The following is a 72,089-nucleotide window of genomic DNA, read 5'->3' as shown; positions in this document are numbered from 1 at the left end:
TTGTTTTACACAACGTTCACCCTAAATGTGGACTTCTTCCAAAGCCCCGCGGGGAAAAAAATAAATTGGAGACAATTATTTTAATAAATTTAATCTATAGAAGTTTCTTTTTTAATCAAGGAATACTTCTGCGCTTGTTTCCATATCAGAGTTTCTGAGAAAAATCATATCACCTCAGGCAGAAGTATTCCTTGATTAACAAGAAACTTCTATAAATGTATTAATTCCTGCGCAATAAAACATTAATACATATATATACAGGATGTCCACTAATAAAACCAAAAATTATAAATAACCTCAAATCCTTTAGTTTTTCAATTTCAAATTTCTATGGAACATTCCTCGTGCAAGGGGACATTTTTAGTGTAAATTTTAATGACCGTGGACCCTGTCTTCAAGGTCATTCAAAAACTATCTCTAGAACCGTTGGGTTTACGGATTTGGTTTCAATTAGAAAGTTGTTGATCGCCATATTATTAGTTAAAATAACTTGGATTTGACAAAATTTTATCAATCAGAAGCCGATAAATTGAAGGTTAATGAATGGAACCTGATTTCTGTTAGATTGGTTGTCATGACAACAAGTTTTAGAATAATTGAACTCCGTCCTTAAACGAGCTCAAGCATGTATCGTAGCCCACGGTGGAATAATTGAAACTTTGTAAACTATTCAGTATTTATTTGATTTAGTCACATTAAAACTACTCAAATTATTTTAATATCAAACATTGAATTCAATAACCTTCAATTTATCAGCTCCTGATTGGTCAAATCCAAGTTATTTGAATTAATGATATGGCGAGCAACAACTTTCTAATTGAGAACCGTTGGGTTTACGGATTTGGTTCCGAGTTATATTTTGAATGACCTTGAAGACATGATTCAAGGTCATTCAATTTTACATTAGTAAATGTTCCATTAAATTTTTAATTTTTCAAAAAACATATGTTTTTCGGTTATGTATAATTTTAGTATGGCATCTGCTAGTTTCATTCTGCTTGTTTGTATTTGTATTGTTTTATCCGCTAAACATTTTATCTATAATCTATTATATTTAGAACGTATTTAGGCCACTGAGCACGTTTAAGTACTACTTCCAACTCGCTAACATGATCTAATATCTAAACACCTCCCCCCCCAAACGGAAACCCTACATTTTCCAAATTCGATAATGGAATCTTATATCGGTTTTGAAAACTTTTTTTTCTTTTATTCATCTAGAAAACATTAGAAAACAAGAAATAAATTATTTAACTCTTAGTTTTGTTACTGCTTCAATCTGAATTGTGATATTTGAGTCTTAACTTTTATAAACGGATCCGACTCGTTAGGACTCCGTTACCCAAGACGTACTTGATGATATTAACCCAGGGGGCAATAAAATAGATTACCCCGGTTATTAAAGGGATCGGTGATATATCTAAAAGAAAATAAATACTTCTAGAGAAATAGAAATAATTCAGATACAAAATGAAACGAAACCGGTAAATACTAGATCAAAAAAATCTTATTAAAATCCCTCAAATAAAACAAGATTAAAAAAATTAACTAATATACAGTTGAAATAATAATAACTAACAAAATTTCAAAACTAAACAAATTTTAATTAATTTTTTACGAGACAATTACACATATTTCCTAATAATATTTGAAAAATTAGACCATTGGATAATTTTGCAATTAAATTAATGTTAATAATTTAATTCAAAAGTATAATTCAACCCATTATCTCAAATAACCTAAATAGTGAGACTTTTAAAGAATTTGATTTTGAATAGTAAAATTGTTTAAGTCCATGGTAATTTTGAAAATTAAAAACTTTTAAGGAAGAGACTCATGGATGAAGTATCTAAGGTGATTTTTATTTAAAATATTTAAATATTTAAATATTTATTTTATCGCTTAAAGGGGAACGGTCAAGCTTTAACCAGTTAGATAGCCCTATAGCCCATTAAAAACTAAAAATTACGGCGAAAACCGCATCAAAAAAATATTGAATGGATAATTTTTAATCAAATAAAGAAATTTCGGGAAATCGAAAAGCGCGCGTCCGCCGCGACACCTGCCGAGAAGTTGGTGAGACAGAAAAACAACGTAAAAGCGTGCGCTGCTGAAAACGCAAAAAAATATGTTTTGTACGCGCGGCGCGTTCCAGTTATAAGAGACCTAAGCCTAAATTGCGCGATTTCAAAAGTTAGGATAGTTCGCAAATCGCTCATACGGGGTTAGTGGCGCTGGCGGCAGCCCCTAACATGGCGGCGAAAATTCAAACCCAAACACCTGGCGTTATTTTTCGTTTCAACTTTTTGGGCCAAAAGCTATTTTTTCAAGACAAAAAAAAGGTACGTGTTAGTATATTGAACGTCTTGTTAATCTTTTGATTCGGAAATAAGGCCATATTTGGAAAAGCTTGGATGGTCCCCTTTAAAAAGGTTTTGGGACTCATCAGAAACGCAACAAACCAAAATTTGTGTTATAGACAGACAGCGTAAGCCTTTTCATTAGCCCCAATTAAAAATTCGTTCGGGAGCATAGGGTGAAAATGAAATAAAAAGAAAACGCGAGAAATCCGGGAAGAAAGTGGTGCCTGAAAAAAAAATCGTACTTTGGGAGACAGAGAGAGAATTCGCGTTATTAATGACTGGCTTCGAAATTGGGCACGATTTGTTTTCGGCTCCGCGCCCCGGAAGCAAATATATATCAGGAGCAAAAAAAAAGGCCCAGGGTAGAGAGTGAGAAGACGCGTAGTTTGCCCTTGCAAATCTTAACGCTAAGTTTCTTTCAAATCATACAAGGAGGCATTTTCATTTTAAATTTGTTCCGCGCAGCTACCGAAAGGTGGCTCTCCTCCGTACGCCACCCTCCGTATTTCTCTATAAGAGATTGTCCCTTTTGGCGAGGAGCACCCGGGTTTACCAAATGGTTTTTGCATCCAAATTTTACAGGAAACTAGACGAGACGAAATTTGTATTTGGAGAAAGAAACGAACTTGGGAAGGGGAGGTTAGGAAAAAATTGGTTTACGAAGATCGTTTGTTACGAGTCCCCGGCCAAAAACACGGGGACTTTCGCAGTGAGCTGTAGCCAGGGAAAGGGCTAAAAAATAAAATATATAACACGCCTATAAGAGTGCCAACGTTGGCGAGACGAAAGGCGAATACCCGGAGTGCAAAGCAATCGCGGAAATTGGCGCTTAAATAAATAAAGCCGTAGTAGCTTTAAGAAGGGGTTGGGACGCATTGTAGCGGCCAATTATTCAAATGGATCGACTGAGCTTTTTTGCCATCTTCGTAAATGCCACACTAAATTAATAATAATAATCAGCTAAGCTCGTACCCAAGGTCCAAGGAACCACACTCGCGTAAGTCAACTAGTGACTCGTGAGGTCAATTACCGGTGGCCGGGCTAAATAGTTGATTTTATAAAATAAAAAGTGGTCTTGCCCAACTCGTTAAAATGTTGCTCTTATCAGCATTATGACTACAGGCTATAAAGGACCTTTTATAAAATTAGTTGACGTAAAATCCTACGGCACCGTCAACAACGGGTTAAATGTATCCCGTCAATAATGTGAACCAGATCGTGTCATTTTTAAATTGGATGTCCGAGGCCTGATAATTCGTGGCCTCGGTAGTCCAATGGTAGTGGCTTTGGGACGGTAACCCGTAGGTCGTAGGTTCGATTCATGCCCGAGGTGATATGAGTTTTCTCAGTCACTCTGGTATGGAACAATACGCAGAGGTACTCCTTGTTTTAAATGAAACTTCTAATTTTATTAGTATATTCTTCGCACGAGCGATTTCCACGCGCGCTAAAAAAAACCTATATTCCACGTGCTTGTTGACTTATGAAAGTAAGAGAATGTGATGACGTAAGAGCAACATTTAAACAAGAAGGCCACGTTACTTTATTAAAAGATCTATTGCTTAGGAGGGTGGTGGCCCCTAGGAGCAACAAACACAACGAGAACGCAGCCAGTGGCGTAGACAAGGGGAGGGTTTCCGTGTTCAAACCTGCCCCCCCCCTCCTTCGTTGTAGCTTTGGCTGTACTAAAATTTAACTGCCTTCCCGACCACTCTTAGGTATTTTATATAGTTTGAACCCCTCCCTTGAAGGATTTCTGGCTACGCCACTGAACGCAGCTAGCCTTTAAACACGCTAACGCAGAGGTGTGTACAAATTTCATTGGACGAGCCTTTACACTGAGCGTTTTACGGAAAGGGGGAAGACAATTCCCGAATTTTACCCTTCCGACGGCAGCAGGCGCTAAAGCGTCTAACCAATGAAAACTGTACACAAGAAAATGCACGACTTTTTACTGGTTGCGTTCTCTTTGTGTGGGGGGCTGTGTTTGTTTCTCCTAGGTGGCACATAATGTTTTACGTTTATATTGCTATACCCCCGAAATTTTTGGTAGTACGTTCCAATTTTTTTATTCTTTTACTTTTTTTTTCAATAGAACACCCCCCCCCCCCCCCCGAACCAAAATTCTGGCTACGCCACTGGTCAGAGGAGTTGATAATAAAAAGACATAAGTAATTTTCACGTGACTCCCGGGGCGAAAAAAATCTATTCACGGTTAACAATGGAAATATTAATAATCGGGACTAGTACGGGATTGGTTCATTTTAAAAATCTCGAAGACTCTTGCGCCATCTACCCACGTTTTTTCGAAACGTACGATAACAAAAAGTGCACTGCGGGGATTCGGGATGATATACAATAAGAAATTATATTGTCATGGAGAGATTCAACTGACGTATTTCTATTAACAATGGAGAGACCCCATTAGTAACGATTACAATAAACCCGGTGGGGGCGGAATTATTGCGTCAAATGGGATATTTCGAAGGATAATAGGGAAGAAAACTTACGTTAAGGAAAATCTATCATTAGATTATCATAACGTTGTTAAAAAATGAGTTTTATTTTAATAATACGCCTGCCAATCAAAATAGTTCAATGGAGCGATTGTAACCAGTCTAAAAAGGTTTCGAAAAATTTCCAAATCATAAACGATTGTATATTATTTTTTTTACCTCGATCATACGCATGATCAAATAATATTGGAACTAAATTTATTTGGCAAAGAAAACCTCGAACCAAGAAGGGATTTATTTATATTTAGGGAGAATGAACAAACATTAAGCGCATTGTGAAACCAAAAACAAATCATAAAAGACGTAAAACATGGTTTAAAAGTCAAAATAAAATGAACAAAAATAAATATAAAAATTAAAAATAAATTTATAATGTGAATTTTAAACGTTTTTTACGTCTCATTATTAATTTGGTCTTAATATAAATAATACATTAAACATTATTGATTTTACCAAATACCTTCAGTAACTCAATTAGTAAGAGCTTTTTATAGCCCAATAAAATGTTATTACTATATCAACGCGTGTCTGTCTGTTTGAAAAAGAATGATACTATCCAAATTTGAATGAAAACTTTTATTTGTGTAATTATCACGATTTTGGTTATTATTTTCTTTATTCAGAGATTAAAAAAGGTGGGCCAATTAAGTCCGCTCGCTCGTCCAACGATTAATCAAGTGTGATATATATGTCAAGACATCTCCAACGAGAGCATACATGGGGATACGGACGGGACACCCGTGGCGGAAGTATGACAACCAGAGCCGTATCTAGCCCAAATGGCACCCCCAGAACCTTAGGAAGAATTTTCTTACGAAAAACTAAAAATCAAAGAAAAATATTTACCTAAAAATAATATTAATTTTTACAAATATCTTATTTAAATTGAAAATCTTCGATTTTGCACCCCTAAAATTTTGGCACCCTGGGCCACTGCCCCGCTAGCCCTACCTAAGGGACGGCTCTGATGACAACAACCCTTTGCGGGATTGGTAATCGTCCTCACAGAGCACGCCACATTATCTGCCTCCCACCAGCCATGGTTTTTAGCCAGGGCCGTCTTAAGGCATGGGCTAAGTGGGCTACAGCCCAGGGCCACCAGCCAGTTTTGGGGCCCCGGAAAGGCCAGTGATACAGCCTCTACTCTAGGGATACGGTTTTAGTTTGTTAAATATTATTTATGCTCATTTAATATTATGTATCCGTTAGTTACGTCTAAAGTAATTTGACTCATCGCCACATCGCGTATCATGCGGTACCAACAATTTCTAAAACCTAACAGCGAGTCACTGTCAGTAAAAATCTTATTTTCAGTAGGCCTATGTTATACTTTTGAAATAAAAAGTTTTGGTTTGATTATTGTGTAGTTGAATTTAGACAACGGACATACAAAGGCTGACCGTTGGGGATCGCAAAGGTCTTAAGAAATAATTTAGCCCAGGGCCCCAAAAGGTCTTAAGATGAGCCTGTTTTTAGCCATTTCATTCCTTTATCCTGGTACGATTCCATCCCACAGAAGTACCGTAAACCAGTCCAGCATCTCACTGCCGTCACACGCTAGTAAAAAAAACTATCCCACGATACCCACGGATAAATAAATACATTCTTTATTAAACCACCCTTTACGCCAAACAAAAGGGTAGATTGCTAAAATCAGGTTGAGAAACGGGACTGCTGGAGGGGTGCCTGTTGTAAGGGGCGTTTTTTGACACCTATCTTATATAATTCGGCGTATAAACGCGGCTGACTGGAGTGCGCGGGGATAGAGCGGGATAGAGCGATGAAAAAAAGGCATTTCCCTTAATGAGAAGGCCCGGGGGAGGGGGGCAGTTTGAGGCGAGAGAAGGGAGGAGGCCGCGTGCCCCTAACGGTTTTTTAATGATTTTCTGATGAGCGGTTTTTGGTTCATCGCTTACTATGGTAAAGTCGCGGGATCACCTTAGCCGTCGAATCGACGCCCAACTCCTCAGCGTAAACTTTACTAATCGACCGCCTTTGCCCGGAAGTGTTAAGTGAGCCGAAAAGGTATTAGGAATACCTGTTAGCGACAATTTAACCTGACGTCTTTCCCGCGGCAAAAAAGCCCACCCTTAATTACTGCGAGAAGCGTTGGCTATTTAAACTGACGCGGAGCTATTAAGAGCGTTTTTACCCCTTCAAATGGCTCTTCCCTAATGAGCGATATCGACGAACCCCCCCCCTGCCCCTCCGCGTCTGGAAATAAGAGAGAAAAAGTTTCGAAGCTGGCATCTTAAAAGAGCGTTATTTATTTTACAGCACCTTCGCACTTTTACCCCCCCCCCCGGGGGGGAAACTTTTAATTTCGGGGTCGCACGCCCGCATTTCGATTTTAGATCCCCCCCCCCCCCCTCATTACTCTCCAAAACATTCGAAAGCCATTACCGGAGAATCTATTTGTGTTCATTAAACTTTCTCTTCTCGGCACCCAAAAAAGCGACGGTCAGCGTTCCGAGGCTAAATTAGCGGCTGCAAATGTGTCGATTCGACTAATAGTTTTGCTTTTTTTCTTCCTCTTTAAACGTAGAATATATCAACTCATTTCCCCCCGGCGCGACACGCAAAACTTATACAGACTAACGACGGACGCCAATAATGACTTGACTAAAAACCGAAAAAGAAACTAGTGGAAAACTCGATAAACTGACTACGCTATTTCAAATGAAAGATATCGACAACGTACTTAGGTTGCTAAGAGCGTACGAGTCTAGGTTTCGAGCCGGCTAATATGATCTACTATCTAAGCTCCTCCCCCAAAACGGAAACCCTCAATTTTCATGTTTCTGCTGCGTCACGGGTGACGTATCGATGACGTTTTACTACGAAATGTCCTGGACATAAGAGTAAATTTGACGAGGCACTCTGTTTTTAAGCATAAACTGAGCTACTATGTTTTTTTGTGACTAATGAGCTACATAAAAACCAGTTCACCAAGAGTAACTTATGTTATGGCGCCATCTAGTATTAGTCGTAAGCACTTTTTTCTTTTTATCTTTCGAGAAAATAATTGTAGGAGCTTTTGGTAAAGAATGTGTTGGATTTAACTGATTCAATTAATCATGTCAATAGAATAATAATAATAATAATAATCAGCTAGGCTAATACCCAAGGCACCACCCAAGGCCTAAGTCATCAAGCGACTTTTGAAGCCTTTAATTCAGGTGGCCAGGTTACAATGCGTAGGAGGGTGGTGGAAAGCCCTTAATGCCACGCGAACCAACAGCTTCCTACTCTAACTATTACCTTTAACCTCAACAAGTTTTTATGGAAGGGAAACCGAAGAGCTCGGGGGAAAACCCATTAAACCAGTGAGGAGAGAACTTGAAAACTCAACGCGGAAGGAGTTGTTCCGAGTTTTCACCCAGTGCCAAAAGTTGGGATGAAATCCGGATCCTCTGGCTGCGAGGCGGAAGTGCTAATTACTCCGCCACCCCACCCCACCCCAGCCCACCCCAGCTCACCCCACCCTCAGTTAGCGTTATTGTTCCAAATCTGAATTTAGATTAATAGTCAACTGGTTTACTAGTACGTTCTCAGTAACCTAAGCACGTTCTTGACCATATACATTTACGGCTTATAATTATGGATAAAAGCCATCTAAAGAAAGCGTTTCTTCCCGTTGCGTTTCGTGGTTTGTTTACTATACTACGTTTTTGTACTATGATTAGTTTCTTCGTTACTTTCCTCGTTTTCATTATACGAAATTGGAAGTGAGAAATATGCATTATAATTATTTTTCTCATTTTGATAAATTTTTGAAAAGTGTAGGGAAAAATGTATAATAATTCTTGAACCGAAGCTTTCCACTCTCAAAAATTATATTTAATCTAGCACGACATTTTGCCATTTGAAGTTGACATTGACAGTGTTTTGGTACGAAATCTTTAGGTACAAGGTTGAATGTTCCATGGACATCTGTATATAGCGAGGCGACGACAAGGTGATTTTTTTAAGTGACCGCCATTATGAAAACCCAGTAGATGGCGTTCACTGGAGTGAAATTACGCGAAAATGTCGCTTTTAACAGGTACATAGCGTGGCTAATAATGGTAAAATGAACAACAGTTTTTAATATGATAGTTAAACTATAAATGATTTAATTTAATTAGAGTTTATGAACTTTAATTAAGTGGCTATTTTAGGGTTTATTTCACTTTGTTCTTAAATTATTTCTTGATTTCGTGAAATATTTTTCACAATTTACATGTTTTAATTTAAAAATCCTATTGACAAGCAAGAAGTACATTTACATTTTGTCAAACATAAACGATAGTTTTTCTTGTTGAAAGTGTTTCAATTTTAAATAAGTTTTGGCTGATATTTAAAAAAAAGTTTATTACGGGTGATTTATCGGTTATCATTACCTGACACTTTCATATGGTAATTGTCGAAACACACTATCAATGGGGTCAAACTTACATTACTTATGATCCTATAAATATTAATACTATCGCTTCCAAAAAGGGTATTTGATAAATTCGATTTTGCAAAGACAAGTGCGCAAAAATGTTTAACAAACGCTAGATTCGAGGGTAAAAAATAATATTTCAGATTAAATAGAATATAATCAAATAATCGTAACAAGAAAAAGGAGTTAACATTGGTTCGTACTTAAATTATAAGTACGAAGAGGTTCGAAGCTTAAAATATACGTTATTGTTTTCAAACGTCAACTCTTATATCAACAACAATATAGATTTATATTTTGTAGAAAGCTTTCTGATTTTATCTCCAGAGATGCTGCATGGTCCAAATGTATGCGCGCACTCTCAGGGGGGGGGGAGATAAGGGGGGAAGGAATAAAGGGTGCGAGGCGCCGGGGGGGGGGGGGGGGGCACCAGAGGGGGGAGAAGAAGGTAACACGATTTTCGTTTCAGTTTCCGATAAAAGCTTTCAATAATAGTACAAGACGTAAGAAATTGAATTCTTGCGTTAGTGGCGACCCCTACACTCACAGACAAGAAGCTTTTCCCCATTTCTTTCATAGCCGTCCAAAAAAGAGATGGCTTGCGTTTTTAAGTTATATATATATTTTTCAATATTCGCTTTCCTGCCATTTACCATTCAAAAGGTCCTCTACAGCGTTTCCATTATTACACTACCGCTGCAATACATTACCTTCAAAATGGCAATGTGACTATTTGGTCTAAAACACAATCTTTTGACGGTTGTCTCGAAAAATGATCAAATTTGGAAAATTAAATTCCAGAAATGTATCTTTCAGGGTGTAAGAATCACGTGTTAAAAATGTATCATAAGTAACATAATATCCAAGAGTATCCACTATCTTTTTGAAGCTAATTTTCTTACCGAACCTTTTTTTGGACAATGACACCTATGAGAAGCAACCACATCCGCCTCACACAAGGAGAACGCAGCTAACCTTTAAAGTTGTGTACAGCTTTCATTGGACGATCCTTTACGCTGAACGTTTTACGGAAAGGGGGGAGACAATTTCTGAATTTTCCCCTTCTGACGGCAGCAGGCACTAAAGCGTCTAACCCATACATCGCCGACTCCGGCCTCCGGTTTCCAGTCTCGGGCCTCCGATGTCGGAGACCTGTGATTTCTATGGAGACTGGAGGCCTCTAATCGGGTTGGTGGCTGGAGACATGGAGACCGGAGGCCTCTAGTCGCGATGGAGACTGGAGACCAGGAGACTGGAGGCCCAGAGACTGGAGACCAAAAGTGTTGCCGACCTATGGTCTAGCCAATGAAAACAGTACGCAAGAAAATGCACGACTTTTGACGGGTTGCGTTCTCCTTGTGCGGCGTGCTGTGTTTGTCGCTGCTAGCTGACACTTTCGACTTGGACCCGCAACCGAGCTGTGTAATATATTTTCGCTTTGGGGCATATTTTGACACTAGGGGGCTCAGGCATTCACGCTTAAGCTTTAAATGTTTATAATGTACCAGCTTCGATGTTAATAAATCTATACAGTGACGTAGGCTGGAGCTAAAGTATCGAAGCTTTATCCCCCCCTTCCTCGCATCGCTACTGCCATCTTCAGGAAACCTTAAGTGACACTAAAATGGCGCCATTGTATTAGAAGTGGAGGAAATTGAAATATCTTACACTATCAATAACTAGAGCTCGGGGTTTGCATAAGAAATTTCCCTTTTATTTGTTTTATATCCATAAACGATAATTATCCGAAAAAAACTTATTTTTTGAATATTAAATCGTTTTATAACCGCGAATAATATCCATGGATAAATAAATAGTTAACGGAAATTTTTATGATTAATCGAAATTTTGGGGTTAATTTATCTGTTCCCCCGAGCTCTATCAATAACGAAAACTTCTGCTCTTTCTAGGGAATTTCGTTCTAGAAAAATAAACCTTTAATTTAATTTAATTTAACAAAGAACGTTACTACTATTATTATTATTATTTAAACCTAATTATTTTAATTATTTAACTATAAAATAGACAGGTTAAGCCAGTCATGGAAAAGGTGTAGGAGGAACTTGTAGTTGAATCTAAATTTCTACAGAATAAAGCTAAGTCTACACTCAGCTTGCTTAACTCGGTTTAAACCAAGAACTTGAAGGATTGAGCGAAATTCCTTCAGAGAAAGTATAGTACAGGAAGATAAACTTTACCTCACAACAGGTGTTCAAACCATATCAACGTTCCAAGCTCTCGCTTTTAAGCAATAAACGTTGGTTAATACTATTACGTCAAAACAATATCGGTTTTGTAGAACAGATTTAGATCCACACACGCCAGTCAGTGTTTTCCGCTTAAAGCCACTAAAATTTCCTAGATAATTTTGGATATTACCCAAAAGTAAATTAATATACAATTAGAGAGGTGAAATCGGTGCTAGAAAACTCGCTGAGAGACGCGAAATTAAAACAGTCTGCGCTAAATAAATCTACTTCTGCACTCTTACAGTCATGTAACTTTGTAAGGCAGGAAACAATAATTGTCTTATTGGAATCTTTTTAATTTTAAAATTTATTCTTTAAATATCGTTATATAAAAATTAACGAAAATAAGAGGTTCAATAAAATCATCAACGGTGTCTTGCCCTCTTTTGTAACCATGCTGCCAGAACTTTGAAGAGAAAAATGTTTTATTGAAGCGACTATTACAAAGTCATCTATAAAAAATAAGAAATTTTATACTTACAAAATGAATCAATTATATCATCTTGACGAGATTAAATGGCAAAATTAATTAATTAATTCATTAGTCATTTTTCCAATGTTCAAATTTGAGACTATCCCAAGAGCAGCCTAAACAAACAGCTCAAAAAATGTACCTACACGTATTAAATTATTCAAAAATAGGCATTTAGTGTAGGGCAAATAGATTAAAGACGGTAGTTTCTTTTCGACTGTCCTCGGACTAAAAGTGTACTCTATTTGCTCTAAGACGTTTTATTCGCCTGTTCCAGGGGTGAAATTTATTCTGACCCGTTAAACAATTCAATTGTTTTCTTTCTACTAACTATTGCCACGAAAGGAGCAAAAAGTGTCCCAATTACTTCGAAATTCTACCAATAGATTACGGTGTAGTGTAGTGTGATTGATTTAGTGTAAAACTGGAAAGATAATAAGTTGGAAAAGTGTAAAATGAGGTGTCGCATATTCGCATTTTGGTTTACGGGATTTTGGATTTTTAACCAAACCCGGGATTATCTTCGAAGGATTTTCCGTATCAAGTCTACTGGAAAGAAATCCTTGGATTTTGAATTTGTGGATTTGTACCCCAAAATTTCCATTGGATTCCCCAAATACTCCAATAGATTACGGTTTAGTGTAGTAGTGTAAAACTAGGAAGTAAATAAAAGACTAAAAAGTGTAATATTTTCTTCTTGTTGTAAGCGAATTCCCAAATACTCCAATAGATTACGATGTCCCAAATACTCCAATAGATTACGGTGTCCCAAATACTCCAATAGATTACGGTGTCCCAAATACTCCAATAGATTACGGTGTCCTAAATACTCCAATAGATTACGGTGCCCCAAATACGCCGATAGATTACAGTGTCCCAAATACTCCAATAGATTACGGTGTAGTGAGTTACTATAAAACTAGGAAGTGAATAACTTGGACAAGGCTAAAAAGTGTAAACATTTCTTCTCGGTGTAAGCGAATTCCCAAATACTCCAATAGATTACGGTGTCCCAAATACTCCAATAGTTAACGGTGTTCTGTAATTACTCTAAAACTAGGAAGCGAATAACTTAGAAAAGGTTAAAAAGTGTAAACATTTCTTCTCGGTGCCAGCGAATAATTTCCTTTAGTCCATCCTTAAGAAGCTCAAGCTCGTAAGCTCATACGTGGTAGACCCCTCGTATTCCGCTTCAGAATCGTACTTGTCCGACAAACTAAAATGAAAGCGAAAGGGAGGTGGGGGATGGGATGGGCCAGGCTTGAGATGATTTATACGGGAATGACGAGGTCTCTTTGGTCCCGCGAGGAAGGCCAGGAGAAGATGAGAGCGGGGCTGGAAAAACAAAGACCAAGGCGCTCGCGGATACTATCGGCAAACGACAGAGATTTATAAGGCCCAGAGACCTTTGTCGGCCGGAGATGTAATCGAACGCTCTCTAGCCCTTCAGATTTTCACTCCCAGAATCAAAGAAATGAGTTATATTTTGTAAGCAATACAGATTCGCTTTCCTCCTATACAGCCCCGAATGGATTTTCTCTCCGTCTGGATATACATAAACAAGAAAAAAATCTACCCAACGTATTTCGAAAGGAAATAAGATTTTTAGGAAAGCAAATTTACGATTATTCCTATAGCCCAGAGATTGGGCCGAACGGGTGGGGAAAAAAGCCAATTTGAGTGGAGAGCCGATGGGAGTGGAAACCTTTATATTTTTACGCGAGCCGCTGTAGGAAGTCTAGGCGTATATCCCCAGGAAATGATTAAAAATATTGTCAAGAGTGGTGTATATCTTGGGCTTTTATGGAGGTCCAATCATTCCCGTAATTGGCTACGTCACTCTCCGAGCGAGAGCCGAGACGGGACCCACTTTTTTATCTATCTCGCCGCACCACTCACTTTAGGCCTGTCGTCCTCCGCAAAGTAAAGCCCTCTGTAAATATTGATTCTTCCGCTCTTATAGTTGGACTCTTGTTTTGTTTACAAGTCGGTTATCTCTGGAGGAAGGGTTAAGTCTGCGTTCTCATCTTGCCAAGTAAAAAACGACAGTCTAACCATTCCAGACGAACGTTACTATATTTAAACCGGAGTAAAAATAAATGCAAACGTAAAATTAAACAAGTTGGCAAGCCAAAATATACCTCTCCTCGGAAGAGTTTTTAATTTTACGTGAAGTGTAACTATATCCGTGGTTCTGTGGTAGAACGCTCACCTGTCGTTCAAGAGGGCTCGGGTTCGAATCCCGGCTGGTTAAAAAATTATACTACACCCAATGACAAAAAGAGGGCGCTTTTGGAAAAACCTTTTCCCTGATTCTAAGAAACTGCGTACGCAGTGATTACCCTTTGCCCCGAAAATGCGAACGCGTTCGCAGGCCTGACAGACAGACCCACAGACAGACAGACACGGTGGTTGTATAACCCCTCCTAGGGTACAAAGTCCCCTCGGAGAGGTAAAAAAAATGATTACATCAATGTCAGAGTTATAATCAACCTTTTTTTTATTTAAGTTGATGACAACCGGTAATTTTATTTTTTTATTTATTTAGGCCTATACACTTAATATTTTTCTGTATTAATTTTGAGTTTCACAATATTATTAAACATCGGGTTTTTTTTAGTACAACGCGAAATATTTACAAAATTTAGGCCGAAATACTCGGGCCCAAATGAAGCTAATATATTTTCCATTTTCAATATTTACATTTTTTTATTATTATAATAACCGATATAATTATTTTCGTATTATTTACAATGGTTACTATCGGTGATTTTTTTTTATATATTACACACTTTATATACACAAGTTCACAATTTCGTTCTATTACGGATTAGTTTTACCACGTAACTGACGAAAGTTTCATATTAATTGTCTCGAAACGGGACCCAGTTCGTAAATGAAATGACAGAATATGGCAACTAAAAGAACTCACGAAAACCGTTTAGCTTGAGTTTTCTTTTCCATACTGTTTACAATTTTCTTTATTAATAACCTGGAAAAATAATTAGTACAGTCATTAATATTACGTGAAACGAAATTGGAAATGAAATAAAACGCAATAAAACTCTATTAGAAAGTCCATTATATTCTGGAAAACCCGAAATACTGGTCGCTCTAATTTTCCGGTCGGAAGTCAATTTTTGCTATTAGCGTATATTTAGCGATAAAATCGCCAACAATCGCGAGCGATAAATTTAGAAGGCTTAAACTATAATTTGGCAGCAAAAATAGTTGATTGCGGCGACTTTTCCATCTCTTTAATTTCCACCCGACGAAGAGAAGGAAGTATCGACGAAGCCCCGGATAATAATGACCCCCGAACCTCCCTCCAATTAAAACTTTTAGGATCCAAAAATTAACGGTAATACGGAAAAGATTTCACCGATAACGAGTTATTCCTCGTCGCTTTTAGGGGTAGGGTCGGAGACTGCTATAACCTTTTAAACCTTTAAAGGAGGGGGGAGGTCAAAGGTCCCCCGCACGCGCTCGGAATCGGTTAGGCCGGGAACTTTGGCCCCAAAAAAGAGGGGTTGCTTTCGTGTAATGAGCGTCGAAAACTTTTAGTTATTAATGGCAAGAATTCTCCTAATAAGGCTAGTGGCGGACGGGGCGGACGGGGCCAAAACGGAAGCGGCGAATAATTAACGGGGCAAACCGTAGCGACACCTGCCGTAATTGTCGGCGTTTCCGGCGTTCCGGTTTCCGTCCTCATATTGCCCCGATCCGCTACCTCTCCCCTATAGGCCGGAGCTCACTAATAAAGTCCCACTCTTCGGTATACAACGCCTCCTGGACGCGGCCCGGGGAAGGAAGAGCCAAATGGATATCATTTCTTTTTGGCCGCGTCATTAAAAGTTGATAAAAATTCCCCCTTCCTTGGTCAAATGCTCAAGGCGATACCACCCCTCCCTTCGTTGATACTACGATGACCATTAGCTTTAATCCCGATCCCCCTAATTACCTTAATTAGGTGCCCGAAAAGTCCTTCCCAGTCGCTTATACAGCACGCGCCGTTTTCTATATCGGACATGTGTTCTATTTCCCCAGAATCGGAAGTAATTCCCTCAAACTTTGAAATTGCCATTCGTAGTCGGGATATTGTGTTAAGAATAAATATCTTTATAGCAAGTATGTATTCGGGTTATCCGAGAATGTGTAGCTGCTGTGTATGAGAAACAATGTCGAAAAACGTCACAGGGGGCGCTTCAATCACGGTGGAAGACGTCTATTTTAAGAAAACAATAAGATACCGGGTTGTTTTGATATTTTTACCCCAAAGAACATTTAACCGTTTCATTCTTAATAATATTCAGCTAGGCGAATACCCAAGGCACCAAATTAGACCCAAATCATCTAACGACTTATAATGCTTTTAAACAGGTGGCCGGGTTACAATGCGTAGGAGGGTGGTGGCAAGCCCTACACCCCTCGCGAGCCAACAGCTCCCTACACTAACTATTACCGGGGATAACGCCATTAACCAGATGTGAGAGACCTTGCAAACTCAACGCGGAAGGAGTGGTTCCGAGTAATCACCCAGTGCTACAAGCTAGGATCGAACCCGGCTCATCTTGCTGCGAGGCGAATGTGCTAACTACTCCGCCACTCCACCTAAATTAAAACTGAACACCTAAGTCTTCCCATAAACACAAGAATTTGTTACAATGAGGCGACGTATTTAGGAATCTTAGCCGAGTTTAGGGGAACATGAAGCGATGAGGGGCTCTTTATCGTATAACGCGCTAAGACGTTTCCACTGACCGATTTTCCAATAATACACGTACAGAGTGCGTCCGAAATCCGAAAGGGGTCGTTATAGCAGCGAGCGCTAACCCGAGAAGAAGCTCAAGCTAAAGACGGAGTTCGGCTTAATTAGCTTTTGCGACGCTTCGCCAATTTCTGTTCCCAACCTCGGAGGAGGAAATCCGCGAGCATCCTTCTCAAATAGAGATGCCATTTTGGAAGCGGACGATCCGGGGGTTGTTGCAGTCGAGAGAGAGAGAGAGGTTGCCAGGTCATTAGCATTTTTAAAACGAAGGTAATTATAGAGGACAAAACCAAAAATTGGAAAAGCCATAAACGAGAAACCTTCCCATCCACGTCCACCCCGTTCCTTGTCCAATTTAGTAGACGACGACAAAAATTGGAATATCGGGGACTTACTTTTAAAGCTTTTCATTGTCCATCACGACCCCTGAACGTATTCTTTAGTCCGAAAGGTAACGCGGGAACGTTTACGTTAAAGAGTATCGGGTTACGCAGGGAAGACCGACTCGGGGTACGGGGGGGATTGAAGGGGGGGAGGGAGAAAACAAAGAAAGGAGGGTGGAAAAAACAATGGCGGTGGGGAGGAGGAGGAGGAGGAGGAGGAGGAGGGACGATTAGCGTGAGAGGGTGGGAAGCGGCGTTTAAAGGCGAGTCAATAATCCGAAACAACTGGAGCGAGAGATGATGGCGAGGATGCGGAGGATGCGGAGGAGGAGAGAACGCGCGTTTAAAGCGAGTCAATGCGAGAGACTAGAGTCATTATGAATCGTCGATATTGCTAGAATACGTACTCGAACGAATATATACGTCTATAATAGAAGCTTCGAAAGTGGGGTGCTAGTGGCGGGGACAATGTTAGAGGGGAAGCAACGGTAATGAGCCAACGGGAGATATTCGAACCATTTGGCCCCGTTCTCTCTCTCTCTCTGGCAGCTAAATTCGGTTGCCTTCGTCCCCGGACGTCTGGTTCGGGACAAATAGGCTTAACTGTTTCGTATTAACGCGGTGACGAGGAGCGGGGAACGATCACCCATTCGTCGGCCAGTTAATTATTGGCGAGGCTATTACCTAAAATCGGAAAGAGGCCCCCGCTGGTTCTATCGGGCTCCCTTCGCAGCCGTCTTATCTACGACAAGCGGAATAGCGGAATACAATAACGAGTTGAAATCGAATTGCGACGCTGGCGTGGAAGGTAAGCTAGCCCTCGATCGGAGCTCCCTCTCGCGTTCGATGCCGCCGCATCCTCCCTTCGTCCCATCCTTTCATCCCGAGCTTCCCTTTCCGTCCTAATACTCGTTTAGTCACAAATACATAATAGAGAAGGCAACTAAAGCTTAATGCAATTGAATAGAGAGAGAGGGAAACACGCTATTGGGGAAGCTCTTTATCCAAATACTATTAAAGCCTCCGATTCGGTATTAATCAGAAGAGACTAAATTACAATAAGGGGGGGGGGGGCGCTGGACGCTCTACTGCGATGGAGAGGGAAAGAGAGAGATAATTTAGAAGGGGAGGCTGCGAAACTCGTCTTCGCTCCAGAAAATCCCTTATTAACTACGGTTCACCGTATGGACTAAAGGATCGAGACACTACAATAATAGGACGCCGAGAGCTTCCTTATTAATAGAATCACGCGTTATTATTATTATTATTATCATTATTATTATTTAAGAAGGGGGTTTAATTTAGAATATTTAAATGACCGAAAAATATTGATCGATTCTGACAGCTCTTCTAAAGCTTGTGTACTCCTTGACACGCTCTGTAAATTCGCAGCTCGACACCAGCTCCGTCGGCCGCTTATTTGCCGAGGTAAGGATTAACGTTACGAAATTGCGTATGACGGAAAGGCGATATTTCTCCGAAAATTCTTTAACTAGGCTCCTAATATAATTCCGTCAATTTAAGATTTGGGCTAATACGTGACGCTCATTCGTAGAAAATTTATAAAGGGAAGGGTTTCGGGTTCAAATATTTCGAGCACATGAGAATTTAATCCTAATTTGGAAATTTCTGCCGTCAATTTAATTTCGTCATTAGGGTTGTTATTATTCCGAGGAAAACGAAACTAAATTTTAAACTTAAGCGAATCTTAAATTACAAAGTCGTCAATGTTTATCGCGAATAGAAAATGATGAACAAAGGATCTCCTCTTTCGAAACTCATCATTAAAGGACGCAATAAAATATCACAATGGATTTTCGCCGCAATTTAGACAATAGAAATCTAGTACATCTCCCTTCCTCTGGGTGGCGTCTTTTACGTAAGGACTATACCTTTGAAAAGGGGGAACACCTCTTTGAGTGTGTGTGGACGGGGAAGGGCCTAAAATAGGGCGCGGTTCTTTTGTTTTCTTGACAATCGACATTTTGTTTAATCGCGGAAAGGTTCCATCGATTGACTGGGGATCAAGGATAGACTTTCCAACTATAGCGAACCGATAATCTTATTTTTAAAGGGACAGTCGGGATTTGTCGGGATAGGCGGAGTCGCTACATTTCTAAGCCTTAAAGGAGGAGAAAACAAAAAGAAAGTAGCCAAAAAAACTCACTTGCCGCACGATCTCTTTGTTTCCTGGGTTTTGAAAAACCAAAAAGCCATTTCGTTTTATTCATCTTTTTTTTTGTAGAAGTGGGGGAAAGAGGCTGGTTTGGAAACTTCGATAAATAATATATATGAAAAAATGTTCTTTATTTGTCCGCAGGGTGTCGCCACCTTCCAAGAAATCGCTCCACCCATTTGAAAAGCCACTTTCGTTCTAGTACCGCGCCAATATCGAGAGTTTTTTCTTCGGAGCTTTCCTCTTCTTTTCCGAGCATTTTATTTTATTAATGTCAAGGAGAAGAAAAGGGAACCGGAGAAGCGGTTTTCGAAAGGAAATTAGACACCCTTTCGTTTCTTCGGCCTCTCTTTCATTACTACACGACGACATCGCGGCGGTTTCTCGTGCCTTTTTTTATAAAGGAATGCTATTTAATCGTTTATCGATAGTGGCGTATCGAATCTCCCGCGAGAGTGAATCCGGATGGAGGAGCGAGAAAAGAGAAGTGACGTCGTCTTTATTAGAAATAAAAGGAGCCGCTGGGAGGGCGACGCGTCGGAAAAGGACAAACGTAAACGGTCATCGGTGGTGGCCGGAGAGGTTCAGCGCCCGTTTCTTCAGCCGCTCTCCTTTCTTCTTGGTCACTTGCCGTCACTCAGAAACGAGTCCGGGCTTCCGTAACCGCTGGACGCGTCGTCGTGGACGGGAACCGCTCCGCCGACTCCGGAGGGTCCGTGGACGCCACCGGCGATCCCCGGATGAACGGGGGTCAAGTTCTCCGTGGCCCGTTTCAATTGTTCCAGGCTGTTGACGTAGCCGTGGGGTCCCCCGCTGCCGCTGGCTGGCCCCGGCCCGTTCGCGTTTCCGTGGTAGCCGGGATGGGCCCCGGGTGGCAGGACGGACGACGAGTGGTGGTGGTGAGAGTGCGGCGTCATCGGGTGACGTCCCATCTGGGAGGCGCTGGGGCTGCGGTGTCCGCTGGGCGCGCACGCCGAAGAAGTGGCCGGACTGGACGCTGAGACCATGTTGTTGGCGCCGCTCGACGATGGCCCGTTGTTGGACCTCGAGTTGACTTGGCTGCCGCTACCGCTACAAGAATGAGACGAGTGAAAGAGCAGCCGCTCCTCGTGGTCGTACTCGCACAGAATTCGGTTGTCGAATAAGTAGAATTTATCACCCACGCAGAACCTGAGGTTGGTTATTGAACTTTCGAATCAGCTCCTGACTGAAATATCGCCTATTTAAATTTGACGTCCTTACCTGTGGTTGCACTGTTGACAGGCGAAACAGTCAAGGTGGTAGACGTTACCTCTGGCTCTCATGACCATCTCGAAGGCTGGTATCGTCTTGTTGCAGGCGGAACACAGGCCCGTCGTCCCGAACAACCTATTACCATGACGACATCAAAATTTTTAAAATAAAATTTCGACGGACTATCCTTCGTGACCATAAACGGCAAGGTGTACGTACCTGAGGTAGTCTCTTTTACAGAGGATGAGGTTGGCTTTGGTGAAGAGCGTCGATCCGACTTCGCCCAAGCGGCAGTCGCAGCAGGCGCACTTCAGGCAGTCCTCGTGCCACAGCTGGTCCAGGGCCTTCAACAAGTAGCGCTCCCGGATGGGCTTCTGACACCCGGCGCATTCCGGGCCCGGAAGCCCTCCTGGAGCTCCACCTCGAGCACCCATTGACCCGGTGGACAATTTGCTGACCGCTTCCGGGATGACGGACTGTTTGGACTCGAGCTTGATTTCCACGGGACCTGCGAGAAAATAAAAACTTTTATTTAGTTACGATATTATTATACGTATATATCGAGGTAGAAAGCTAATTCCCGGTTGGCCGATATTGCTTTTCACCGATCGACTGGCTTCGGCGAGTTAAAAAAAAATCCGGAATTGAAATTTCTTACAATCCATTATTGCTCCCACCACGCGAGTTCTACTATACTTGAAGATCTTTCGGGAGTAATATTTAACCATATGACGTCTCCGATACACGGACGGGATCCAATATTATATAGTTTCACTATAAAATAGGCAACGGTATTACGGTACGCTCGCTCCCTCTAGCGGAGGAGGGTGGTAGCGAAGCCGAACTAGAGGAGAACGTTTAATAAAACAAGAAATGGTCGAGCGTGGCACGGAGTGCGAAGTTTGCGAGTTGGCCAAGAAAGACATTCAGGGCTCCCCGTTCTTTAATAAAGCGACCCTGCTCGGCCAGTAAGTCTACAACGGCTATTACGGCAGAAGGGAGCTTCGAAATACGTGTATAAAAACCTTACATCCAGATATTATTATCGTTTCCACACCAATAGAGGTTCCAATATATAAAGTATGGTATATTGGAGGCAGATATACGCGAATATTGGACGTTTCGCAGCCGGTGTACCGCCTGGCATCGACATATTAAACCTATCAAAAGCGCTATTTATATAAAGAGGACCCATATAAATCCAAAACCTAAGAACTCTTACAACGTTAATTACAATTTTATAGGAAATCTTCCTTATTTGTCAAATTAAATTTTTACAACTTATATTTCCAGTCAGAATATAACGGTAATCTTTTAATTGAGATTTGTAAAATTAGACTTTAATTAATATTAAATAATTCACAAATTATTTGCTTAAAGGGGGTAATTTTATAAGGTGACCCTCGAGACCGAAAATAAAATGTTACAATTATGTTTTTAAACCCCACCCCTCAAGTGGATAGAATGGGCCCTGATAAAATTGAATGACATGATATAATAATCAGCTGGGCTAATACTCAAAGCACCAAGTCATCTAGCGACTTTTAGTTCCTTCAAATCAGGTGGCCGGGTTATATTACGCTGGAGTGATGCTACGCGATCCAACAGCTCCCTACACTCACTATTACCGTTAACCTCACCAAGATATAATATAAAAAGGAAACCGAAGAACTCGGGGAAAAGTGGAGAGAACTTGCAGCCCAATTTGAAGCGGCAAACAAATTTGACCAATAGGAAAATTTATTTGCAATTTACGCCGATGGTACGCGAAAATAAAACAAAATTAATCCACCAATAATTTACGATGTAAATAAGAGTAAAATGTTTAAGATAGTTATTTCATTAAAGAAATTCAAAAGTGTACAATATTATCCCGAACAATTACATAAATCGTGACTGGATAAAATTTAATATTCGCTTTTTGTACAGCGTAACTTTCCGAATATGGCCAACAGGTACGGTTTGAAATCAGGAAATATCACGTAGACGGAAAAGTCGGGATACATATGGGTGATGGTGGTGGGGCTATCAGTGAAATGAAAGTGGAGAAACCGAAATTAGATTAGCGCCACGGACGCGTTTCCTCCGATAAACAAGAAAATATTCGTCAGCAAGAATGTTTCGTGATCATCACGCCAGTCACGACCATCTCAAACGGATCCCTTCAAAGAGCCGACCAGATCGGAGCGGACGCCGCGCTTTCCAATTGCAAAGTCATCTACGGGGCTGAGGACTGGGGGGCAAGCCCATTGCGGCGACGGACAGTCGTAATAATAAAATGGTTTGCAACGGAACCACTCTTTTTTCCTATCCGCGGATATTTGTACGGTTGGAAGGAGCAAAGCGTAGAATTCCAGAGAGCGGATGGCCGAGTGGATGGAGGGAGCCATACCAGAACTAATATCGAAATCGAGGGTCGCGGGCGGAGGGTTATAGCCTAGATATATTAAAAAGTCGGCCAGCCTTCGCATCTAGCACGCGGAACTCGCGACGAGTACCGCGAGATCTTGCGGGGGAAAATCTCCGGAGGTTCCGAAGAAAAGGGGCCAATTTCGAGCCCAATGTTCCTCCTGTTCCTAGAAGAAACTACAAATAACGCTCCGTAATATATAGAAGTGATCCCTTACGCGTACCGACGCGCCACTCACCGGACACCACCACCCTAAAGCCTTCACCCTCCCGAAGAGCTTCGGAAGGAACCGCCCGGTCAACCGTCGATTCGACAATAACTCGAAATTGGAGTCTGTATATTGGATCGGGGCGGAATAAGGCGCTCCGGGATGGAAAAGGGAAGCAAAAAATACAAGAGGGGGAAGGCACGGAGAGGAGGGGGCGCGCGCGGAGTGGCTTCCGGAATAAATAAAGCTTAAATCTACACGTGACACGTGTCAATATAGAAAATTGGATTTCGAGTAAAATATTGGTCGGCGAAGAGTGTTGGTGGACGAGCGACCCCTCGCGGGAACGAGGAGAAACCATCGAGACTTGTTTTATTATAAGCTAGCCTCCCTGAAACGGCCAACGACGTAGTTAAGGCTAGCAAACGTATTATATCACGTAGCGTACGATTTATAAAAAAGCCGGAGACCCGGTGCCCATACGCGATCACCCCGACCTCTCCCCGAAAGCCGCGACAGAACTTTCACCTACCGAACGAATTTCGTTTCGCGTTTAGATTGCGTTGTCGTACGATATACGCTGTCAAGTAACGTCCCATTTATATCGTCTACATTGGTGCTTTTAAACGCGATTCACTTGATCGTATCTCCTATTTTCAGATCGACATTCTGAAATTCTAAATAATTATTTTACGGCTAATATTTTTGATTTAAACAAATTTTCCAGAGGGTAAATGACCCGGGGTAACGCGAATTAAAGGGAGTAATAAAACCTTAGAAAAGAAAACACAAATTGATGGAAGCTTGACCTTGTTCCGGGTTGTTTTTTTTTAATAATTATACCCAAAGCACCACCATAGGCCTAAGTCATCATACGACTTTTAAAGCCATTTATTCAGGTGGCCGGGTTACAATGCGTAGGAGGGTGGTGACAAACCCTTTATGCCACGCGAACCAACAGCGGAGTAGGGTAAGTAGAGTAAGGCTAGGAAGTCATTTTACTCCGATTCTGTGGTGGTGCATAGTTTGAGTCGGAGTAAAAATCCAAAATGGCTGCCTGTGGCCTTTTTAGCGGATAAATTCTGGCTAGCAGACGACAAAATCCTACACACCTCCTTTCCAGTAGGAGTAAAAAGAGTAGCCCTAACATTCCGGAACAAGCGAATAGTTTACGGGCCGGAGTAATTCTCATCCCCGGAACAGGCGAATAAAACATTTTGGGGTAAAAAGAATACACTTTTAGCCAGACAACAGGCAAAAAGAAACCTTCTACTATTCTAGAATGAAAATTTATTATTCCGTCTTTAAGGAAGTTTGAAGGGATTAAATGAACCTAATACAAGTCCGCCAAAAAAAAGACGAGAGATATAAAAAAAGAGAGATTGACCACTGTCCGATAACACCTATAAATAGCTCTTTCATTCTCTCGCGGTCTAATCCCCCAACTGCTCCAATCCAGCGCGCTTCCGAACAAGAGACAAAAGTGCCTTTTCCAGAAACGTCCTTTCGCCGCGTTCGGGGAGAATAGTCGGACTAAAGGAATGGTCAATGGAACAGGATTACACCTGTAATTTGGTCTCGCAAGCCCGGAACACGAAACGAAAAGAAATAACGAGGATAGAGCAATTTTAACGCGACAGGTGGAGACACCTGCGAAAATGACAACTTACGGGGAAGAGGAGAGACATTTTTACGATTGTACCTTCGCGACAACGTCTACAATGTATTAATAAAACCGCCTTTTTTCTCGTTCGTGTTTATCCCGTCCTTTCCAATTCGGACACTGGCACGATTTCGACAAAGAGCAGATGTTTTCAATAAGAGCATCGCGTCATTACTGGCGCGCCTGGAATGGGTGCGTCCCGAGCAACACTCTACTCTCTAAGCCTATAAGACAAAGATTTTCACATTATCAACCATTTCGCTCGAGATCCGACGGGGTCCCTAATCAAGGGATAATAAACCCCTTTAGCCTCGATGATTCATAACGGCGAGGTTCTATATTTCGAACGTCAGAAAGCCTTGACGTTCCAGTTCGAAATATCGCGGGTTTAACCTCTTTAAAACTATTGGATAAATAAGGTGGTGATAATTACTCTAAGCCGTAAACTATTTCTAAGTGGCAGCTAGGAGCAACAAACACAAAGAGAACGCAGCTAGCCTTTAAACACGCTAACGAAGGGTTGTGTACGAATTTCATTGGACGAGCGTCACGAGCCTTTACGCTGAACGTTTTACGGGGGGGGGAGACAATTTCCGAATTTTCCCTTTCCGACGGCAGCAGGCGCTAAAGCGTCTAGCCAATGAAAAACGTACACGGGTTGCGTTCTCATTGTGTGGGGTGTTGTGTTTGTTGCTCCTAGGTGGCAGCTGGGATTCGGGCTGCACCTTTAACTAATCTCCAAAAGTAAGTAGATTATTTAGATTTAATTTTAGTTACAGATCAGTCAAAATGTATCATTCTTTTTTTTAACTCTTTCTGTTACACCAACTCGAACTATTCACAAGGACAGTACTGGAGTAAAGATTTCGTCCAAAGAGTACACTAGTCACTCCACCTCAAAGTTCCAGATACTTATAATGCGCAGGTAGACGAAAAAGCAGACGATGACCTTACGTTACGTTGATCCCTGTTACCGATGACCCCATTTAAGGTTTCCCCTTTGTTGGGATAAAGTACCACCCTAATAGTTATTTTTAAATCCGATAGATGGCGGTACGATTATTGAAACTAGCTTCGGTCGTAATAAAATTGAATCTTAATTATTTTTCAAATTATATTTTTTTCCAAAATAAATTTCAACGGTAAACATTAAATTGAGGTGTGTTAATTAATATTAAATCATTAACCAATTATTTGCTTATAAGGGAGATTTGATTTAGAGCAAAGAAGATGACGTCAGAATGTCAGGGGTGCGTTTACACCTCTTGAAGGCTTTGGGCGTAATTTGATTTTACGTCCCCTCTAAAAAATGTTACAATGCTTTTTTTACAACCCACCCCTCAAGTGGGTTAAATGGGGCCCTTAAAAATTGGGGACCATGGTAAAATTATATTATAATTTTTTTAAAAGTACCTGTTTATTGTGCACCCAAAAGACTTGAAAGAATACAATTTCTCTTTTCGCTATTTTTGAACAATTTTAAAAAGGCACAATAATTTAAATTAAACACTGAAATATATGAGTTTAAAAATGGGATACATAACAAATTAAAAGCTATATAAAACCAAAATTACAAAATTGAAATTTAAAAGGAAAAGTTAAACTCTATTTTCCCGTGTTTTCATTAATCAAACCACTGGCTAGAAATTTGGGAAATAATGATATTTTGTATTGTTTGTTGCATTCTCGTGACGTTTCTACGAATTTAAGTAATCTTGATTTAATTGCAATCTTTAATTTATCTATGGCGTTATCGTAACAACCATTACTTCAAATGTGTTTCGGTCGTATATTAGTAGATGTTTCATATCTAAATCTTGGTCTTCAAAGGTAAGTATAAGTACGTCCATGTTCATATTGTTGGTTTGTTTTTAATAGTATTTGACAAAGTTCAACTTGATACTATGCCCTTCGTCTTTTAGTAGTTGCCTTAGTGGGTTAAAAACGAATTTCTTCCACTGACAAGGAGAGTACCTGAGGTGTTTATTGCAGATTTTATTCAAAGTCGGCCGTAATGTAGATCTATATGAGATATTAAATTTCCAAAAAGGAGACGTTGGACAACCAATTCGATTTTCCAGGGCAACCGAAAATGTTTTTGACCATTTAAAACAAAAATACTCCATTTAAAAAAGCATGGGATTTTCTCGGTACGAAAATATTTACGTCGTCAGTGAATGACAAAACGAAAGGACAGATTAATATGATACGAGTTCAATTTGTCTCTGAGATGGCACAGAAACGCTTCCAATGACAGATTGAAGAGATAGGAAGACAAGGGATCTCCTGGTCTTATGCCTTTGAGTATTTTGAATTTAGAAGTTATTGCGTTATTTAACTTCAGGCTTCAGCCGAAGTGTATATTGCCTTAAAAAGTTTGTTATAATCGATGCAAACCCAACATGCTCTAATATTTTATATAAATGCCTATGATTAACTCTGTCGAATGCTTTTACTTGGTCCATGGAAAATGTAGCCAGTGGGATATTGTTATATTCAAATATTGCAAAACGGCAATGTTAGAGCCGATAGTTCAAACAGGGATACTCAAAGTCTGTTCTTGATGAATAACATTGCTTATCACTTTCCGCATCCGATTGCCGAGATCGTTTTCAAATATTTCATAATCGGAATTCAACAGCGAGATTGCGCTCTAGTTTTTGAGTAGTTTTGAAATTGAAAATAAACGTCATAGAGAAGGAACTTGGGATTGATGTCAAAGATACGAGCGAGCAAAAGAGGATAAAAAGTACTTCTCCAATTACGGGCCGGAAATGTTCGTAGAATTCATTGGTCACACCATCTCGACCCGGGGACTTGTGATTCGGAAGTTTTAATTACTTCGTCAAATTATCTTTTGTTAAAGGGGAACGGTCAAGCTTCAACCAGTTAGATAGCCCTATAGCCCATTAAAAACTAAAATTGATGCCGAAAACCGCGTCAAAAAATATTGGGTGGTTAATTTTTAATAAAATAAAGAAATTTCGGGAAATCGAAAAGCGCGCGTCCGCCGCGACACCTGGTGAGAAGTCGGTGAGACAGAAAAACAACGTAAAAGCGCGCGCTGCTGAAGACGCGAAAAATTGGTTTCGCACGTGCGGCGCGTTCCAGTTATAAGAGACCTAAGCCTAAATTGCGCGATTTTAAAAGTTAGGATAGTTCGCAAATCATTCATACGGGGTTAGGGGCGCTGGCGGCAGCCCCTAAGATGGCGGCGAAAATTCAAACCCAAACACCTGGCGTTATTTTTCGTTTCAACTTTTTGGGCCAAGACAAAAAAAGGTACGTGTTAGTATATTGAACGTCTTGTTAATCTTTTGATACGGAAATAAGGCCATATTTGGAAAAGCTTGGCCGTTTCCCTTTAAGGTCGGTCAGTTTAGGTAAGATTTCGTGGAAAGTGTTATTTTAATCGAGTTGCTGGTAAGAGTTTCAGACTTCCTTTATAACCTCCGTCATATTTTGAACTTCCATACCGTCCGCTTGTAATTTTATTAATCCCCTTGAAGCTTTTCTCTCCGATGGGTATTTCGATACCAAAGAATATTCAGCCTTAGCTGTGGTAAGTGCCTTCTTGTTTTGTAGCTGGTCTAATATTTCTATTAATTGATCTTTTCCCTTTTAAGATAAGGACGTACCTACTAAAAGCTTCGCCTGGATCTGGATGATTTCGTCAGACCCTTAAACTGTGAAGTGGTAAATATAGACTTTACATAGGTCTTTTAGTATTGTTTTTCCCCCACCGGGTTAGTCATTATTGACTGTTCTTGGGTAGTATATTTAACGTTCGATCCAGAAATATGAAAATGTTTTCTTCAAATATGTTTCTTCATTAAGTGTTCCTGTGGAGTTTACTTTGAGTTCGAGGAAAATCCCCGGGTTCACGCTATTTGTCCAAGTGGTGTCGCGACCGTTTGGATATAAAATCCTGAAAACCTCTTTTAAATTATACAGGATGATTAGTTCAGTAAGCCTCTGTCCAACTAAAAATCTGGTTTCAATAGTATTATCTTGGGTTGGTTGAGTGGTTAGCACATTCGCCTCGCAGCAAGAGGGGCCGGATTCGATCCCAGCTTGTGGCACTGAGTGCCAACTTGTGTTTTCAAGGTCCCTCCCCGTTGGTTAAGGGGTTTTCCCCCGAGTTCCCCTTTTCATAAAAACTTGTAAAGGTTAGCGGTAATAGTGAGTGTAGAGAGCTATGTAGCTCGCGTGGGATGAAGGGCTTACCCCCCCCCCTCCCCAGGCTTTGTAACCCATGCAGCCACCAGTTTAAAGGCATTAAAAGTCGCTCGATGACTTGGGCCTAAAGTGGTGCCTTGAGTATTAGCCTAGCTTATTATTACATAGATCTAATTTGGGTTTAATCTCCTAGAGGTATTATTATAATAGGAGATAAGTGTGGGGTTTTATACTGGTAATATTATGTGCTTGAAACGTATCCCCTAGCAGGCTTCCGCTAATATGATTCCGAAGATTAAGGTAAATTTTGACGAGTGTTCCAAAAATATAAAGGTGGGGTGGCGGAGTGGTTAGCGCTTTCGCCTCACAGCAAGAGGAGCCGGGTTCGATCCCAACTTGTGGCACTGGGTGAAAACTCGGAACTACTCCTTCCGCGTTGAGTTTGCAAGGGGTTTTTACCCGAGTTCTTCGGTTTCCCCTTCCCATAAAAACTTGTCGAGGTTTACGGTAATAGTGAGTGTAGGGAGCTGTTGGCTCACGTGGCATGAAGGGCTTGCCACCACCCTCCTACGCATTGCAACTCGGCCACCTGTTTAAAGGCATTGTAAGTCGCATGATGACTTAGGCCTTGGGTGGTGCCTTGGGTATTAGCCTAGCTGATTATTATTATTATAATTTATAAAAGCACAATCTTGAATATCTACAGAAACGGTATCGAATAATTCAATCATCGGTTAGTGGGATATATATTTTGTAGATATCGATATGAGTTTCGAGTCTTTGAAAACCATTTTCGTACTCTATTAGAGTGGTGACTTTAAAATAAATGTCGTTATTTAAATAGTAGAAAGCTTTAAAACACGTAGAGATGATTAGAGATAGCACTACAATGAATTATAAATGTGTTGGGAACGTTCTTTATAAGTGGTGTTTTATTTTAGGAAGGTTTCTTGCTAGAAACAAAAGGTGGAATTTTTGTCCTTCGTGAGATTTATCTCTTTGATCATTTCGAAAGGCGAATTTAGGACTCTCGTGTTGTGTGATGCAAGTACGACAAACACAAATTTTCGTTTACTTTAGGCTTGTTTATTTGGTTTCCGTAGGTTTTTAGGTAATCTTTCCAGTCGCTGCTTTAACGTTTTTAACCGTATGATCTTCTATTGGTATACATAATTCTATTCCCTTTTACCGATTCTAAATAAATAGGAAATCGATCTTGACTTAGAGATCCAGATGTGACTATCGGGGTTTGAGATTGAAAACAGTTAAGCACGACGGACTAAATCGGTTGAATACTGAGTTTAAAACTAATTATTTAAAACGGTTTTGATGCCAGTTTCTTCGAAGAAGTTCACACGGGCCTTACATAGCTACTAGTATTAATCTTTTTGGGTGCTTGTATTTTTAAATAAAGCAGGATACACGGTGACGAAGTATTAAAGCATAGACTGCAGTCCAATGGGCCTTTTACCATGGTTGTAGTTTCATCCACTCACTTCATGTACCCTGCTTTATCGCAAAAATATAGCCACAACATGCTTTATCCTTCATAACTACCCGCCCAACTGTCTTCGTGTTGCTACCGAAACCAGCGCAGCTGAACGGAGTTTACAACGACGACTCAATTAAGTATTTAACTAGTTAGTTAGTGGGTTTTAGTTGTCGCGTGACCGTTGCTTTAGTCAACTCATTTTTGCTCTCGCTATCTTCGGAATCATCGGTTAGCATAGGCTTCCACTGGCTGAAGAGTACACTGACGTTAACTTGCATTTCTCTCGACCTTCTTCATCGGGTGTATTTGACCAAGTTTCAGGTTTTTATTTAAGTTTCATCCAGCTGTTATTACTGGAAAAGCTTTTTCTGCTAAATTTACGTTGTTATTTAAGACGTTGGCAAATGTTCGTTTTTTAGGATTGTCTGCCTCACTCTAATCTTCGTTATCTTTTTCGGTGTTTTCAACCATTTCTCTCGGGTTAGGCTTAGGTTTTTCGTAAAAAATAGAAACTTTTTAACCATTTTATCACAAAAATGTACTAGTAGCTAACCATGTTAACAATAACAAAAATATAGACTAGAATGACTTTGTAATTTAACTGACAAGGAGACGACCAGAGGTGTAACGCACCGATTTTGTTCAAACTTGGGGGTTTGGTAGACCTTCGAGTAACTTAAAAAACCCTAAAGGGAAATGCCTCCATAGGCAACCTTTTTGCCATGACAACCAAAAATATTGTTGACAACACATAATGGAAATTTTCAATTGAAAATAACATGGGAGTCTAAAAAATTTAATCAATTTCGAACTTTTTCATTATTTTTTTATTTATATTTTCCATTTTTAGCATTTTCAAAACTTTGAATTTTGGCGTAGGAGGGTATAGTGAAAACCCCTTAATCACACGCGAGCCAACAGCTCTATACACTCACTATTAAAACACTCAAATTTAAACATTATCTACGTAAAAAAGCATAAAAAAATCGCATTTCAAAAATTAAGAAAATAATTTTTTTGCAAAACAATTGGATAAAATCGATAAAATTGGGTTATATCAATTCAATAAAAAAACGGGATTTTCCCATGAAATTTTACGTAGATAAAGTTTAAATTTGAGTGGTGAAAATTATTTTCATGTCTCCTTGTAAGTGGACAAAGTTGGCCGTATTCCCACGTTACATAATTATCGATTTATCCAATAGTGGAATATTATTTCCATAATGTTTTCCAAAAGCTATTTTCCTCCTCTTAAAAAGAGCCTTTATAAGTCGTGCCCTATAAAAGGAAGAAACGCGATAAAAAAGAACAAACCCTAATTACTTTCGGGAATTATCTATTAATCTATTATCGTGTCAACAACAATGACTGCCAGGCCATTTCGTTTTTTCAAATGTCATTCGCTCAACTATTGGTTCATTTCTCATCACATCGTTTTATATTGTAGTCAGCGTTTGAAAGGAGGAGCTGCGGATTAAATATAAAACGTGTATGTATACAGAGAGGCCTGTTACCTTGACGATCGATCCCGGAATGGAACGGTATTAAAAGTTCCAAAGGAGAAAAAATAAATAAACCTTTTTTTTCTTCCGGTTGTTTGTCTACGTGAAGAACGGTTTCGCGATGGAACCCCGCTATAAAAATATATACGTATAATATCCTCTTCCCAAACTGAGGATCCGTTTATTGTATTTTCCCGAGAGAAAGGCTTAATAATAGATGTCGCTGGGAAGTTAGCAGACCTTCAATGGATATTAATAATGGGTTGGAAAGATTCTACCCCATATGACGTCAATTGGCGGTTCAGATATAGCCTAACTGATAGTTATACGACGCCGATGTTTAGGCAAATTTATGTTTCTAATTAACTGCGTCGCAACGTGCCTAAACATTTAACGCGGTAACCGTGGGAGTACTATGGGATTTATATCTACTATTTCGGGAATGGGAGGGAATGAGCAAATTCATAGCAAATGGAATGCACGGGAAAGGAAATTGTTCCAACGGCAAAGATTGATAATGCATTTTCCCTCTGGTGGCAATACTTTGATTCGATAATTTCGGGAATGGTAGGGATTGGGAAAATACATATCAAATGGAATGGGAATAGTTGGAAGCCACATATTTTAAACGGAACTGGGATGGCAAGGGATATTCTTTCAACGGAACTGGGTTGGCAAAGGGATATTCTTTCAACGGAACTTTGATGGCAAGGGATATTCTTTCAACGGAACTGGGTTGGCAAGGGATATTCTTTCAACGGAACTGGGTTGGCAAAGAATATTCTTTCAACGTAACTGGGATGGCATGAGAAATTCTTTCAACGGAACTGGGATCGCAAGGGAGATTCTTTCAACGAAACTTGAATGGCAAGGGATATTCTTTCAAAGGAAATGGGATGGCAAGAGATACTCTTTTAACGGAACTGGGATGGCAAGGGATTTTCTTTCAACGGAACTTTGATGGCAAGGGATATTCTTTCAACGGAACTGGGTTGGCAAGGGATATTCTTTCAACGGAACTGGGTTTGCAAAGAATATTCTTTCAACGTAACTGGGATGGCAAGAGATACTCTTTTAACGGAACTGGGATGGCAAGGGATTTTCTTTCAACGGAACTTTGGTGGCAAGGGATATTCTTTCAACGGAACTGGGATCGCAAGGGAGATTCTTTCAACGGAACTGGGTTGGCAAGGGATATTTTTTCAACGGAACTGGGTTGGCAAGGGATAGTTTTTCAACGGAACTGGAATGGCAAGGGGTATTCTTTCAACGGAACTGGGTTGGCAAGGGATATTCTTTCAACGGAACTGGGATCGCAAGGGATATTCTTTCAACGGAACTGGGTTGGCAAGGGATATTCTTTCAACGGAACTGGGATCGCAAGGGATATTCTTTCAACGGAACTGGGATCGCAAGGGATATTCTTTCAACGGAACTGGGTTGGCAAGGGATATTCTTTCAACGGAACTGGGTTGGCAAAGGGATATTCTTTCAACGGAACTTTGATGGCAAGGGATATTCTTTCAACGGAACTGGGTTGGCAAGGGATATTCTTTCAACGGAACTGGGTTGGCAAAGAATATTCTTTCAACGTAACTGGGATGGCATGAGAAATTCTTTCAACGGAACTGGGATCGCAAGGGAGATTCTTTCAACGAAACTTGAATGGCAAGGGATATTCTTTCAAAGGAAATGGGATGGCAAGAGATACTCTTTTAACGGAACTGGGATGGCAAGGGATTTTCTTTCAACGGAACTTTGATGGCAAGGGATATTCTTTCAACGGAACTGGGTTGGCAAGGGATATTCTTTCAACGGAACTGGGTTTGCAAAGAATATTCTTTCAACGTAACTGGGATGGCAAGAGATACTCTTTTAACGGAACTGGGATGGCAAGGGATTTTCTTTCAACGGAACTTTGGTGGCAAGGGATATTCTTTCAACGGAACTGGGATCGCAAGGGAGATTCTTTCAACGGAACTGGGTTGGCAAGGGATATTTTTTCAACGGAACTGGGTTGGCAAGGGATAGTTTTTCAACGGAACTGGAATGGCAAGGGGTATTCTTTCAACGGAAGTGGGTTGGCAAGGGATATTCTTTCAACGGAACTGGGATCGCAAGGGATATTCTTTCAACGGAACTGGGTTGGCAAGGGATATTCTTTCAACGGAACTGGGATCGCAAGGGATATTCTTTCAACGGAACTGGGATAGCAAGGGATATTCTTTCAACGGAACTGGGATCGCAAGGGATATTCTTTCAACGGAACTGGGTTGACAAGGGATATTCTTTCAACGGAACTGGGTTGGCAAGGGATATTCTTTCAACGGAACTGGGTTGGCAAGGGATATTCTTTCAACGGAACTGGATTGGCAAGGGATATTCTTTCAAAGGAAATGGGTTGGCAAGAGATACTCTTTTAACGGAACTGGGATGGCAAGGGATTTTCTTTCAACGGAACTTTGGTGGCAAGGGATATTCTTTCAACGGAACTGGGATCGCAAGGGAGATTCTTTCAACGGAACTGGGTTGGCAAGGGATATTCTTTCAACGGAACTGGGTTTGCAAAGAATATTCTTTCAACGTAACTGGGATGGCAAGAGATACTCTTTTAACGGAACTGGGATGGCAAGGGATTTTCTTTCAACGGAACTTTGGTGGCAAGGGATATTCTTTCAACGGAACTGGGATCGCAAGGGAGATTCTTTCAACGGAACTGGGTTGGCAAGGGATATTTTTTCAACGGAACTGGGTTGGCAAGGGATAGTTTTTCAACGGAACTGGAATGGCAAGGGGTATTCTTTCAACGGAACTGGGTTGGCAAGGGATATTCTTTCAACGGAACTGGGATCGCAAGGGATATTCTTTCAACGGAACTGGGTTGGCAAGGGATATTCTTTCAACGGAACTGGGATCGCAAGGGATATTCTTTCAACGGAACTGGGATCGCAAGGGATATTCTTTCAACGGAACTGGGATCGCAAGGGATATTCTTTCAACGGAACTGGGTTGGCAAGGGATATTCTTTCAACGGAACTGGGTTGGCAAGGGATATTCTTTCAACGGAACTGGGTTGGCAAGGGATATTCTTTCAACGGAACTGGGTTTGCAAAGAATATTCTTTCAACGTAACTGGGATGGCAAGAGATACTCTTTTAACGGAACTGGGATGGCAAGGGATTTTCTTTCAACGGAACTTTGGTGGCAAGGGATATTCTTTCAACGGAACTGGGATCGCAAGGGATATTCTTTCAACGGAACTGGGTTGGCAAGGGATATTCTTTCAACGGAACTGGGATCGCAAGGGATATTCTTTCAACGGAACTGGGATCGCAAGGGATATTCTTTCAACGGAACTGGGTTGGCAAAGGTATATTCTTTCAACGGAACTTTGATGGCAAGGGATATTCTTTCAACGGAACTGGGTTGGCAAGGGATATTCTTTCAACGGAACTGGGTTGGCAAAGAATATTCTTTCAACGTAACTGGGATGGCATGAGAAATTCTTTCAACGGAACTGGGATCGCAAGGGAGATTCTTTCAACGAAACTTGAATGGCAAGGGATATTCTTTCAAAGGAAATGGGATGGCAAGAGATACTCTTTTAACGGAACTGGGATGGCAAGGGATTTTCTTTCAACGGAACTTTGATGGCAAGGGATATTCTTTCAACGGAACTGGGTTGGCAAGGGATATTCTTTCAACGGAACTGGGTTTGCAAAGAATATTCTTTCAACGTAACTGGGATGGCAAGAGATACTCTTTTAACGGAACTGGGATGGCAAGGGATTTTCTTTCAACGGAACTTTGGTGGCAAGGGATATTCTTTCAACGGAACTGGGATCGCAAGGGAGATTCTTTCAACGGAACTGGGTTGGCAAGGGATAGTTTTTCAACGGAACTGGAAAGGCAAGGGGTATTCTTTCAACGGAACTGGGTTGGCAAGGGATATTCTTTCAACGGAACTGGGATCGCAAGGGATATTCTTTCAACGGAACTGGGTTGGCAAGGGATATTCTTTCAACGGAACTGGGATCGCAAGGGATATTCTTTCAACGGAACTGGGATCGCAAGGGATATTCTTTCAACGGAACTGGGATCGCAAGGGATATTCTTTCAACGGAACTGGGATCGCAAGGGATATTCTTTCAACGGAACTGGGTTGGCAAGGGATATTCTTTCAACGGAACTGGGTTGGCAAGGGATATTCTTTCAACGGAACTGGGTTGGCAAGGGATATTCTTTCAACGGAACTGGAATGGCAAGGGATATTCTTTCAAAGGAAATGGGTTGGCAAGGGATATTCTTTCAACGTAACTGGGTTGGCAAGGAATATTCTTTCAACGGAACTGGGATGGCAAGAGATATTCTTTCAACGGAACTGGGATTACAAGTTATATTCTTTCAACGGAACTGGGATGGCAAGGGATATTCTTTCAACGGAACTGGGATGGCGAAGGATATTCTTTCAATAGAAGTGGGATTACAAGGGATATTCTTTCAACGGAACTTGGATGGAGAGGTATATTCTTTCAACGAAACTGGGATGGCACGGGATATTCTTTCGACGGAACTGGGATGGCGATGGATATTCTTTCAACGGAAGTGGGATCGCAAGGGATATTATTTCAACGGAAATGGGTCCGCAAGGGATATTCTTTCAACGGAACTGGAATGGCAAGAGATATTCTTTCAACGGAACTGGGATGGCAAGGGATATTCTTTCAATGGAACTGGGTTGGCAAGGGATATTCTTTCAACGGAACTGGGATCGCAAGGGATACTCTTTCAACGGAACTGGGATTACAAGGGATATTATTTCAACGGAACTGGGATGGCAAGGGATATTCTTTCAACGGAACTGGGATGGCAAGGGATATTCTTTCAACGGAACTGGGATGGCAAGGGATATTCTTTCAGCGGAACTGGGATCGCAAGGGATATTCTTTCAATGGAACTGGGTTGGCAAGGGATATTCTTTCAGCGGAACTGGGATTGCAAGGGATATTCTTTCAACGGAACTGGGATGGCAAGAGGTATTCTTTCAACGGAAATGGAAGGAACTGGGATGGCGAGGGATATTCTTTCAACGGAACTGGGATGGCAAGAGGTATTCTTTCAACGGAAATGGAAGGAACTGGGATGGCGAGGGATATTCTTTCAACGGAAATGGACGGAACTGGGATGGCAAAGAATATTCTTTCAACGTAACTGGGATGGCAAGAGAGATTCTTTCAACGGAACTGGGATGGCAAGGGATATTCTTTCAGCGGAACTGGGATCGCAAGGGATATTCTTTCAACGGAACTGGGATGGCAAGAGATATTCTTTCAACGGAACTGGGATTACAAGTTATATTCTTTCAACGGAACTGGGATGGCAAGAGGTATTCTTTCAACGGAAATGGAAGGAACTGGGATGGCGAGGGATATTCTTTCAACGGAAATGGACGGAACTGGGATGGCAAAGAATATTCTTTCAACGTAACTGGGATGGCAAGAGAGATTCTTTCAACGGAACTGGGATGGCAAGGGATATTCTTTCAGCGGAACTGGGATCGCAAGGGATATTCTTTCAACGGAACTGGGATGGCAAGAGATATTTTTTCAACGGAAATGGATGGAACTGGGATGGCGAGGGATATTCTTTCAACGGAAATGGACATAACTGGCTTAGCGAGGGATATTCTTTCAACGGAAATGGATGGAACTGGGATGGCGAGGGATATTCTTTCAACGGAAATGGACATAACTGGGATGGCGAGGGATATTCTTTCAACGGAAATGGACATAACTGGGATGGCGAGGGATATTCTTTCAACGGAAATGGACATAACTGGGATGGCGAGGGATATTCTTTCAACGGAAGTGGCAACACTTCTGATTTTAAGGCTCTCTCTTTTAATAACCAATTAATGTTTCTTTCTATTTATTTATCTATCAAAACCACTATTGTTTACTTTTAAACCAATTTTTGGTTGATCGAATTAAATGGTGAAATTGCAATCACTAGAAATCTATCAAACAAAAAGATAAACGAAGTCTGAAAAATCGCTAACATCCACCATCAAAGTACTGTGAACCTCTCACGCGTACTTCTCGTACAACAGTGCAGATTTACAAACCACATCTATTGTTTCGGACGGAAAAATTAAACAATAATATTGACCACGCGTCTAGCAATTTACTCACTTTTATTATCCCGACTAAAATAAACACCTGACATCACTTCGACCGCTGTGTAAAAAATGTAGGGAGTATGAAATAATAATTAAAGGGGTTGTTAAACGGGAAACTTCAATTTACTGTGTATTGACAATAACGTTAAGCGCCGCCCAATATTCGGGAGAAGACGGTCTCTTTAACTACACCAATTGGTTTTTTTAGGATCGACTCACAAAGTGAACGACACAAAGGGAGGAAGGACAAAGACTGAAGGGAGGGGAGAGCATTACGACAAATGATTGAACGAATATTCAAGTAGGGGACTCTTTTCTATTGTTTACCACGCGGTCTTTTATTTATTTTTAATATTTTCGTCTGGAAAACAATAGGAGGCGATATTGTATTTTTCTCTCCAGGGATATCAAACAGATGTTCCGTTCCAAACTCAATAATTCATCAAATTCAGCGCCCAATTTTGTTGCCGCATTTATTTTTCATGGTTTACTTCAGTCGAGGAAATACTCTGACAATTTCAATGTTTTCTAAGCGGGAATAGGGCGACATAGGCGCACCCTGGATTTAATTTAAGGGACCATTGTTTGAAAGGCTAGTATAATAAATTTAAAAAAAATGTAAATCACACAGCTGTGTCAGGGTCCCGGACCACTTGGTCCATCCGAATGTGCCTTGTAGGGAAAAATAAAAGGCTACAATGGGCCACATTCGAACACTTTGTCTGGGGGCCCAGTCTCTAAAAGTAGGTTTCCTTACAGTTATCTTAGAGGGAAATAAAATGCTGCATTGTGGCCCGGATTCTAAGGGTAGGTTTCCTTACATTTATTTTAGGGAAAAATAAAATGCTACATTGTGGCCCGGATTCTAAGGGTAGGTTTCCTTACAGATCTTTTAGGAAAAATATCCCTAGGTCCGGTTAGAAGACATTGCCTTGGGCCCGAAAAGCTGCTAACGTGGCCCTACTTTTAGATTATAGGACTTATCAATGCGATAAACATAATTAAAATAATTATAATACTGTCGTGAATCAATATGAAATTTATACGGTACAAAATTTTAATCCTATTTCACAACAACAGGTGCGTTGGATCGTTTTGAATTGTGGAAAAAAATAAATAATGGAAATATTCCCTGGTTGTGTATCGATTGTTTTATGGACCAAATGCAACCGATGTTGAATGACTTGCTACCTAATTTATTCACCGTTGACAATTTTTTAATACTTCGAAATGACAACGGTTTTAGTGAGTAATAGGAATTATCAAATTTCGCGCATTTGAAAAGTAAGTTATATCTCGAAAACCCCTATCGAGTCAAACAAATAACATTCCAAGAGCGTCTGCTTTATTATCGTCAGCTATGACTTCAATGGTCACGTCTTTTAATAGCGTCTGCTATGACTTCAATGGTCGCGTCTTTTAATAGCGTCTGCTATGACTTCAATGGTCGTGTTTGGTTTATTATCGTCCACTACGACTTCAATGGTCGCGTCTTTTAATAGCGTCTGCTATGACTTCAATGATCGCGTCTTTTAATAGCGTCTGCTATGACTTGAGTGGTCACGTCTTTTAATAGCGTCTGCTATGACTTCAATGATCGCGTCTTTTAATAGCGTCTGCTATGACTTCAATGATCGCGTCTTTTAATAGCGTCTGCTATGACTTCAATGATCGCGTCTTTTAATAGCGTCTGCTATGACTTCAATGATCGCGTCTTTTAATAGCGTCTGCTATGACTTCAATGATCGCGTCTTTTAATAGCGTCTGCTATTTTTTCTGTTCTACAGTGTTATATATGAAATTGAAAAATTAGGTTTAGCCTATCAAAATTAATTCTGTCAGTTTTTCGATAATAGCAATGTTAGATAGTAAGCAGACGACGCGACGGGTCAAAGGTTTCATAGTTCCCGTCACGAAGTATCTTAATTTCATTGGTTGAATTTCAAATAGTTGTATACCTCAAACAAATTGTACGCTCAAAAATCTACCCGAAAACATTTGCCTGTTGGTCCCGCAAAAAGTGTACCAACATTTACTGTCCAAACCTCTTAATTCAGTTGGACAAATTTGGTGGCCTAATTAGCCGTTAAAAGTTGTAAACTCTGAATGCCCTTTAAGTGCTGTTGAAATGAGGTCGTTTCGTTAAATTAACCAAACATACTTAGTGATTTAAATTGATTAAAAATTGATTTACACAATTTTAAGTGTGTGGTATTTTTAGATTTAAATGTATATACAATTAAAAATTTATAATACTAGGTTATTAGATTTAGAGCTCAACTGATAAACTTATATGTCATTAGTTGGATACATTTAGCCACTTTCTGTAATAACTCATTTAAAGAAATTTAATTATAAATTTGATACTCGTGTACCTCAATTTTGTATTCAATTTATTAAAAAAAATTGTTGCAATCTTTCAATCTACAGTTTCTTGAAATATAGAGCTAAATTTGCGAATTTAGCAATAGCTTCGAAATATGTCTATTTTTCGTCTAAAAACGCCTGTAAAAGTGTTTTACACGCAGTACACCACCGTTATTTACTTTCTTTCCAAACCTTTAAACACGCTAACGCAGTGTTGTGTACAAAGGTCATTGGACAAGCCTTTTCGCTGAACGTTTTACAGGAGGGGGGGGAGAAAATTTTAGAATTTTCCCCTTCCGACGGCAGTAGGCGCTAAAACGTCTAGCTAATGAATACTGTACACAAGAAAATGCAAGACTTTTAACGGGGTTGCGTTCTCCTTGTGTGGGATGCCGTGCTCCTAGTTCCAAACAAATACCCTGGTGGTAGGCCAACAGCAGAACACCTTGAATGAACAGCTTTATTACCGTCCACAAGTACAGTGGTCCCTTTTTTAACTCTACCGGTACAATGATACGTTGATTAAGATATTAAAACTACTAATACCAGGGTATTTGTTTGTAGGGAAAGTAAATTTAAAGGGTGACAGGCAGAAGAAAACCTAGGCCTTTAAGTGATAAAACGTAATAAAATATTTAGTCTTTTTTGACCCCGCAAACGACCCCAAAAGAATTTTCTCCACATAGCTCACTTACCTAACGTATATTTTTTTTTAATATAAGAAATGGTGGTGCAAAATTAAAGTATGGATATTTTTTCATAATGATAATATATTGACGATCCATGGATAGAAAATATGTCGATAATAATAAAAAAACGCGGGGAAGCTAAAAGGGAATGGGGGAATATCTCATCCATAATTCGGGATTAAAGCGCTTGGCGCTCTATAACAGGAGTCTCTTCCGTTTACCTGGCAGCATCTCTCCTCTCCATCCTCCAACGCCGCTCCGGGATGCGCCACTCTCTCAATCGTCCCCTTCTAGCTAGCCTAATATTAGAAAGAGAGATTCTCTTCAGTTCGGCGTCCGCGCCAGTAATAAAAGGAAGAAGGGATCTTATTAATGCTTGTTGGCGCAATTTCGAGGCCTGAGAGAGATAAGCGGGAAACGGGCAGTTTATACTTCGCAGCCAACAAAAAATTGTCTAGAGGGTTTACGTTGCGAGGGGGGGACGGGACGGGGTTCGGCGCGCCTAATATTTAAAGTCCGCCCGGTTCCACTCCCCGTAAATCAAATCCTTCTGGCTCGGGCCCATTTAACACGCTGCCTAAATAGGGAAAATAAAAGAATTTGCCCCCTCGCTTCAGACCGATTCATATTCCCAAACGACCAGAGGGGTTCCCCCGAGTATTCCAATACAGGAATTAAAGTTCACGGGAAAATTTGGGAATTTTATTATATAATTAGGGAATTAGTGTTCACGGGAAAATTAGGGAATTTTATTATATAGTACGGGAATTAAAGTTCACGGGGAAATGAGGGCATTTTTTATATAGTACGGGAATTAGTGTTCACGTGAAAATGAGGGCATTTTATTATATAGTACGGGAATTAGTGTTCACGGGAAAATGAGGGCATTTTATTATATAGTACGGGAATTAGTGTTAACGGGAAAATTAGGGCATTTTATTATATAGTACGGGAATTAGTGTTCACGGGAAAATTAGGGCATTTTATTATATAGTACGGGAATTAGTGTTCACGGGAAAATTAGGGCATTTTATTATATAGAACGGGAATTGGTGTTCACGAGAGTGCTAACCACCTCGCCATCAGGGGCTAAAATAAGGACGTTTTAGAACTGCCCAAATACAAACTGAACCCCCAAAACATTATTTCAATGAGCTATAAAAGCAGTTCGAATTCAGAATTTGTAGCAGACGAATATTTTAATAAAATTCAGAGAGAAAAAGGGCTGTAAATAAGTAACTTAGTTCAGCAAAATTGGCTGCGTAATGCGTTTGACGAGATTTTCATACTTTTTTTGCGATAAATTATCGATAAATAGCACTGCCCAAATCCGACTTTAGAACTGCAAATCTGAGTTTTAGAACTGCCAAAAACTGCCCGAACTGCCCACTATTTTAGGCCCTGTTCGCCACCTCATACTTATTGTTATTATATTATTTAAACTTCGCCTAGCTACACGAAATATAAAAATTTAACTCCCTGAGAGTAATTACTTTTTCAAATTAAATTATACCACTTTAAAAAAGAACAATAAAACTAAGTGCGCTAAGTTTATTTTCCATATACATATTTCATTTTAAAAAAAATTTAAATTTTGGATTTCTAAGTCAAAGTTTATATATATAATACATTTTGGTTTACTAAACAGAGTACTAAGTGAAACGATTTGAAACGTGACCAGGAGAAATTTAGAATAGCAATGACGAAATTTCATTAAACTAGAAACTAAACTACGAAAGCGTTTCGAATTCAAAAATTAATTTACAAAAGCAATTTTCTTTCGTAGTCTGAGGGCTAATTAAAAAGGGAGAGACGGCGAGAAAAACGATTCTTAATAAGCGAGTAACTGCGGACCATTTTTTCTCCCGAATGAAACTGCAATTTGGTCCTGGAGACCCGGATGCCTATTAATCACTCTCAGAGACCTCACCCTTCCTTTTCCCTCGACGCCAGGGCACTAGCGCCGCAGTACGGTCGAAGTGAAAATCTCTCTCAAATAAACTTAATTAAAGGTCTCTTTCTCTACGGAAAAGGCCGCATCCGACAAAGAGAAAAAATCCTAAATGAAACTTGTGGAACCTAGGATGAAAGTAAACATTCATTTTATTCTATATCATAACATACAATTTCAAAGGCATTCCCTATAAATAAAAAAAATAGTAGGAAACCTTTGTTTTAAAGTATGCTTTAAATCGGGGTGTTTAGTAGGAAAATACTATTTTGGGAACTATTATATACTAACAAGGAGAACGAATTTAGGTTACTGAGAACGTAAACAGGGTTCATACAAAATTTCCGGAATTAGATTCCCTGACATTTACAGGTTTTCCCTGATCAAAGTGCCAAATTTCCCCTGACCATTTTTGTAGAATAAATGAATGGTTTGAGGTAAAAATTTTCTTTCAAAAATTTATTTCTCTGATTTTTTAGGGGTCATTCTAAAATTCCCTTATTTTTTGAACGATTTTCAAATTCCTAGACTTTTCATGACATTTTGGAATCATTTTAAAATTCCCTTACTTTTTGAACAATTTTCAAATTCCTAGACTTTTCATGACATTTTGGAATCATTTTAAAATTCTCTTACTTTTTGAACGATTTTCAAATTCCTAGACTTTTCATGACATTTTGGAATCATTTTCAAATTCCCTGACTTTTCCCTGACCTTTTAGAAACATTTTCAAATTCCCTGACTTTTCCAGGTTTTCTAGGTCGTGTACGAACCCTGGTAAATGGGTACTTTTAACCCTCGTTACCATGATATACTACTTAAGTTTCAAACAAAAGTGTATAGCACCATCTGGTGGTTAGCACTCTTTCTTTAATATTTCAAGAAAACTTTTACAATTAGTTAACGAAAAAGATGAATTCAACTTCAAATTTATTTTGCGTAACTTTAATTAAATCTGAATTTATTGATATATCGGTTGAATTTATCATTAATAAATAATTAATAAAAAACATTTAAATAAGTTCACGACAGATGGCGTTACTGTTTCTATTAAAATCTCGAATTCTACTCTGGCCAAGGTAACACTTTCGACTTCCCAAATAGCGTAGACACCGACGTTCTCGGTTACCTAAATACCTTCTGCCACTAAATCAGTTGACGCTTAAATCTTAAATTTTAACAGCATAATAAATTAAGGTAAAAAGTAAAAGATTTAATTAACCTACAAAATAGTTGACCGTACGAATTCCTAGATTAGCGTAACGCTACACAAATAGCGAAAGTAACGAATCTAGCATCTTTGGAAGTACCCAGCTGTAAATATGGCCACCTGATATTTTCGACGCCGCAACGCCGGTTGGCACGACAGACTTTATTATTGATTTCTTTCGGTAGGGAGAGAAGAATGAGTGACATATTTAATATGATCAAAACTCATTTTGGACGAGCGCCGTTATCCGATAATCAAAGAGAGCGGGGAGGAGACAGGGAGTGGCCAAATGTCCCTCGATCCGGTGAGAGTGGATACAATTATGCCACCAAGAAGGGAGGTTTTTTCGAGCTGGATGGACCAAGGAGAGATCTATACGCGAACGTGGAATTAGATTTCTGGAGAAGAAAATGAGAGAATCAGAGGAGATTGGCGAAAGGGTGGGCGCGGGAGGGTGGGCGAACATTCCGAGAGCGCACCAGGGCGAGAAAGCGGTCCGCAGTCCGGATGTAATTAAAAGAAAGACCGTAGATCTTGCGGGATCCTCCATCGGAGAGGTGGGTCGAAGAGGACGCTAGGGTAGAGAAGAACACCGCTGTAGGGCGCCCCGTCACGAAACCGGTCTATAATCCGAAAGATATAGCGTCGTCCGGCCGTAATTACACTCGCGGACACCAGGTGTCAGTCAAGTGTCACGTCGTAATTGGGTTGTCAGGAAAGGGCCTCGACCGGTCGGCCGCCTATTACCGCGCTCCCGTTCGAATACGCGTCACCCGCACCCCGCCTTTAATACCGCCCGACAGACTTATATCCCAGCGAGAAAAAAGGACGCCCCATAAGCACCCATATTGTCTCGCTTACCCCCGTTATTACTTTTCTCCGGAAATTAATAACAGACTCTAGCGCTTTTAAATCTCGCCCGGCTCCGCGTGAAAGTCAAATTGCCTCTCTTTATTCGTTAGCTCCGCAACCACCACCAGCGGGCGCTTCTTTCTGGGCTACAAAACTCCCTCGTCCGTCGTATATTATTTACGTAATAATACAGCCTCTCGTTATTGAAATGGAGACCTACCAGCGTATGGTTTTGACGGGGCGTCAAAAGGTATCGAGGTGGGAACGGGGCTTCGACTAGAAAGAGAGACGATTGCGTGATCCGCTCACCAGATGGAGCGGGGATCAAAAGAGGAGCAATAATTTTGGCGCGAAACAGTAGACGCGTGCGTTTTTGGCTCTTTAATCGAAATTCCTTCTTTTATTAAGTGAAGCGCCACCTGCGGGGAAAAGACGTTATTAAGCGAGTGCTCGTTCGTCTCTTTCTCGCCTCTCTCTCTCTCTCTCTCTCACTCGCTCGCTCTCTCTCTCTCTCTGTGTGTGTGTGTAGTTTCAACGCTTACTTCTTCCACGTGACGTCATTGGCGTCTTCCGCCATCTTGAGTCGCGCTTATTGCGTTTCCAAAAAGAGAAATGGTCTTTTCTTTTAATACCATTCTCGAACCAAACAAAATTTCACTACAAGGACTTGTACGGATTCTACTACGCAAAAACACCATTAGGATTTTTTTTGCACTTAGGCTGTCACGCTGAAACATTCTTTTGTTTCGTACGTTTGTATTGGGATTTATTTTATTTTTATTGAAAATTATTGGTACTGCTATTTGGAAATTTATCAGAATGGAAACAAAAATTGTATAATTTACGAGATTCTAAATTTTATAATCGTATCAAAACAATAATAATTCTAAATTAACAGAATGGATATATTTGTTAAGCTATCATAATCGAAATATTTTGTACATTAACATAATAGGTAAATTTGTACAATTATCAGAATAAGTTAATTTGTACAATTATCAGAATAGGTAAATTTGTCCAATTATCAGAATAGGCGAACGTTGTATAGTTATCAGAATATCTAAATTTGTACAATTATCAAAATAAGTTAATTTGTACAATTATCAGAATAGGTAAATTTGTAAAATTATCAGAATAGGCGAATGTTGTATGATTATCAGAATAGGTAAATTTGTACAATTATCAGAATAGGTAATTTTTGTATAATTATCAGAATAAGATAATTTGTACAATTATCATAATATCAAAATTTTGAAAATTATCATAATATCCAAATTTGATAAATTATCAGAATATCAATATTTTTTAATTATCATAACATCAATATTATTAAAGTTATCAGAATATAAAAAAAATACAATTTTCAGAATATTAAAATTTGAAAAATTATCAGAATATTAAAATTTGTACAATAATAAGAAAAGGTAAATTTGGAAAACTATCAGAATATAAAAAATTGTACAATTATCAGAATATCTAAATTTGGAACTATTAAATTGTCAGAATTGAAAAATTGTTAAAGGAAAATTTCGAAATAGGGCTGCGAAAATACCCGAATATAATTATTCGAAGGTGCTTCGAGAAGGTTAAACGAGAAAAGGTGCTATTCTATTTCGACCAAGATATTTTTAAAACCATTCAAATAATCATTGAATATTTTTCCGACAATACAATCGTCAAATTAGTAAGATCCCTTAAACGAAATCAACAATAACTGAATGAACAGTCCCCCTGAAATGAATAGATTTTCGTATAGATTTTATTAAACCTATTTGTCAATATAACACAGTGTTTTGGGGCAGAGATCTGTGGATGGCGCGTATAATAGAGTAAGGACGGGGGGCTCTAATGCGAAACAAAAGGGGCAATTTGGCTCCCGGCCCCTCGAGCGAGACTCCGAAGCAGGGGCTCAATCCGCGCAAAATGGAAAAGGCTGGCCAACCATGCGTGGGATCGGGTCCAGCACACGCGACTTTGGGGGGGTCAAGCCGCTTAACGGCGCCCCCTCCCCGCATACATCCCTACTTCCCTATTATATGCTTCGCCAACATCACCCAAAACTCGTTTTAGCCCTACCAAGGGTTAAATTGTCACTCTCTTATACTTCCTTTATTTTTTGGCTGCCATCCTTGGAACTCTCTCTCTCTCTCTCACTTTCTCTCTCTCTCTCTCTCTCTCTCTCTCTCTCTCTCTCTCTCTCTCTCTCTCTCTCTCTCTCTCTCTCTCTCTCTCTCTCTCTCTCTCTCTCTCTCTCTCTCTCTCTCTCTCTCTCTCTCTCTCTCTCTCTCTCTCTCTCTCTCTCTCTCTCTCTCTCTCTCTCTCTCTCTCTCACTTTCTCTCTCTCTCTCTCTCTCTCTCTCTCTCTCTCTCTCTCTCTCTCTCTCTCTCTCTCTCTCTCTCTCTCTCTCTCACTTTCTCTCTCTCTCTCTCAATTCTTTTATCGAAAAAAAACTAGCGAATCTATTCCCTTCAATAGAAACTTCCAAAAGCATTTCCGAAACAATTGATTTTTCACTCACTATAGAATGATCCATCCTCTTAGAATTGGAAGAGAAAAGGTTTTTTTTCTTCTAAATAAAACACGTGTTTTTAAAGAAGAACATAAAATACTGTTGTTTTGGGGACGCAGATGTCCACTGACATCTAAATAATTATTTTACTTATAAGTTATAAAATTATATAAATATTATTATGTATGCCCATATTAAAATTTTACGTGTATTCCCGTACATTAAAATCTATGTTATAGATACATTAACGCTATCTTTATTTCATTCCAAAAAGGAATTATTTGAATAAATTATATAAATTAAAATAACTAAGTAATATTATTATTTAACCAAAAAAAGATCTTTATGGTTTGAATTTAACAATTTATTTATTATTTATTAATAATTAAGACTATTTTTAGAGTTGCTCATTCGTCCATTCTCAGTAAAACAGTTAATATCATAATGTATTTCTTTATATTTAGGTAGATAATTACTATGTTATAATTTCCCGCCGTTTTTTTCAAGTCTAAACAAATGAAAATAAAGTTCGAAAATTTCATCATAACAATAGGCGCTTAAATAAACCCGTCTCTGACTGTCTTGCCCCCCTGTTAAAAGATACTGCCATATCTATGAATAGAAAATTATCAGCTTCGGTAGTATAAACAGAAACCATAGACAAATCCAGTCGTAGCAGCACAAACTCTATAATCGGCCTTGAATGATTTTTTATTTAAAGGACTATACCTTCCATATGGTGCGACAGAAGTTAAAAAGGTCCTGACCTTAAGAGCCAAAAAAAGTTCGTAGTGTTAAGTGGGCGTCAAACGTTACAGCACAGCGGGAGAACTTTTAAGCAAACCGAAGCGAAACGGAAAAAAATGTACCTTTTGTGAATTAAACGCGTGGTTTCTGCGGAGAGAAAACTTGATATTTCCTCCTGCATCGAGCAGGCACACACTACCTTTTAGCTCGATAACAGTTCGCCAAAGGGGAGCATCGTGAATAAAAATATATACATTATAAGGAGGGCAGGAAATAAAGGAACATCGCGTCTCTCTCTCTATTGGGGGGGGGGGGGAGCAGTCTGAATTATACCAAATGTAAGCGGGGTGAAAAATTGGGGATTGTAAAAGAAGAATAAAAAAAATGAAATTGACGAAGAGATGATCGCGCAGTTCGAAAGGTAAATCGACGTACACTATACATTAAAATCGACCGTATAACCCGATTCCGCAGCGTGACAGACTTTACCCAATCTTTCCCATAAACGGAACTGTCTCGTAAACCGATACCGTTCGTCTTTTCGCTTCCATTCACACCGCGCCTTTTCGAGTCAGTTCGTTCCCCCGGTTAACTAGTTATCGTTCCGGTAATCGGAATACATCGCCGGCGTCCTTTCGACGCCACTTTCAAGTTAAGCCGTCGTCGGGTTTGAATTGGTTCTCCCTTTAAACGTCGGCTGCTCGTAACGGAGCCCCGGCCGACGAGGGAACCGGGTTGCCATGCCGGGGTTTCCTTATCTCTCGGACCACGCGCAACCACGTGGGGGTCACGTAGCGCGAGCCCAGCGAACCGCGAACGGAAAAGGGGGAGACGAGCGCTCTCTGGCGGGAGAACTCCTCTCTTCGCAACATTGGCTAAAAAGGAAAGATGCTCGATGGCCCTACTATAACCTCCATTCGGACGCGTTCCATTTTTTGGAAAGCTCTCACTCGCGCCTGCCTCTCCAGCCACCTTTACGCTTGAATCGTGGGGTACAAGACACGCCGGATTGAAGCTTCGGTTAGGGTTCAGTTTGCGTGAGTGGGAAAGGTCCCGCCGGCTTCGGTCTTGTCTATTTTTGTTTAAAGGGGTGAAGGGTAAGGAAATATTTTGACGAAGGCGCGTTTATTTCGCCGTCGCACTCGTCTAAAGAAAAATCGTTGTTTTTGCGTCCTCCGAATAGCGAAATGGAGTTTCCGTCCTCGACGCGTACGCACGGGGGGGGGCGAAAACTAAGTTAAGGAAAAGAAGAGGGTCAGCATCGTTTCAAATTTAACGCTAAGAGCTTCTCCTTCTTCCAGGGATAACGTCGTTGCGCGTAGAAAGAAAATATCGTTCGATTTAAAAATTTAAACAACAAACGGACGGACGGGCAGAGTGCGAGAAAGAAAAGGTGCGCGAAACAAAAATAATAAATCCAAACTTGGCGAACTATAAACGCGTAAAAGAACGTCCTTTTTTTCGAGAAATGGAAAAGTTTTTCCGACAAAAACCAGATCAAAACGGTTTAATTTAAATGTAAAGTAACTTGGAAACGGCGGCAACGTCGCCATAAAATAACAAAAAGGCAATAACGCTTTTCGCAACATCGCGTCGCGTTCAATTTTTGCGAAAATGAGGATCAAAACGGGAGAGCCTGAATGTTGGCTTCTTATCCATATACCGACCGGTGCTCTAACCTTTCAACGCTATTATAGGCGCCAATAGGCCAATTTAAATCATTATAATTTTACTATTTGCAGACCACTTATACCATAGATTCCAATAAAGTATGGTCATCGATGGATGGTTGAAATGGAAATGGCAATTATTTGGTGGTCCATGGATCAAAAAAGCAAAAATATTTGTGGCACAAAATATGGCCATCGATGGATCAAAATAATACTTGTTTGGTCCCAAAATGCGACCATCCATGGATCAAAAGAATAATTATTTGGTTCCCAAAATACGGCCATCCATGAATCAAAAGAATAATTATTTGGTCCCAAAATGCGACCATCCATGAATCAAAAGAATAATTATTTGGTCCCAAAATGCGACCATCCATGAATCAAAAGAATAATTATTTGGTCCCAAAATGCGACCATCCATGGATCAAAAGAATAATTATTTGGTTCCCAAAATACGGCCATCCATGGATCAAAAGAATAATTATTTGGTTCCCAAAATACGGCCATCCATGGATCAAAAGAATAAATATTTGGTTCCCAAAATACGGCCATCCATGAATCAAAAGAATAATTATTTGGTCCCAAAATGCGACCATCCATGAATCAAAAGAATAATTATTTGGTCCCAAAATGCGACCATCCATGGATCAAAAGAATAATTATTTGGTCCCAAAATGCGACCATCCATGGATCAAAAGAATAATTATTTGGTTCCCAAAATACGGCCATCCATGGATCAAAAGAATAATTATTTGGTTCCCAAAATACGGCCATCCATGGATCAAAAGAATAATTATTTGGTTCCCAAAATACGGCCATCCATGGATCAAAAGAATAATTATTTGGTTCCCAAAATACGGCCATCCATGGATCAAAAGAATAATTATTTGGTTCCCAAAATACGGCCATCCATGGATCAAAAGGATAATTATTTGGTTCCCAAAATACGGCCATCCATGGATCAAAAGAATAATTATTTGGTTCCCAAAATACGGCCATCCATGGATCAAAAGAATAATTATTTGATTCCCAAAATATGGAGATCCATGGATCAAAAGAATAATTATTTGATTCCCAAAATATGGAGATCCATGGATCAAAAGAATAATTATTTGGTTCCAAAATATGGAAATCCATGGATCAAAAGAAAAATTATTTGTTTCCAAAATATGGAGGTCCATGGATAAGAAGAATAATTATATGGTTCCAAAATATGGAAATCCATGGATCAAAATAATAATTATTTTGTTTTCAAAATACGGCCATCCATGGAACAAAAGAGTAATTATTTGGTAATGGATCTTCTTTAAGGTTAAAATCAATAAGACTATTTGGTTGTCAAAATAAAAAAAATTTACTTTAAAATTACCAAGCCTGACACCAATATTTAATCATTAAGAATGCGTACTTAGTGGCGTTCACGGGGACCAAATTCTCAAGATTACACTTTCGATGTCCGACGTCTTGTCAGAAGAGGGATGGAGGGCTGAAGAGAGAGTGCGAACGGAGCCGTTGTTCGTTCCAGTCAAGAAGGATGACGATCGTTAGCGTCTCCTTTTATAATTGTCAGTAGCGCGCCAATTTTATCTTTTACGCGGCGAAGGCGGCAGCTCCATTGGGAAGAAGTGGCGAATGCGGGGATCTGCCACCATCCCAGTCCAACCCTCCCATCCAACATTCTTCTACCCTCGCCAACCACTCTTCGGACGAGGGATAACCCATAAAACACCGTCAGGTGCCAGGCCAAATGGGAAACGACTTAGGAAACAAGTTCACCACGACGAATATAACGATTCACCACAATTACAAGAATACACGAATCAAATACAGTTAAATTACCCGTATTAACACCAATTAAATTGCTAAAATGAAACGTTATTACTGAAATTTGAAATTCACGAAAGCAAATGGGACAAAAACAAGTTCGCCACGACTAATACAACGTTTCACCCCAATTAAGATAATAAACGAATCAAATACATTTTTATAGACCATTCAAAGACTTTAAAGCTATTGCTGTAGGACTGGCAACTTTAATAATTCTTTAGTTTTAAGAATTCGGTCCATATTCAGGCTAGACATACCGCAAATACAAGTTCAAAAATAAAACAACGGTTTTTTTTGCACAATATTACAATCAGTATTTTGTTGTTTTATTTTTTAACTTGTAATTTATGTACAAGTAGCCACAACCAATTTTATTGTCATACTACAGTTATTTAGTTATATTTTATATCGACCAGCTAACCAGTGTTGCATGTTCGCCAGATAAAACGGTAATAGTTAGTGTAGGGAGCTGTTGGCTCGCGTGGCATGCATGGGCTTGCCACCACCCTCTTAGGCATTGTAACCCGGCCACCTGAATTAATGGCTTTAAAAGTCGCTCGATGACTTAAACCTATGGTGGTGCTTTGGGTATGAGCCTAGCTGATTATTCTTATTCTTATTTTTAATGAGCCACCCTGGTTCATGAAAAATCGGGCCAAACCTTCAGCCTCTCGACTCACAAAAGTAAATAACCCCATAAATAGAATTTTAGAGAATGGTCTCTTAAATTACGAAATCTACGACTAAAATAAAACGTTAGTATAGAAATTTGAAACCCACGTAAGCAACATTTGTTAGAAAATAACGGGAAGGTTATTATCCGTCGTATCTTCAACCCGGGGAGTCAATGGTATCGCGGATAAAAGGACATAAACCCCGTATCCTTCGCAACGGGCCTACTCGTATCGACGCGGGTACATCCAGTTCATCATGCAAAGAAGCGTCCGACTGTTCTGTTTTATATCAACGAGGTCACGTTGAAAAGGAGCTCGTTACGCCTCTGTCGCCGTATCTAGCCTCCACCCCGATTCCAGACCCTTATAATAGGCGAATATTGAGGAGTCCGCGGGTATACTCCGGGCGAACTACACTTAGGGTGTGATTGGAGCCGATTCCGGCTTTACCGTTCGCGAAATAAACCCAGAGTCACGTCCGTAGAACGTACCGGCTCGTCCACTTCGGATCCAAGTTCGGGGTGACGCGAAACAAATTGGCTGGCGACTTTAAAACTGAGGGCACGACCCCCGGGGGGGCTTCGTCACTGATCACCGGGTGGGGAGGGGGTAGTTCCCCTATTAAGGCAGACATAAAGAGGTAGAGAGAGAAATCCTGGTCGGCGCGGTATATGACGGTTCGTTAGTGGCTCTTTTATTCTCTACACTTTTCCCGCTGCTGGTGCTGCTGGCGTCCCTTAGTTGCCTCAATCGGTGGTGATATTTGAGCATCAGAAACCGGAGAACGAGCGAGGGCCGAGCGAGCTGCCTTTTCAAAACGAGCGAGAGGAAGAAATAGTAGGGCAAATGGCACCTTTTCAATCTGGGATATATATATTTTTCTCTCTCTCTCAAACCATCACGTCTCTCCCCGGCTTCGTTAGAGGTACGATCCCCCCGCCCTTCATCCCTGGAATCTCGCAATCACCCTCGATCAAAGGGTCTGAGTCACGTGATTCCAATCGCCAGTCCAAAATCAACCTTTACCCCTCCACCTTTTCCGTCCACCCTCCCACGCGCGCCCGTCGGCCACCTGACACTAAATTTAAAGACGATAAAACCGTCGGAAAGCCTCGAAACGAAGTGTCCAGTGAGGCCGTGGATCGCGGTCGTTCCCGCCAAAAAGGCAATAAGCGCCGGACTTTCCCCTAGTGGCGTTTTTTAAGACTAGGTCAGGCGCGTTAACAACCGATTATTTACTTTTCAATACGTTTTCAGTCCCATCTAGGCGGCCAGTTTTTCTCGCACTTCGGCGGCTGTGGTGCCGCTGCTGCAGTCATGGGTGCCCGTGGCTGGTGAAAAAATATATAGATTGGGGGAAGACGTTTCCTAACGGGAGAATGGTCCTAACAATGGATTTTTCTTTCGCTCTATATATCTGTGCCTCCTACTTCCGACCGGGCCAAATGGAGCGGTAAAAGCCAAAACGATCTCTTAGCCAACCCTTTGCCAATCCCCCTCACCGTTCCCCACTAGTCTACCATCGTACAAGATGCGAGCTGTACGAGTATGTCCCTTTCAAAGTAGGCCTTTGTCGACATGTTTCTTATGCCGTAACGGAATGTCAGGGTATTAAGAAACCTACGCTAAAACTAATAATAAATAATTATAATCAGCTAGGCTAATACCCAAGGCACCACCTTAGGCCCAAGTCATCGAGTGACTTATAATGCCTTTCAAAGAGGTGGCCGGGTTAAATGCGTAGGAGGGTAGTGGAAAGCCCTTCAAGCTACGCCCACTACACCAGCGTTTCGCAATTTCTTTTTGCTATGGAACCCTAAATTATCCACCTAACTCTGGCAGAAACCCTAACTAATTTTTCTACTTATCTTAAAAGACTCTTGACCAAACAAAGATGAAGGTGCTGTCCCTGTAATCCTTCCGCGGAACACCTTTTGGGAACCGCTTCTTACTACACGAGGTTAATAAATATTATTTATTGGTAAACAAATTCTTCGGCGAATATTACACCAGTACCAGAAACCCAACCTTTTACTTATAGTGAAATAATTTAACCCCAAAATGGTAGCCATTATGAACGTTACTATTCCGGCATAGCTGCGTCTACCCACTTCATGCCGAAGCTCCGAAAACCTTAACTTCATAGTTACCATGGTAACCAACTATAGATAGCGTATTACATCGACCAATGGAGGCCGATTTTTCGGAGGTTAGAAAACCGTCAATCCGAAAACACTCTGAATTCGAATAATAATCAGCTAGACTAATACCCAAGGCACCATCTTAGGCCCAAGTCATCTAGCGACATATAACGCCTTTAAACAGATGGCCGGATTACAATGCGTAGGAGGGTGGTAGCAAGCCCTTCATTCCACGCGAGCCTTACAGCTCCCTACACTCACTATTACCGTTAACCTCCACAAGTTTTTATGGAAAGGGGAAACCGAATCAGTGGGGAGAGAACTTGAATCCGACATACCAAAATATTATGGAAAATTAAGCTACAAAATCCATACTCAAATTGGAATAGGCGATTCCAAAAAATATTGATGGTCACATGATTTGGTTACTTTCTGTCGTATCGTTAAAGTATTTGAGCGCACGCTTCTTTTTTCATTTTCAACGCGCGCGAAAAATCGAGCGAGCCACAATCGACAATACGTTTACCTATAGCAAATTTAACCCTAGTACGAATATATTTGGGTCCTAAATTTTTCAATACTTTCATTAATGAGCTAAAAAGTGATAAGTCGCTAAATTCAAATTCATTAAAAAATAAATTAACAAAACTATATTTGGTCAAATGTAATCACGCTCTAAAATACTTAATGGAACTATTTGTGTTAAGATAGAACTTAATATTGTGTACATGTACTTTTTGGACGTAGTTAATTTATTTATTTATTTATTTTTTTGCTATGTAATAACCTGATAAACCCTCAGTGTACAGAGAAGTCTAATGTATTATTCAAATTGTGAATGTTAAAATAGTTTATCTATGAAACATTACAATCCTAAATACAAGCTCAGCTTAGCTAGGAGGGAAATTGTGCATTACAATATGTTTTACAAACTGTACTATCGCTTTCGCACAAATAAAAAACAAATAATAATAATATATCAAGAGCACGCGCCCAAAATAAATAACACTTTTATATACATGTCACTATTATATTTCAGAATCAACTATTATTCCGAGTTCAAATCGATAGGCGACGTCAATAACCTTTAATAAACAATTCGTCGATAACAATCGCAATTATATATTAAAATACAGAAGGTATATTTAATACAGAGGCCAAATAATAAACTGAGACTGCCTGCGAAGAAAGGCAAACGCTTCACAGGGAAAAAACCCTCACCATTTATTATTCCAAGGAAAAATTGGACGCTTTTTCTCGAAAATAGGGCTCTTTTACGGACTTTATTAGCTTAGTCGCCTTCTAAAAAGCGGAACTGCGGAGGGAGCGTTCCTTCAGAAGCGCAAAAAGAACGAAGCGACGGAGAGTCGACGAAGGTGAAGCTGGAGAGCGAGGATGCATAGAGGATCGTCCCCGAGAGCAATATAAAAGGGAAGACCCCCCCCCGCGCGCGTTAATCCTCTTAAAGTTGCGAGTGTCCGATTCAACTGACGAATTTCGCGGAACACAAAAGGCTGCGAAAATATTGGGGTTCCTTCTCTCCTTAAAAATAAAACTAGCTCCCATTGAAGCGTGACTCGTCTATTCGTTCGAAGGTACACGACTGGATAATCCCTTTCGACTGCCTTTGACCCCGTCATCTGGTAATTCTGGATGCTAGTATAGGACGAAATGGCCTCTAAGCCGAAGAAGCACTCTTCGGCAGCTCCGAAGAAAAAGGTCACTCAATATCATTTTTCATAAAAAAATATTTTTTTTAAAGAACGAAGGGTTTTTATAAAGGTTTTAAAGCGAAAATAAAACTCAAGAAGATATTCTTAGCTAGCCTCTCTCCCCCGTCAGACTCGCAGCCGTTTCTACAGAAGTGATTCTTTTAACTAGTTTTTCCTTCGCCTATAATACAATTGAACCACGCCCGCGTTTGGGATGAGATATTCTTTTTGTTAAGGGTTTAGGCCAAGATTGGTGTGTTGTCTTGAAAATACTTGCGGGGTCTGTATCCGCGCAGTGACCCAAACTCGGTGTCGATCTAAAATTTTCAAAAGGCGACAAGGACGTGACCCTAAAATCGTCATAATGGAACCATTCCATTCCCACCCATTCCCATTCAAAATGTCTACTTCCCACTCATTTACGTTGGAAAATTCCATTCCCACACATTCCCGTAGATAAAAGTTAATTCCCACCCATTCCCGTAGATAAAAGTTCATTTCCACCCATTCCCGAAGATAAAAGTTCATTCCCACCCATTCCCGTAGATAAAAGTTCATTCCCACCCATTCCTGTAGATAAAAGTTCATTCTCACCCATTCCCGTAGATAAAAGTTCATTCCTACCCATTCACGGAGATAAAAGTTCATTCCCACCCATTCCCGGAGATAAAAGTTCATTCTCACCCATTCCCGGAGATAAAAGTTCATTCTCACCCATTCCCGTTGATAAAAGTTCATTCCTACCCATTCACGGAGATAAAAGTTCATTCCCACCCATTCCCGGAGATAAAAGTTCATTCCTACCCATTCACGGAGATAAAAGTTCATTCCCACCCATTCCAGGAGATAAAAGTTCATTCTCACCCATTCCCGGAGATAAAAGTTCATTCCCACATACGATTATATAGAAAAAATATCCACTCCCGCCTATTCCCGCGGTATTTCCAGGGTTACCATGGTAAATGGTAAAACTTGGTTTCCATACAGCTAGCTATTGTGTACTAGAGTTTTGTATGGGCAGATCTGTTATAACTGTTTGTAGTACTCTTTTCCCACAGCTATAGTTACCAAACCCGTTTCATAAAAAGCGAATAACGTAGCAATGGTTCCTATCATTTCATTGGATACGGATTACGTCATTTTTTATTTTCTGGAGTCTGTGAAATCCGTGAACCAATCGATAGGTTTACTTTTTCGCATTGTTTTATTTAATTTAAGTTAGATTTTATATCAAGTTAGGTTAAGGAAAGGTCATTATATTAATATTAAAAAGGTGGAAAAATTACTCGAAGCGAGGCAGATGGGCGTGGTTTTTCTTCCGGAAATCATATGCATCAAGCAGAAGCTACCCTTATATTCTCTCTTAAGCCCGGTTCACACGATACCATTTTGTCGCGGGTGACCAATCGAAACGCAAGCAAAAATCATCGGAAAACTCGAAACAAACTTCAGCACTGAACAAAAGGAAGGATTATTTGATTTTTGTTATTGTTTTTAGCAAACGCTTGAAGCGAATGAAATTTAGACGGGACCGGGCTACGAGTCGTGCGCACTGGCGTAGCTAGGGGGGCAGGGGTGGCGACCCACACCGCGCTACCTGAGAGCAAAGGTCAAGTAAGTCGAGATACGTGACTATTGAAAGAAATTCAAAATAAGAATCCTTGAGTGTTTTTAAATTAAGGTGACTCAGTACCAAATTTTCAATATATATTTTTACTCTATTTTTTATCAATTTTCATTATTAGATTATCATTGTTATTATGCTGAATTTCGAACTTTAAACTGGTTTTTCTCAAATGGGGGTTTTCAAACTTGTTTGACTCTTGCTCTAAGGTAGCGACTGGGTGCCACTCATTTGGGGCCATTTTGGGGATGACACCCGACCGTGAAAAAAATAAAAACTTACACAAACTAGAGAAATTCGAAAAATACCTTTTTACACGTTTTGACTAGTAAGTAGCACACCATGCTAGCTACGCCACTGCTCGCGCGGCAAAAATCACACTCGAAAAAATGGTAACTTGTGAACCAGGCTTTAAACTTAATCAATATATTACGATTATTATTGCTTTTTTTTTAAATCTATTTTTAAAAAACTATTAAAAAAACTGAAAACGTGAATTTACGGTTATATCTATCTTCTCGATCCATTTCGAAATGAAAGGTTTAGTAAGATAGCGTTTACAATCGCCAGATTAGTCCGTACACAATAACGGTACGTCTGCTCTAAAACACGTCGTACTCTCAAATATCTATATCCGTTTTTAAGAGCGTTTTAGGCATTTCGGTAAAAAAAAAAACATGTATCAGAAAAAACCCTCCCATAGAAACGCCAGAGACAGTCACAGCGCCAAGGCTTATCGTTCCATTTGCTAAACCCATTAAGCGACGCTTTTGCCATTAGCACTTTACGCTGAGTTTCTCTACAGCGATTAAACAGAGCCAGAGAGAGTGGCCAGGAAAAACATCCAAAGATTGAAAGAGGGAAAACTAAAATGTGCCGCGTTTTCACGATATATTTGATATTGCTTAAGGATAGAAATCTGGAATCAGCGAGCGAAAGCCCACCTATGGCTAGACGTACGACGACGCTATCCAACGTCTACGCTTCTAAACGGACGTCACGTTTCGCGTACGCGTTAGCGATTCGCCAACCGTTTTAAATCGAACTACCACATGGCAAAATAACGCTTTCCAAATGGCCGACTCGTAAAGACCCTTTTCACGGAGGCGTTGGCGCGTGTCGCGAAGGTCGCCATTATCAATAGAACGAACGCCGACTAAATCAAAATGGCAGCGCCCCGTCGTAGATCAAACTACAAACCGAAATGTGGGTCTCTGTGGAAATGGGAAAAATGGCTGACCAACCTCTCAACGCGGCTTTTACGAATGGGGATTCCAAATCTGAAATGCTAAAATAAACAAGCGTGAGGGATAAGCGTGGACAAATTCGCGTTTTTAGGGTTTCAACCTTAAGTAAATACCCAGAAAACTACTAAAATTAAACCCGAATATTGTGGTAGTAGTACGACCCTTTCTTCAAACCAGGAGCTCAAAATATAACAAGTACTAGGTAGAAATAGCCAGAATATATCGATTTAAAACACAGAACTAGGTCCGTATATAGGGGGCACCATTGGATGCTCAGCGCCCCCAAATTAATACTTGAGAATCCCCAACCCGACCGACCCAAAAAAATCGATTGCTCAACTACCAACTAATATCATATAACATCGATTAATAAAATATTCTGTTTTCAACTAAGTCGAAATTCATAATTTCAGGAGTAGTAGTTAAAAATTACTATTTTTAGTAGTGTTGTTAATTTTCCGGAAAAATAAAACGCGGGAAATTTTCCAGAAAATAAAAAAATTTACACATAAATTACTTATAAACATTCGGAGTGCCCTATATGTTTATTAGTTTAACTGATATCGGCAGATCTTCGAGTAAAGCCAGAGTTCCTACACAGTACTGATGAGCCCCAGAAGGGCGAAACCGGTCTACTGTGTGGAATCTCTGGCTAAAATTTTGACTTTTGATATAAATTACTTTTTAAAGATTTTTAATGTTTTTAACTTTTTACCGATATAAAATGTCTAATATCAGTAAATATAATACAAAACATTAATAGTGTTACATTGTTAATCAAATAAAACTAGTCTAGAGGTTTAGTTTTACTTTCAGATTCCAAAAAATGAGGCGAAAATGCCGCTTTATCTATATTTACCGAAAATATATTAGACTAATCATGGAATGAAAACTTTTTTATTTTTTTCAGAAAAATACGGAAAATTTTCCGACTTAAGCCTGGTTTTCACTGGGCTAAAAAACAGCGGAATTGGTTTTCCTCGCCGTTTGCGGAAAAATATTTTCCGCTAAATTTTACGGAAAGCTGGCGATATTCCGCGAACAAGCGCGGAATGGAAGTTCTATTTTTACGAATTTTTAAAACGCAACGCAATGTGCTAACCAATCAGTGAAGATCGTGCGTTGACGTCACTAGCTCATTACTCACGGTTTGATTCAATTTGTTAGGCTTAAAAAGCGACGCGTTTAGTTTATAGACATTGTTATTGTAATTTAGTCAGTTTGTCACGATGACTTCTAAACAAAAAAGAATGAATGGTAGTCAACAGGAGTTATTCGTAGCTTATCCTTTTTTATATGACAAAGCAAATAGATGAAAATCGGTGGACTGCTATTGGAGCTATCTATGGCGTCCATTTTAATTATGTGAGTCAGTAAAGATACAATCTTCAGCGCATGCGCTATCGAAACCACCGAATTACAAACCGCTTGAAAAAATCCCCAGTGAAAATCAGTTGCGGAAAAGCATTGGAAAATCCGCCGGAAATATATTTGCGTAAAACAATTTCCGCCGATTTTTAGCCCAGTGAAAACCAGGCTTAAAGGGAGTATAACCCCTCTTGTTTGGTAGGGTGCACTTAGACTGTACCGAGTATCTTCCACAAGCCTTCCTAGCGAGGGGCGGCAAGAAGTTAGTTTGATCGGGTTTTACCACCAAATTCTCAAAAAGTGTATACACCCTAAAACTAAACTAACTCCTTACCATCCCTCGCTAGGAAGGCTTGTGGAAGCTACTCGGTACAGCCTAAGCGCACCCTACCAAACAAGAGGGGTTATACTCCCTTTAACAACGCTAATTTTTAGTATCAAATTGAGCACCCCCGAGATTTGTCGGCTGGTTACGGGCCTGCGGAGAACGTGATCCGATAATATTCGTGACTAAATTGGTGAGAAACGTGACGTGACGGTGGCCATCTTGTTTGTCCTATCAAAGATGGGTTTTTAGGGCGCGGAGGTCCTGGCAAATAAAGTTTTAGCGGACAATCTCGGCAGCAGCCTCCTTGAAAAGCGAAGGTAGGAGAGCGCACTTGGGTGTAAAGAGATCCTGATGTTTTTACGGCGAAGGAAGGCCTCTTTATTTTTGAAGAGTCACTTGAAACGGGCCGAGTCCAGAGACAGCTTTCTTCTGCTCGAGGAGTTTGTTTTGCAGATAGACGACTAATGCCCTCGCGAGACGCTCAAACTTGTTTCGCCGCAATATCGCGATGGCCGCGGAAAGCGTTTCGAGCTGATTGCCGATGCCTTCATCGAGTTAATGCACACTCCGACCGCTTAACGGCTTCTATCCGCCCCGGGCTGACATTTTATTCAATCGAACAGCTAAACAACGTTGCCAGACGTACGATCATTTCGAGCCAATTTTTAGCAGGTACGATAATTTCGAGCCAGCCTTTGGGTCTTATGACAATATCGGGGCAATAGTTGATTTTATAAAATGTCTTTACGCTTGTCCAACTTGTTGAAATGTTGCCCTGGAATAGTTCAGCCAATGCCTAAGAATGAGTTCATAAACTCTTTAGTGGGAGAGAAAACGGATCCACAGCTGAAGCGGGGAGGCAACATTTCAACAAGATGGCCAAGGTTATTTTATAAAAAGAACTATTTTTGACAGTTACGATAATTTCGAGCAGCCTTAAAGGACTTTCGATCATTTCGAGCCAATTTTTAGCAGGTACGATCATTTCGAACCAGCCTTTGGGTCTTACGACAATATTGAACCAACTTTTAGCAGGTACGATAATTGCAAGCCACTTTTTAGCAGGTACGATAATTTCGAGCCTATTTTTGGGTTACACGATAATTTCGATTCGAATTTTCCACCAAATCGCGGATGTGTGAAAATCTTTTCAATAGCCCAACTCAATTTATTTCAGCTTTATTTAAAATTTAGATAACTCACTTCAAACACACCATTCCAAAATAAATTTAAAATCACCGCCAATTTTAAAAATTTTAATTGGTTTCAATAATCGATCCTCATAATTTGCGTAACCCAACCTGGCAACGCTGCTACGAAACAACGGAGAGTGCAATCCTCCCGTGCCATAACTTCGCGACGCTTGTAAGCAAATTAATTTGAGTGACAGTATTTTTAAATGTACCTGCGCAGGGTTTATTAAAATGGTATTTTTATCTCGAAAAGACAACCTACCAATAGGAAAGCGCTTATAACGAAATAAAACAGCTACTCTGACAGGTGGTTTTTTAATTAATCACGACGCGATATGACATTTAGCGACGAAACTAAATTGGCTTTTTCCTGCGTAAAAAAAGTGCTTCGTAGTATGTATAAAATAGTGCGAGCGCGTGGTGATAAATTGTTGGAAATTGGTATACAGCCCTGAAAATTGATATACACGTGCCTAATTTTTATTAAAAACCCTACTGGGAAAACGTTTATAAGCTTGTTGCCGAGGGCGCGCGCATCTTCGTTTGAGTGTGTTTTTAAAATAACTCATTCTACGTCGCACCGCATCTCCGCAACTTTACGAGTACAAAAAATGGTAAATCGCGTGGTAAAGTTATGATTTATTTTTAAGGAGATATGTGTCATAATATTACTTAAAACCTAATATGGTAGTCATTAGAAATTGTAATTATTAATTTCACACTTATTTCTTAATTTGGATCGTAATTGTTTTTAAATAAACCAAAATACAACAATTAAATATCGAAATCAGGGGGACATAGTAAAAATTAAACTTAAAATATCGATTTAAATTGGATTATCCTGCGCTTATGTAGGTTATTAAAAATGGAAAGCAACAAATGAATTTAGGATGACGGTAGGATTATGCAGGTCTGTGGGATAATATTTCCAAAAACACCGCATTCCTGAAAGCAAGAGTACCCAATATTTTAAGATAATCTAACTTAACCAATCTTTTCATTATTGCCTTATTATTTAAATTGATTCCATATTTTTATATATAAAACAAGTAATAAAAGCAAATCTTAAGTAAGAAAAACTTATTGATGTAAATTTGAACTCCTTGGAGCAAACTTTCTGAACCCTATTAAATTTAACTGATTTCCCTGATATTGACTAAATAATGGGAATTTCCCTAATATTTGTATGAACCCTGATCAATGATTTAGCAAGAAAAGTACCTTTCCTTTTAAATCAGTATTGTTTAGCTAACCTAACCAGAAGGTCGATATATTGAGTATAGCTAAGATGACTTACGTGAATAGAATATTTTTCAAAATAAACGGAATAATAAGACAACATTGAAATACCATTATTATACTGCGTACAATGGATTTGCTTTATAAGAATTAACCAATAAATGAGTTTCGCGATCAAATATGGAAAATAATTCAGCCGTTAACTTTTTAAAACTTGGGCTTTTTTAAGGCTAAAGTTACGATTTTATTAAGCTAAGGTAGAGATATTTAAAAGGCAGAAAGCCTTTTTTATGATTGTAGAATAATCATCGCCTACAGTCACCGCTAGGTGAGCAAGAATGTCGTAAATGTCACTTTTTTAGAGTTAAGTCCATGCCAGTGGCAAAAGTGTCTAATACTAAATTATTGCATTGAAATGATATAAATAAGCCAAAATAAGTAATTTCCACTAAAAGGTTTTTTCTTCAAAATGTCTTACCAAATATAATATCAAACTAATTTAAGTTTTAGGGGCAAATATTCATAAAATAGATTTGATATATTCCTCAAGCTTTGAAGAAGAATTAACAATTTGCAAGTGATAACGCTGATCAACTACTAACAAGGAGACATCCCGAAGTGTAACCCACCGATTTTGTTCAAATTCGGGGGATTGGTAGACCTTCATGTATCATGAAAAATCCTAAGGGGAATTTATTCAATGGTGGCAACGAAAATGTTTTTGACAACACAAAATATTAAATTTTCCCACTGAAAATAACATTGGATTTTGACCTCAAATTGATCAAAAGTTGATCAATTTTGATGTTTTCTTTTTGTCAATTTTTATCTACTTTTTCTATTTTTGCCATTTTTGAAATTTTGAAATTTGTTAAAATTTTTCACAGGAAATGTTATTTTCAATGGGAAAATTTCCATTTGTTGTTGTCAAAAACATTTTTCGTTGCCATGGCAAAACGGTTGCCCATTGAATAAATTCCCTTTAGGATTTTTCAAGTTAAATGAAGGTCTACCAATCCCCCGAGTTTGAACGAAATTGGTGGGTTACACTTCGGGTCGTCTCCTTGTTAGTAGTTGATCAGCGTTATCACTTGCAAATTGTTAATTCTTCCTCAAAGCTTGAGGAATATATCAAATCTATTTTATGAATATTTGCCACTATTTGCCATATTAGCCAGTAAAGATATTATTATTAATGTCAGTATTTACCGAGGGGCAGGTCACTTCCATTTTGGGTGTGTCTTAATCATAGTAAAATGATTAAATCAGGGTAATCGTGATTAAATCAGGGTAATCAAGATTAAAATATCTAATCAAGATTAGAAAATCTAATCACGATTTAATCGAGATTTAATCATTCTAATCACGAGCTATCTTTTTAATCAGGATTTAATCATTTAAACGAGATTTAATCATTCTAATCATGATCTAATCTATTTAATTAGATTTAATCATTTTAATTAGATTTAATCATTTTAATTAGATTTAATCATTTTAATTAGATTTAATCATTTTAATTAGATTTAATCATTTTAATTAGATTTAATCATTTTAATTAGATTTAATCATTTTAATTAGATTTAATCATTTTAATTATATTTAATCATTTTAATTAGATTTAATCATTTTAATTAGATTTAATCAATATAATCGGGAATTTATCATTAAAATCATAACTAAAGTCCGATTTAATCATACTAATCACGATATAATTTTTTTAATCAGGATTTAATCATTTTAAACAGATTTAATCATTTTAATCAGGATTTAATCATTTTAAACCGATATTATCATTTAATCGTGATTAAATCAGATTTAAACATTCTAATCATGATTACACGTGATTTAATCAACTTAATCGTGATTAAATTGAATTTAATCAAAATAATCACGATTAAATCGGATTTAATCAAGGAAGTGACCTGCCCCTCGGTATTTACCACTATTTGCCACATTTTTTGACACTTAAAAATCCGTCAATTTTATCAGATACCAGAGCAGATAATTTTTCAAGTGATTATTAGCCTAGTACATAATCAATAGAAGGGCGAAACATAATATTGAAAAGAGCTGGAATTTGCATCGCTTAAAAGAAGGCATTTTCTGTGCAGATTCGACGAACCTACAGATAAATTCTGGCACGTCGATAAAAGTCTCGAAACAGAGAGAGGATAAAAATCAGAAAAAGAGGCTCGTATCTGCGAAGCGCGAATTTTCTTCGGACTGTTTAAGTGGTGACAAGTAGATAAGCGGCTCTCAGCCTCATTAAGCGCTGTTCGGTCACGGAAAAGAGTGAAACGGGTACAGTCTGTGTACGCCTAAATGCGGAGAGAGTAAATAAGGAGCGGAATTCCGACGATAACATTCTCCTCTTTCGTTTCTTATCGGAGGATCCCCTTCAGCTTGTTTATAGGATCGACGGCCATTTTTCCAAAGCGAGATTGCGGACGACAAAATGTCACTTTTTCCCACGTTATTTAATTAGCGCCAAACGACCGAATCTCGTCTAGAAATTCCCCGCATTTCTTTATTGGCGCGCGAGAAAAAATAGTGCGAGAAATAAGTTAATAAATTATCCGCGTCAAGATTTAATTTAACAGTTCCAGGGGGGGAAATACCGAATTTAGGATTACAATGCTTTTTATATAGCTCTATCATATATAGCTCTATCATAAGTAATATAATAACGATAAGTATGACAATTAGGAATTATTATCACCAGTATTATTTCACAAATCTAAGTTTAGTTCTCAGCACCGCGCCTCCTAGTGTTTAAATATGGACCAGGCAAATTATACAACTACCAAGAACTATAAAACGCTACTCAGTTTAGTTGCGAGTCCAAGTCGAAGCTAAACCTAAGGAGTCAGTGCCTTAAAAAGGTTCAGGAAGGAAACTTTCATTTAAACAATAGGAAGTGTCGCACTTATTGGGATTACGATACTTATGGTTCTAGTTCAAGTAGAACTATTCTTACTAGTGCTCAAAATAGTTCTGACTATTAAATAGTCAATAGTTAATTAGTCATAACGTTTTGAAAAATAAAATAATTAAATAAGGTGAGATAAAGTAAAGTAAAGTAAAATAAAATAAAATAAGATAAAATAAAATAAAATAACATAATTTTATAATATAATATTTTAATATTGTTGGTTATATTATATGATATGATATGATATGCTATGCTATGATATGATATGATATAATATCATATGATATATGATATTATATTAGATTATATTATAATAATGATAATATACATAAAATATACAGAGGTAGATATTTAGTATTTTCAACCAATATATTTTGTGATAGCCTTGTACTAAATATGACTTAAGAATAAAATTTTGTTGACTAATATAGCTATATATAAATATAATATTCACGTATACATGTATACAGTTACCTTTTATCTAGTAAGACTGTTCGTCGTATACCAGTGGCTATGGCAACCCAACTACAGCGCACCTGTTTGTAATTATTGTCTATAGCTGAGTTTATCACGAGAATATAATATCCAATTATCTTATGATACGTGTATTATCAGTTCCTTTACACGTTACAAACGTAAATTTAAATATATACTCTTACTCAGAAGAAATTTATAGTCTAGCCAAAGGGAAACAATTACACATTTTTCTAATACGGATAAAATATTAAAATTAACCTCCCATCATCCTTAACGATGTCATACGCTTCAGTCTAGTTGCCATGGTAATTGTCACGGAAAGCGCGTTTCGTTCGGAAAAATCTCAAAAGGAGGCGCTGCTATATATAAAATATAAGAATTCGAAGAAAAACAAAGTTTTATTTTTCAGTGGCAATAGCGCTTGATTCTGGCCCTTTAATCAATAAATAATTAATAATTAAATAATTAAAATAATTAAATAATAAAATTCCCAAAACCTCGCGTAATATCGAAAGATAAAATTAATTAATAGAAAGTTTAACTTGTAACGAAAACCGCAAAATAAATATTTAGGTTGGCTATAAATTCCATACATTCTGCCTTTTAAATTATAATGTATGCTAATCTCAATTAATGTAATTTCTTTAATATTTGTAGAAATATTTAAATTCACAATTAATATTGATAAAATTGTACTTTCCTTATTAAAACGATATTTCCAATATGCAAAATTAAACGGCCAAAGCTTCAGAAAAATTTTAAATATTAAAATTACCCCATCGCATTATTTTTAAAAATTCATTTCAAAAAGGAAGAAAGATTTCTAGAAAATACACGTATAGAATATTAAAAAGGAAACAGCGAAAATAGTGAAATGAAATGGCCGTTTGTCATTTTCCATTTCAAAAATATGAGTTTAATTAAACCGAGTGTTCGTATAAGCCCCTTAAATGTTGTATCAGCTCGGACTAAGCGAAAAGAAAACTGAACAATTTAGCAAATGCCGATTAGAAATAATAACCCTATCAAAGCCCGTGAATAGGGTACAGTCTACGTCGATCTATACCCGGGGGCTTAAGTCTCCAGCAAAAAAATAAATAAAAAATGACGATAGAGAAATTAAACCGGAAGAGACTAACGTCAGTAGTAGCGTCTAAAGTTACAAAGACCCGTTTCGAGTAGACGTTAAGGAGGGTCGATCGTCGTCGAGCTTAACAGGATAGCGTGAAAAAGCTCTTTCCTTTAATTAAAATCTTTGGAGTCGAGCAGAGCCGTCTTGGTGGTCTCACTGAGAAGAAAGCGGTCGGGAGATCGAGCGACCAGGGGGGGGGGGGTGATACGAGGAAGGGGAGGGGGGCGCCGAAAATAAAGAAAATGATAGGATCGTTGGAAGCGAAAGGCAAAGGCTCCGGCGCAACGCCAGAGAGAGGGGTGTAAAAGCAATTAAGTTCCAATTAAACCTTTTTTCCTTCATTCTCCGGTCGTCTTCTCTCATCCAATTCAGTTTCGAGCGGCCATCCCATCCAGGCAACGAAATACAGCTCTCTTTTATCACGGGCTAGCCCGCCGTTTCTAATATCCTTTCCCTCGGTCGTTTTCATCTCCTCCCATCCGTTCTCTCCATCCTCCCACGAAAGAGCCGGCTAGCAACGCGGATGGCGAGCGGAAAAGAGGAGTTAAAGGGGAGGGAGAAAAAGCCTTCAACAATCTCTTCGGGCGGCGGCGTTCCAATCCGACATTTCCCCAATATTCTCCTCGAAAAACACGTAATATCGTTATACGTCGCGATCACTCGTAATACTCCCCGCGATTCCCGCAGCCAGCGAAAGAAAATGGAAGCCGGAGAACGGAGTGAGAGAATGATGGTTCCGGTCGTCATGGTAACCGCCGAAAGTGCACGCGCTATTTTCATTTCGCGCTCTCTCTCTCTCTCTCTCTCTCTCGCCAGGTTCTGAATACCCCCCGGTTCCTTCCCCCCTCAACCATTCCTCTAATACGTCCGAAGGTAACAAGGCGAGAGTCCCTCGCTCTATAAAGGAACGCGCTCCGCTCTCTCTTTACCGCGCGTGTACGACCGTATTTATACGGCGGAGCCATCCGCCCCTAATAGTAGGGCCGTCCGTGCGAGCAGCCGAGTGAGCGGAGTAGCCCGCCCGTATTCCAATTCCTACTTCATGGTTCGCGAACTCCAATCTTTAGGACTTCAATATCCTCCGAAATCCACCCCCTCCTCGTTTTCTTCAAACATTTTTTTCCCATCGCGCGAGGCTGCACCCTATTTTTTTCTCTCCAAAGGTACCGGATTCAAAAAGCGCGCAAAATATAATATTGTCAAACGGACTCGGAAGATATTTTACCTTCACATTTCTCTAAAAAAAATATCGTACACTCCTCCTAAAAATACATTTTAAAAATGTCTTACGTTATAAAAGGGATTCTTTTTTTCCGCGCCCGGTGAAAACGACTATTTACCGTATTGAAATACAAGCAAAAATCATTCTCCCTCCTCCGCCCTCTGGTGGGCGAGATGAGAAATATCGCCGGACTTTCCAATATCGAAAAGGGTGGGAAATGGAAAAATGTAATAAGTCCCCGGCGGGCCCCCTTTGCCCGCGCCAAAGAGAGGGGGCCCTTATATATTTGATAGCGCTTTCTACATATTTCGCGTCGGATAAACCATGGCACGGCACGTCAATTTCGAGCTATTGAGAATTTAATATTATTATATACGAGCGTTTAAAAATATCTACATACTATAAAGAGCGTATGAAAAACGGGTGGTTATCGGATAACGTTATCGGCTCGCGGCGACTTGGATAAGATACTACGCGATTAATCTCACCCGGGGTTTTCAACGGGATTAACGACGTACCGTTATCCTAATCTATCGCGACAGATAAGAAAGATGAGGAAGAGTAAGACTTACCAAGCTCCCGTCTCCTTCGCTTGTTCGACGCCGTTGTTAGCGGTGGGTACTCGGAGTCCGAGCCTCTTTCCGGCGATTTTTTCCCAAGTCCGGCCCGATACTCGGACGCGGTTGTTCGTTACTTTCGGACGATACCACGATGACGTATACGAAGGTCCACTCTTCGACTACAGGACGCGACGAATCTCCGTTAGAAATGAACAGTTTTCCATGTACAGTCTCGGAATGAAACGCGATGAAAATTCTGCGAAGCCAACTGGTCGGAGATACGCGTCTCTCTGCGGAAGGTTCGCGAGCGTCGATCCTCTTTGCGGAGGAGCTGTACGTGTTCTACTCGACGCGAAACCGTTCGTTTAGATAAGCAGACACTTTCTGATCCGCGGCTCGCGGGATCTCTGAGCGCTTCGCCTCTCATTCACTGCGCTCCTCGTACTGGCTGCGGCGACGCGAATGTTGTCGTCCTCGGAGGCCGGGAGAGAGATCCGACGGGGGGATGGAAAGGGGAGCCTCCAACATCACTTACGACGTCATAACGATCTTTCTTCGGAATCCGCGCTCCTGTTGCCATCTAGGAACGTTAAGCGGAACTCGTCCTCTTCAACAATTTCGACGCCTTCAAGATTTCCAGAGATTCCGGCGAAAGAAGGACAAAGGATGATCTTTGTCTAGAAAACGCTTTTCGATAACACTTCGTGATACCTGTAAAAGGTATTATTCCTTTAAATTAATACGAATAAATAATTAAAATTGTAAATTTCGAGGTTCACACTTATTAATAAATAATTTTATTTTAAAAAAGCTTTTTAACAATAAATTTAACAATTCTTTCTTTACTCAAACGTCCAGTTGACTTATTCCAACCCCTTAAAGTTCACTCAGGGTGACTAGGGAAGGGCTTTGAAAGTTTTATAGGAAAAATAGGAATTTTAGAGGCGAATTATAGGAAAATATAGGTAATCAAATAGTCGAATTATAATAAAATATAGGAAATAAAATAGGCGAATTATAGGAAATAAAATATGCTAATTTTGGGAAATAAAGTAGGCGAATTATAGGAAAATATAGGTAATAAAATAGTCGAATTATAATAAAATATAGGAAATAAAATAGGCGAATTATAGGAAAATATAGGTAATAAAATAGTCGAATTATAATAAAATATAGGAAATAAAATAGGCGAATTATAGGAAATAAAATAGGCGAATTATACAGAATAAAATAGTCGAATTATAGAAATTAAAATAGGCGAATTATAGGAAATAAAATAGGTGAATTATAGAAAAATATAAGAAACTAAATAGGAAAATTATAAGAAAATATAGGACACTAAATAGGAACACAATAAGGAAATTCTCGCATATAAGTATACTTTGACTCGAATCACTCCTTCTGCGTTGAGTTTGCAAGTTCTCTCCTCACTGGTTTAAGGGGTTTTCCCCCGAGCTCTTCGGTTTCCCCTTCCATAAAAACTTGTCAAGGTTAACGGTAATAGTTAGTGTAGGGAGCTGTTGCCACCACCCTCCTACGCATTGTAACCCGGCCACCTGAATTAAAGGCTTCAAAAGTCGCTTGATGACTTAGGCCTAAGGTGGTGCCTTGGGTATTAGCCTAGCTGATTATTATTATTATTATTATTGATAATTTTTTGTACACTGCTTTCTTGCATGATTGGATCACTTGGCGGATTTACAAAGCCCGTACATTTCAAGATTTGTTCGAAAATGGAAGTGTTTTCACTAGATGTTCTATGACACGTACAAAAAAGTTCTTTCATTTTCAAAAGACCGTGAAATTATAGGAAAATAGGTGAAAATAAAGGAATTTATAGGAAGGCATTAAAAATATAGGAAAATATAGAAAATATAGGAAGTCTGGTCACCCTGCTCACTTAACCCGATATACAGGTCTTCGAAAGCGGGCATGCCCTAATTCCGGACATAAAGAGAGTAATTATCACTGGAAATAACGATCAATGTTCGGGGGGGGAGAGAATTCTAGAGAAAGAAATATAAGTCATCCAAAGCCCGGGCCCCACAAGCCACACGGGCCCTAAAAGCCACACGGGCCCTACAAGTCACACGGTCCCTACAAGCCACACGGGCCCTACAAACCACACGGGCCCCGGTAAAGCGTATCGGACCTACACGAGTAATTGCTTTGCGAAATATTCTAACGGTTGTCATTATT

The 72,089-nt window shown here is 39.6% G+C and overlaps 1 protein-coding gene across 1 annotated transcript; it reads right to left on the bottom strand.

Moving 5' to 3' along the window:
- Window positions 1–14,551: 14,551 nt before the first annotated feature.
- Window positions 14,552–70,329, bottom strand: LOC149934927 (uncharacterized). Its single transcript, XM_090181083.1, has 5 exons — window positions 69,903–70,329; window positions 20,806–21,094; window positions 20,596–20,721; window positions 19,345–20,523; window positions 14,552–15,018 (listed from the first exon to the last, which is right to left on the bottom strand). Exons 2-4 carry the CDS (start codon window positions 21,018–21,020, stop codon window positions 19,977–19,979), a joined length of 888 nt encoding a protein of 295 aa, XP_090037209.1. The 5' UTR covers window positions 21,021–21,094; window positions 69,903–70,329; the 3' UTR covers window positions 14,552–15,018; window positions 19,345–19,976.
- Between the last annotated feature and the right edge of the window lie 1,760 nt (window positions 70,330–72,089).

Source organism: Leiobunum rupestre, chromosome 7 (assembly GCF_980474605.1).
Source record: "Leiobunum rupestre chromosome 7, qqLeiRupe1.1.hap1, whole genome shotgun sequence".
Classification (NCBI taxonomy): domain Eukaryota; kingdom Metazoa; phylum Arthropoda; class Arachnida; order Opiliones; family Sclerosomatidae; genus Leiobunum; species Leiobunum rupestre.
This window is presented reverse-complemented; position numbering and strand designations above follow the sequence as displayed.

Bases quoted from the DNA above. Each gene is read 5' to 3' on its own strand.
- LOC149934927 (XM_090181083.1), bottom strand. From the start codon at position 21,020: ATGGGTGCTCGAGGTGGAGCTCCAGGAGGGCTTCCGGGCCCGGAATGC. The intron at 20,722-20,805 runs GTACGTACACCT...TCATGGTAATAG, and splicing joins TGTAAAAGAGACTACCTCAG to GTTGTTCGGGACGACGGGCC. The intron at 20,524-20,595 runs GTAAGGACGTCA...AACCAACCTCAG, and splicing joins TGTCAACAGTGCAACCACAG to GTTCTGCGTGGGTGATAAAT.